Source organism: Colius striatus, chromosome 1 (assembly GCF_028858725.1).
Source record: "Colius striatus isolate bColStr4 chromosome 1, bColStr4.1.hap1, whole genome shotgun sequence".
In the NCBI taxonomy this organism is placed as follows: domain Eukaryota; kingdom Metazoa; phylum Chordata; class Aves; order Coliiformes; family Coliidae; genus Colius; species Colius striatus.
The window spans coordinates 103,119,610-103,191,698 of NC_084759.1; the positions used below are offsets into that span (position 1 = coordinate 103,119,610).

Sequence of the window (72,089 nt, forward strand, 5' to 3'; positions counted from 1 at the left end):
TGGGACTGCCAGCTGACATTCCAGCCTGTCTCTGGAAGTCTGGCAGACTTCTGCATATCAGAGAAGCGAGTTTTGATCTTTGTTATTTCTCATCATTTTCTAGGTTTGCTTTTTGGAGGCTTCATACAGCCTGCTCACAAGTATTTAAATGTAAAGGTAGGTGGGAAGGAAGCTCTAATAGCAATTTTCATCGCTGTGGTTTTTCCTAAAGTTTTACCGAAAGTCAGTAAAAAGCAGTATCTTTGATTTTACTCTGTAGCAATATGGCACCTCCTCTTTGACTCTTGTTGACCTGACATATTACTACCTTAAATGAGAAGACATAACTGACTGCAGCAATGCTGATGTGCCCAAAGTTTGGCAGATTGTAAAGGAAATAACTATGCACTATGTATTCCACATAGTAAAACACAGAGAAACAAGTCTAAAAGCAAGACCTATGTGACAACAGGGAAAGGATGGTCTTGTGGCCAGCTAGTAGTATGGCAAGTGAAAGATCAGGCCAAAATAACCATAGTTAAGAACAGAAATAACATAGGAAACATTCATTTCATATTCACAAAGAATTTTTAAAAGTAACTGAAACAGGGGGTTGAAAAAATTGATTAAGGCCAAACTCAAGTGGGTTTTTCATTTCTAGTATTTTCTTTCCTAAATATGATGACAATATAATTAAAATATCAATGAGACATTGACTAAAGTGATGTCTTAACATATGTACAAAAAAAATTTAGTGATGGCTAAAGTAATTTTAGCAAGTTCCCACATGCCCACCTTTGCTTCTTTTAGCACACCGATGACTTTAAGGTAAGCAGGTGTTGAGAGGTTGTTAAAATCCATACTTCCTTCAGGAAAAATAAAACAACAACAAAAAACTTCTAACAACTGTGAAGAAAGAAGGTAAGAAAAATGATATTTTTTTTTAAGAACTGTATCGATATTTTAGCAGCCATATGCAATGTGATCCTCCTCGACACTCTTTTTGTAGAGTATGATTGCATAGAAGAGATTATCTTACCTATCTACTGGGGAAGTCTGATGAGGGCATATTATCATAGACCTGACTATACTTTCCTCTCTGAAGGCTAACTCTGGTTTGCACATCTGTTTTCATTTTTGTCTGATACGCTTCAGTTCTAACTTAAGCCTATGTTAATATATTCTTCCTCTGTTTGATTGTACTTAAATGTCTTTAACATAGGAAACAGTTTTAAAGAAATCCAGTGTATTGTTAACTTTTTCCATTATTGCGGCAATAAAAAACACCCAAAAGATAAAGGGACAAGTGTTTGTGTGGCTAGAGGGAAAAGGGATTGGGCAGACTTTGCAAGTCTCTTCAAACATAAGGCATAAATCTTATGTAAGACACAAACCTTTGTTATTTAAGTTCTTTCTAGACAAGGCTGGAAACAATTGCTAATGCCCCATACTGTGGCATTATAGGAATGTCTGTTATGCTAAAGAAATATTCCCTGTGGGAAGTTTAAAGCAGTGTCTTAAGAAAATTATTTTCTTAGTTGTGTTTTATCTTATCAGACAAAGGGGAAATCCTTCCAAGCTAAATGTTCTTCCATTTCTGAAATTCATTTAGGCTTGTAAAACACATCACCTTTAAACCAGTAGACTTGGATATTCTTTCTCACTACTGGTGTAAGGATGAAAAGTATTCCTTTTAAGCAATCCAACATGATAACCAAGGAAATGTGAGTTTAATAAAACCAAAATCCTTTCTTACTGTTGGGTACAATATGAAGCCTACATCTAGTCTGAGCAGAAGACTTAATTTTCAACTGTTAAATATTGCTTAATGTGAAGTGTTTTGTTTTCTCATATAATAGCATCTTAAAATTATTTTACCTGTAGTGGGTATTGTGTAAGACAATACTTCTGTGTCTGTCTATAGGTTATGAGTGGCAGTTGTAAAAGACAGCAAATAGTCATTTGACTACCTTTAGTTTATTCTTCCTCTGCTAAACAAAGGAAAAACTAATTCTTCTTAAGAGGCAGTACTAAATCCAGTGACTCACGTCTTTGTGCTATCAATTAGATGAGATGCTTATTAAATTTTTCATCCACTTGCTACAATGACCATTTAGATTCTCAAATAAGTAAATAAAACACTAGAGAATAACTTCATAGAAAGATGCATATATATGCATGTAGTTCTAGTCAATACATAATGAAGCCATGAAGTACATACATTCATTTAAGTACTGATAACACATGTCTTGCCGTTAGTGCAAATGCCTGTATTTTACCTCAGATTTACTACTGGAAAGAAACAGTTCTAATAACTATACTTTCAGTCAGGATCATCTTGTAACAACAGAGCTAAGTTGAAAAAGTTCTAGGTGTTGATACTTCAGTGTTGAGCACATCTCTGAACTTATGACTCACTTCTTCAATGGCTCCAGAAAATTCTTACACCATTCACACAAATCCGTAAGTGATGGATGTGATATATGCGCTTCATGAGTGGCTGAAGTTACATATTTTAATAAAGTTTCTGTATTAGTGAAATAAAAGCTTTCCATGGCCCTTGGGGGGGGAGGGGAAGAAAAAAGTTTTTTTGTTTGTTAGGAAAACTTTATCTCCTTACATGTTTCTTGTAACTTAAATAGTACTTTCCTCTTTAAATAGGTTGAGATTAAATAAAGTATCAATATACTTTAAGCATAACATATTTAAAAATAATATGGATATTGAACATTTCTTTTTTTAATAAAGTGCAAAGATGAAAAATTGAATTTATCTCAAATAAAAATACAAATATAATTAAAAAAAATATTAATCCAGTTACACAATATTAATGAGTCTTTTTCTTGGCTTTGTGCTTCTTGTATTTTTGGTCATGCTCTCTTTGTCTCATTTGGTAATCCTCAATACTAGTGTCACTGTCACAACTTAGCTGTTCTCTCTTTCTTTTAGAGGTCCTTTTGTCCACCTGGTGCACTTCACAGTCACTTGAATGTGGCAGAGACAATTCAAAAGAATTCTGTACAGACTTAAAATTTGTAGCTTGACTGTGATAGGGAGAAAAGAATAAATTTGAAGGCAGTGGTGGAGTCATCTGATAACAAGGAATCTGTTGACCCATTAGACTCTGTACTGTGTTCTTCTGTGCTAAAAAATGGTTCATCTAGAGAAAAAGAAACTTGAGTTGTTAATACCGTAAAGATGAAGCTCTGAAGAGTTTAATTTTGCATGCATAATACAGCTTCTACAATGAAAATACTGATAGAATATTTGAGAATATAGCTTATATTTCATTATATCAACTAGTATAGATGGAAAAAATAGAATCTTTCATGGCAAAGTTAGAACAGAAACGTAATCCATTTTACAGTTAAACTGCCAGCTAGTCTTCGTGTAAGGTAATCAAACACGGCATTCCTTTAATTTCTTCATTTGTAACTGCAATGCCTATTCTTAACCTAAAGACAAGCACATCTGCATTTTTTTTTAATCTGGTTTAACTAATTTTAAAGTTAATGTGGAACAAGGTGTTCTAACCAAGTATAGAGAATGCCTAGATCAAAGCATTTGGAACAACGCAGTAAGCACCCAGCTTCTCACTATAGTCCCTAAATTATCCCAGAGTCCCTCTCACACAAAATGCAGTGTCCAAATACAGAAATAGAATTGAAATGATCAGAAAAGAGCAGCTTTCTACTTACTGACAGTTAACCAGAAAAATTAGGAGTGTGTCTATGTATGTGTAAGTACAGGCAGACTGCAAGCAAGCAACCTGCCTGGCTCACCCACTAAAAGTGAGGTAGATGTGTGAAGGCATACATGTGACAAGATCACTAACTGCTCAAGTTGCAACAAACTATCCTTACAGACATACTGCAATGTCATCCCTTCTAACATACAGAAAAAGGGATGAAGTTGGTTATGTGTGTTTGTCAGCTGAGTTTGGTTGTGTTGATGTACTGAGGAGCAGGTTCATCGGCAAGCACAACTGGGGAGATGGTTCATTCCCAAGCCTTCCAACCACAGTGGAGAGGCTGGGAAAATCTGTGCAAGCAACAGCAATCCTGAGGGCACAGACTGGGAAGGGGGGAGGCAGGCCACTGCCACATCTGTGCCAACAGGGAACAGACCCTCTCTATTTTCCTGCTCAGACTGCAGCTAACAAGAGTAATCTGTCCAGACCTGTACGGTCACAGAGGGCTGGCTATTCCACAGTCAGACTGGGTGGCACAGTTGGTACCTCACAGGCGATGCTGGGTTTCTTCAATCCTACCAATCTATATTCGTGAGATTCAGAAGTTCAATGCTGTGTTTGGTGAGTAGGGTTTGGCCCACAGGTCTGAAGAGATCATTTGCCTTGCCTTGCGGAATATCTCAGACAAAAGAAGATTAGGACAAGAATGGCCCTGTTCCTGAGAGTCTGTTAGAGGGCAAGTGGAACCCGTGTTCTTGCCGTCTGCTACTGTGAAAGTATATCATGAATACACATTCATGATATGTGCAGGAGCATGAAAAGCTTCAGACCAGAAAACCTCAAACTGTTGCCCTATCTTGGGCAGTGACTGTTGAGGGAGTTTTAGTTTTGGGTTTAGGACATTTCAAACTTCTACTGGGCATTTCTGAATAGAGTAGAAGAGCTAAGAGGTTCCCTGACAGAATTAGTTGTACATGAAGAAGCTATTGCTTGCATGGTTGTAATTTTACTACTGTCTCACCACCAAGGGGATTTATTTGGAACACAGTATAGGAAAGTGCTCCATCTGTAGACTTTTGACATTTTTAGCCTTCCTAAGTTACATATCTTTAAGACATTCCTGAAATAAGAAAATAGTTTGGTTTGGTAGATCTCCTGTTGTTATGGAACCCCTAAGTGCTAAAATAAACAGACCTAATACAGTCAAAGTTACCAGCCTAAGCCACTTTTGAGCCATGAAATAAGAATCATTAGCAGAAATGCAGAATACATCCAACTTGATAAAAACACTCCAGAATTTTTTAACATAAACTCACCATCTTTTGAAAGCCTGAGTATTCATAAGGTAAACTATTGCTCATCGGAAAAGGAGTAACAGGAAATGAAGGATTTCCATAAGGCTCTTGGTACCTAGGAAAAACAAGCAAATGTACACAGACTAAATGTCCACCATATACTGCTTTCCAGAGATTTAACTCTTGGGCTATAATAAGAATATCCAAGAGAATAATTAAGTTATTAACAACTAGACTTCCATGAAAAAAATTGATAAAACAAGGAAAATACACCAAAAGGCTTCATTACTGAATAATCCTCACAGGAACTTAAGTGCAGATAGAAAAAGAGTTCAGGATTTCACTTTCATGGAAGTTTAGCTCCCACAGAGAATTCTGACAAATATGTACACAAAAATGTTGAAACATTAAAAAATACTGAATCTAGGATGTTCAGACTTTCATTATAACAGGTTTACATATATGTACATGTCTGCTGCTTGTACATATACACACAAAAAACACAGATATAAATTCAGTGGGGTTTAACTGTCAGATGTTTTTCTGCTAACAACTGCAAACATTGCTAGTACAAACACCATATTTTAGTATTTTCTTATGGTCCTGTATCTTGCAAAAATAAAAAATGGAAAATTCCAGCTAACTGAGCCTCTGACAAGCCAAACAAATGATAAAGTTAACTACAGCCTGTTGCAAGTCATCAGCAAGCACGCAGTTAAAGCATGCAACAAGAGTTTTAAAGAAAAGCCTCACACTGCCCTATCACATCAGCTAATTTTCTTAATTTAAACAACAAAAAAAGTTATAAAACAGTTCATTCACAGGTGATCTTTGTTACCTATATGAAGGTGAATATAAATCAACATAGTTCTCAAAACCATGGGTAGGGCTGTTTAGTTCTGATGAGTGAGAACTCCCTGTAAATAAGACAAGAGCACAATGACTCTTCAGTTACAGCTATTCAATTAACAAGTTTAAAACACAGTGTTCTGTGTCATTTGCAGTGTACTAGGACATGTAAGGTAGTACATAAAGGTGAGGTGTCACTTTTTGGCAGGAAAACTGTAGCATTATTTTATTGCTTGAAAACATTAATTTATCATTTATTCATTTTCAGAAGCATAAAACAGAACTGTTGAAATAATCAAGAATAGAATAAATCCCATTCAGTTACAGGCACAGGAGATGGTTTGGATTTTAGTGACCTCAGGCATTCTACTTCAACCTAGCAACTGCTCTGTACAGCCTCTGAAGTAAGGAGTGGCACAGTGCATAGTGAGAGAAGGAATCCTTAACTTTTGGGTTGCAGACGCCCGATTATTAGTTTTCTAGGTTTATTTTAATAAACAATATTTTTAGGAATAAAAAGAGTGTGACTTTGATTTGGCTATATTCTTAAAACTACAATCCCCTCCAGCTAAAACAACAGCTCTGATAACTATGGCTTTAGTATAAAAACTATCAAACAGCTTGATAGTTGCCTCGCTTACTAAGTTAACTTTTCCTGCCAGCCTGCAAATTAAAGCCACACTCTGGTTCCTAAACCTAATCTGGTGTGAAAACCCGTGTTGCTATGTGTTCCATGCAGTGGTGGTTTGAGCTGGCTCACAAATCACACTGTTCCATATCAATGTCCTTGGTAATCAAAAAAGTCTTAACCCTTTCATATGCAAAAGTCACAAGAAGTTTTTGTTTCTTAAAAAACCAGGAATTAGAATTTGTTCCAACTGTAAATCATCATCTCTGTAAGAGAATATAGGATTCAACAATAGTCACTAAAAAAGAGGAAAAAATTACAAAGACTTAATCATTGAGATTACTAAACGTACCAAACCGATACTGCACTTTAATTGGTCTTCCATACAAACGAATTCCATTCAGTAAAGCTATTGCATAAGGCACTGATTCTTTGTGCTTAAAGCAGACAAATCCAAAAGACTTAGGTTTTCCTTCTTTATCCTTACAAATCGTCACTTTGGTTAGTGGTCCAGCCTGAAAGAAATTTGTATTATTTTCTCACAAGTATCAACAGAGATTGACACTTCATTCTGACTATTTCATAATGAAAATATCTCTCCACATTCCCGAGGCTCAAATTCAGAGCCTTCTGAAAACAAAAATTAGCTCCACAAACATTAAAAAGGAATCAAATATCAGTCCATGAGTGGTGTTTAGTCTTTAAGAATCAAGGGGGTTTATTATTTTAAAAAATGATGATAGCTGCTGCAAGACTCCATAGCAAGTTACCTTATGTGTATGCAGCTGCTAGTACAATTATTACAGAGGGGTTTTTTTTGCACAGCTAGCATGACTAAGGAAACTGGTAATATCAGCTATGTAAAAGTGACCTACTTCATTAATATGCTTCTGTTGCATTGTTGTTCAAATTCCTAAAATATGCAGAACCAACAGTGTGGGAAAGCAAACCTGAATAGACAGTAGTGCTTCTAGAAGCACTAAAAAGCAGTTTTCTGTACTGCCTAATACTCATCACAACTGCATGGCAAGAAACCTTATCTCATCAGAAATAACATTGTTTCTGATCCTGGACTGCTGTCTTACAAAAAAGCCCAAACCCCTACCAACAAAACCAAACCCCAAACCACACCCTTTGGCTGAACTACCTTTGTAATCCTTGCATATGGATTCTAGAATTAAATTGAAGCAGTAGTATTCCATAAATACTGTCTCATTTTTCAAATAAACTGTCATTTTCATAATAGATCTAAAAGATGATAAATTTTCTCTAGAATGTGTTAGTCACCAAATTAAGTTTCTCATCAAAATAAACTGTGCCTGTACAGCTGTCATGGTTTGACATGACAGTCTTTTCTGGTAAGGGGGAAGGGGCTGTAAAGATGGCTCCTGTTAGAAGTTGCTCAAAACTCTCCCCATCTCTGATCCAGATCCACTTCTGGGGCTGCGCTAATTAGACGCCTCCACGATCACTTTTTAAGAAGTCGGAAGAGGAGGTTTCTTCCTCCATCTTCTTCCTTTTTCTCTGCCCTTTCTTTTTCTTCTGGCTGGTGGTTGTGCAAGGAGTAGGGACAGTGAGAGAAACAACCATGTGGACTCCAAGGTCAGTGATGAAAGAGAGGAGGAGGTGTGCTGGAGCAGAGACTCCCCTGCATTCTGTGGAGAGAACTGGTGAAGCTGAGATTTATTTTCATTTCTTTAGAGACCCAGCATCAGCGGTAGAGACTCATTTTGATAATGACCCCATATCAGCGGCAGAGACTCATTTTGCTAAAGCTGGCCCCAGACCAGGGGCAGCGATTCACTTCATTAAAAGCCACAAGCCAGGGACAGTGACTGTGGCCAGAGGTGGCTGTGTCTCGTAGGGAGGACCCAACCACTTCACTGCAGACCTTGAGCCAGGGGCAGTGATTTTCTTCTTTAAAACTATGGCTGGAAGAGGCCGTGTCCCGAGGGAGGGACCCAATATTCACAGAAGCTGTAACTGTGGGGAGGAACCCACGACAAAGCAACTCATTAAACTTATGCCCAGAAAAGGCCTTGTCCCAAGAGGGACCCTGTCACTGCAGAAACTGCAACCGTGGCAAAGAATCCACGCCTGAGATATTCACCAAGGACTGTGTCCCGTGTGAGGGACCCTGTATCGGCAGAAGCTGCAGCTGTTGGGAACAACCCACACCAGAGAAGTTCGTTAAGGACCGTGTCCCAGGAGAGGGACCCCATGTTGGAGCAGGGGAGGAATGCCAGGAGTCATCCTTACCTGAGAAGACAGAAGTGGCAGAACCCATCTGTGAGAGACTGACCACATTCCCCATTCCCCACTCCCTGCCCCCTTGAGCCGTTGAGGGGGGAGGAGGCAGAGATATCAGGAGCAGTGAGCTGGGCCCGGGAAGAAAGGATGGGGGAGGGAGATCTTAAAGTGCTGGTTGTAATTTTCTCATCATCCTACTCCCTTTTTGCTTTTATTCTGTTCTGTTTCTTGTAGAATAAACTTTCCTACTTTCCTCTCTAAGTCGAGTACTGGAGTCTGTTTTGCCCAGAACCATAATTGGCAGCGAGCCCTCCCTGCCCTTGTCTCAATCCACAACAATCTTGCTTTTCTTTTTTTACTCCCATTTCGCTAGGGCATCCGCCATCCTAATAGGGGGGGGGGGGAGGGCGGGGTGAATGGGGGCACCGAGCGAGAGACTGTCGTGGTGCTGCTGTGCTAGCTGGGCCAAACCACAACAACAGCCCATTTAGCAAAATGAGAAGTGGCCAACAGCAGCCGCCCGCCACAGCTTTAGGAGCGCTAAGGATGCAACAACCTCAACTTTCAGAGGATATAATCCAGATAAGCAAAAGTGAATGTAAATTACAAAAAAAAATTAATCTATCAGTAGCATAACCAACTGAATGTCTAAATTACTGTAGTAATGGAGATGGATGGAGAATTCATTTTTCTGAATAAAAAAATAGCATTTGTCAGTAGAACTGGCTCCCACTACTATTACTGGCACAACGCATACTTTTCAGTAAAAGTCACTCAGGAGTTATCTATAGCTTGAGGCAAACACAACTCATAACAGCTTTACAACAATTAAACTGCATAAGCAGTTAAATATTCAAGATAAACAGACAGCATATGCTCAGATGAAGAGAAAAAGCCGAAGAAAGTAATTTACTTTATTATTATACATTTTCAATGATTACCGTCAAACAACAGATCTGCAATTTGTCTGCTGAGAACATTTAGAGCTATGATGTGGAGCCATCTCCCTTATAATCTCAATGATGTCAGACTGAAGACATAAAGAATTGTCATTTGTGATAATGTCTGATTGCTGTATGCTTTTGATGACTGTGTATAAAAAACCCCTCAGCTAAAATGCTTTTGCTGAAAAATGAAAGATTCCCGCTCCCCAACCCTGGTGAAAGTAGGGACACCATACAGACAAACACAAAGGATCAAAATCAATGTTCTATTTGTTATTACTGATGCAAAATGTGATCAGGCCATACAGCAATGGATACTACCTAGGTTGTCCTGTGCAGGTAATCTTCAAAATGCTGATCTTGTCTTTTCAAGTATCTTGAAGTTTGCTGGGTTTCTTTGGTCGGTTATTTTTTGTTTGGTTGGTTTTACTGGTTTTGTGTTTTTAAAGAAGTGATTTCAGTAAGATTTTGAGTATGTTTCTCTTTGTTTTAGTTGAATCCTTAAGGCATGTTTGTTGTTGTTGTTGTTCTGCACTACACTGCAATTTTTAAAAAATTTACATATATGCAGTCTTCTGATTATTATTTGCCTAACAAGGAGGATCTGGTTCTTCAAGAATTAGAGGTAACAAAGTCAAGTCCTTTGCAGATCAGCCTTTTAAATATGTAGTCTTCCTGTTCATAAATAAAAATATTAATAGTTTAGAAGTAATAATAAATACTTGCTTGTAATTTGATGAGGGAAAAGCTGTAGGTCAGGAGTGCGTCTTTAGAACTATGCCATAGCATGCATATTGAACTGTATACTTTCCAAGAAAGGACAGTAGTGCAGTAGGAAGCAAGTGCTGTTGTAGCAAAAGATAGTGAAACCCGCATAAGAACAAGACGAAGAGAAGGAAAAAGTTGAGTAGGTATCATTTGGATCACCTAAGGGCCCAGATAAAAGCAGTTAGATGACCACTGTAGAACATGCAGGAGAGTTATCCAAAACTGCATTCTGAGAGCATTCACTTATTTTTATCACTTTTATACCAGAATTTGTATGGTATTACTCAAGTCCCCTGGTAAGATAAGCTTTCTTAACCTAACAGAATTAAACAGCAGACTACTGTTTAGTATTGGAAACAATAAAGACAGCGAGCAAACAAAAGAAAACAACTGCTTCTTTGTTAATTTTAGAGAAAAGTTAAAAACTGAAGTTAGGAAGAGATGAGAGCTGCTAAAACTCCAAAGGGCTAGAATATACCGAACAAAATAGTCTTTCCATGCAAATAAGGTTGCATGCTGATGTCTTGTCTAGTTAAAAAGCATCATATTATTCAGTAGAATAAAACTGGTGAGTAGAAACAGTTCTGATTAGCAAATGAAGCTGCAAGAGAACAGGTGATTCTACCCCACTTCTTTTTTTCCCCACTCTTTATTTTGCAAACTCATCAGAAGGAAGTAAGATTTATGCTCACACTGAGGCAAATTAGTGGACTGGTAGAAGGAAGTTTAGCTGTCAGCTAAACTGTCTACTCAGAATTTGGGACTTTTTAGCTTGACAGGGGCTGACTAGATGATGCCAGGAGGAAAAGAAACAAAACCACAAACCAAACACTCTATAGACATAATCAGGAAAAGCCTTGGCAACCATTTTCCATCCAATCTTGAAATTTCTGCATTTGTGATATAATGCAGAATTCCATATCCTCATTCCTACTTTCACCTTCATAAGCCTGGCTTAGCCCGAGATGCTGTCAATGTGAGATCAAAACTAAAGCCAAGTCAGCTTCTTGACATTTGCTTTGTTGATTTCTTCCTTCCTTGGTATATCTTATTTCTAAAGAGAGAATTAAGATTAGGTTTAAAATAGATCCAGCTGCTTATCACTTTCCCACTACTCCCCTGAAAATCCTGCCAAAGGAATTGTTAATATCTTCTCCTGCATTAACACATGTTAATATAAGGGTCATTTATAAGTGTAAGTCCAGAGGCCCACTTGCAGGCCATTGCTACTGCCTCTCATGCTGTTAAGGGCTTCAACTTTGCTCGAGACATCTCCAAGTGTTAAACTAGTTTTTCTTAATCAAATTATTGATAGAAAATGTATTGCTCGGAATATAACTTTAAAAAAGGTGTAAAAAAATATCTTTAACTTATTTAACTGCCCCACCAACTCGGGGCCCACCAGTGGCACCAAAACTCGCAAAGCCGAGAGAAGGCCAAACTGCGGAAGGGCGGCCCGGGTGCAACAGGGCAACTGTGCCGCCGCGGCAGTGGCGAATAGGCCTACGCCGAGCTGGACTCGCCCGGCTGCCCTGCTTTGCCTTGCCCTGCTCTGCCTCCCGGCGGCTTCGCGCTCTACGGCCGCTCGCAGCGCTTTGCTCTTACGGCGAAGGCTGCCGTGGCTGCTCCCCTGCCAGCGCAGCGGTCCGCTGCCCGAGGCCTCGCCTCGCCCCTGCCCAGCCCTGGGACCGACGCGGCCGCCGTGCCCGGCTGGGGCCCGCTGAGGCCTCCGCCCTGCGGCCCCGTCCCGCCCCTGGGCGCCCGGCCTCCACCTGCAGGAAGAGCTCGTAGAGGATCTCCTCCCGCACGCGGCTCTCCAGGTTCCCCACGAACAGCGTCCGATCCGCCTCCTCGGACCGCCCCGGCGATGACATGGCGGGACAGTCGCCGGGTCCCACCGCGGGAGGGGAAGGAAGGGGAAGACAGAGGAGGGTCCCCGCTGCCGTAAAGCGCCGCGCGACGGGGCGCGTTGCTAGGGAAGGGATTCGGTGGCCTTAGCAACGCGGGAGCGCGCTGCGGGGGGAGGAGCGTGACGCCGGAGCGCGGGCGTCACGCGGGGGAGGCGTGGGGGGACCGGCGGGTAGTGCTGCGCAGGTCTGTGCGGAGGCACCGTTGTGGCTCCAGTGAGCACGCATCGAATTGACAACGTTGTTCTGTGCGGAACTGCAGTATTTCTAGGGCCTTCTGTAATGTTTTCTGGGTTTTCCCAGCTGACAGAGGGAAAAGATGATGATGATTGTCAGAGAGACAGCGTTTCCCGGTATTGTACAGAAACATGACCCAAGTGAGAAGGGTGTGTGCCCCAGAGATATTCCTGATACCAAAGATACAAGGAACAGAAGAATGGACCCCCCTTTGACACCTAAGATAAACAAGTCTTCATAAAGAACAGATCCTCTTTACAAAGTTAATATACAGAGAATGGAAGGAAGGATACCTTGGTGTGAACTTTGCCCAAACAAGCAAGTCTGCATGCTGAAGGTCAAGTTGGATGCCAGTCAGTATTGAGCATCCTGGTTCTGTTAAGGTACAAAAGCAGAAATGGCCGCCAAGTTGTGAGTTGTGGCCGTATATGAGCAAGCTGAGTTAAGGCCTACCTCAGAATGACTACCAAAGACCTTTCCCCTAACTCAGTGTCCTTACGCGGCAGTTTCCGCAGCACATTAGCATATGCATTCGATTTGCATGAAGATTAATTATCTCCATATATATAATACGCATGCTTTTGTCACTCGGTGGCCACACCAGAATGAGAGGTGCTCCACGCACTCGAGGCTTTAATAAGCCAATGTCGGCTTTCTAAACTAACATTTGGTTTGTAAAGTTTTCCTGGTTACGATTTTGGGTAGCACCCGCTTCTCGTCTGTGTGAAACCGCAAGCGAGCCCTGAAGAGCTGGAAGTGAAATGTCCTAAACCACAGGAGAGCGGAGCGGGGAAGCTCCGTCTGCCGCTCGCCGCCCTGTGGAGCTGGTGGCTACTGCAGCTAAAACCTTTACAGCCCACGGGTGTTACAGTCGTCAGCGAGATGAAGCCTTGTGGTAGTTACTGATAAAATCCAGGTGTGAAATGTCGGGTGTTGTACATTTATCAACATTTAAAAAAAGAACTGGTATATGACTGCTGTCATTAAAGCTGAAGTTAAACCTGCTGTCTAACCCACTGTTGTATGGCTGCTGCAAAGGGGTTCCAAGCACATGCACACATTTAACATTCAATGTATATTTTTAAAGTGTTATTTTTCAAGTAGCACATTTTCAGAAGTCAACCTGATGACAGAAATGTGAAAAACATGAAAGAATTTTTTTTTTTTTTCCCCAAGCATAGGTGGTGTGTTTTGCCTCAGTGGCCATTGTTTTCTAAAGGAAGCTCAGTTACTGACCTGTCAAGTCTATTTAGAAAGGGATTTTCAGTTTACAGGAATTACAAGTATGGGATGCTTACAGAGTCTCGAATTCCTTCCAGTCAGTCAGGGTTTTTCATTTTGTAATCTTTAGACAGCTTTTTTTCCCCACAGTTAAACATACTTCATTGCAAAAGCCAGGTGTGATTTCATCATATGTGAAAGGGAGCAGTTGTCTTAAGCTAGCGGTTAGAGAGGAATTTTTCTGGAGAAGAAAAGGCTTAATTTGTAAGAGAAATGAGAATGAGATTTCCCAAGATTATGAAATCCATGAGGGCAGAGAGGAGATTAAAAGGGGAAATACATTTACATATGACCACAGATCTTTGCGTAAAAATTCAGTCTTCATCTTGAAAATCTTGCTGTAATGTTTTTAGTTGTTATTTTACCAGAAACTCATGAGGGGTAGACTAAAGTGCAAAAGTGCCATTCCATTACCTGTAAATTCCAGTAATCTTGTTGTGTAATAAAATAATTATTTTGCTTTTTCAACTCAAATGCTTGCCCATCTTGAGGGGTTTTTACCAGCTGGTAAACAGTGGGATCTCCCCAAAGCATCAGGATTCATTCAAGAGGTACAACTCTTACGGTCCTGAGCACTGTGAGACACAGAGAGCTGAAGAGATGGTGCCAGCATCCTCCATTGATTTGCATAAGGCACTCTGAATTTTGGTGCGAGAGGTGTATCCCTGGGAGAAGAACAGTGGGCATAACAATATGTGGTGAAATACAGTGGGCAGTAGTGGAACTTTGAGAGTGTCGCATCTGTTTCTGACAGTGTGAAACTGCCTCCTTGAAGGATTTACCTGACAATGTAATGTCAGTGGGAACTATAGTGTAAACAGTAACAGTAAAGATTTGTGGACTTCTGGGTGGTGTAAGTGCCACTGTGGATGAACAAAGTCCCCTTGTCATACAACAGAGGTGAGTCCAACAAGCACCAGTTCAACATCCTGATTAATACCACAAAACTTCTGGGCATTCATTTAGTAAAGGATTCGTTTCGTGAGACTGGTTTCAGAGGGTTTTAAAACTGTTTCATGGGTCATGATATTCGTCTAGATAGCAGAGTACTTTACTTAGATGTGAACTGGGTTTACTGGTTTTCAATTCAAGAGGGAACTTAAAATTTAATTTTTTTTTCCTCTGTGTGTAAAAGAACAAGTGTGTTTTTTTTTCACAACTAGTGCTGTTAGGTGTATGTAAAGGTACATATAAAAGATTTTCTTCTAAGATCAGGTGATTCACTCTTGGATAAGCACAGCAGATAATTTACTAGGGCTATCACCATTTCATTTCCCGTGGTGTTGAGCTCTCAGTGCTTGAACTTGTATATGAATGCCTACTGTACACTGTGGCTGCTGGACTGGTGGTTGCTTGGGTGCACTAAGTCACAACAATATATTAAAAGAGAGGGGGAAGAGACAAACTGACAGTATACTGTTACTTATTCTAAGTAATATGTAAGGTCGCTAATATGATCTCATAGTAATACTTGGACAAAGTGTCAAAGACTTGAGATTAAAAGGGAATGCAAAGGAATAACAAGAGCTGCCTTAGTGAACTTTACTGAGAGTAGGGTGAGAAATTTTAAAAATGGAACTAAAGAAGTAATAAAAGACCACTGATTGAGTAAATTTTCATTTCAATCTTCTTCATGTGGCTGCATTTAAATGGGAAAAGACTTTGAAGAGATTTCTTAAAGGCTGTCTGCCTCAAGAACTTGTGTAGCTGCTCAGAATCATAAAGCCAGCTGAAGAGACTGACCACTTAAAAAAAGTAGGAAAAGGTGGAGACCTACACCTTGCATTTAGAAGCACCATGAAGGCTCCGCTATGCAAATACTCCATTTCTGGGATGCATTTTTCTCACATTTGAGTGATTATCATATGTTATTCTTTCTCTTGTAGTGCAAATAATTTGGGGTAAACTGAGTATCCAGACTTCTCACTTGAACAATGCAGAGCTTATCTGCCTTTTAGCCTAAATGTGAACTCCAAGAAAATGAATTTTGCCCTCCAATATTTACCTAATAAATTGGTTTGTAAATAAATGAGCTTCACAAAACATCTGTTTTGTAGCTGGGGATACAAAGGGAATAAAATTAGGTGCCACACAGCAAGTTCATGTCTGGGTGAGACATATATTCTCTCATATAAGCAAATCCACAGACCTCTTCTGGATTTAGATTAGAGACTGACTCCTTGAAATAAGCTCAGAAAATATTTTTGTGCAAAAATAATTAATGGAAAAACAATTCTTGGAATTATGTTCAAGTTCTTACAGAAAAACCCTTCTGTCACCAAAATGACTTTTTGTTCTAAGTTTCTTTTGCTCATCTTTTGTGTCAGGAGGTTGGGGCATCCCTTTTTTCTATGGTGTCTAGCAACAGGACAAGGGGTAATGGGATGAAGCTGGAACACAAAAAGTTCCATTTAAACATAAGAAAAAAACTATTTTACTGTGAAGGTGGCGGAGCACTGGAACAGGCTGCCCAGGGAGGGTGTGGAGCCTCCTTCCTTGGAGTCCCGCCTGGACACATTCCTATATGACCTGATCTAGTTGGACCTGCTTCTACAGGGCAGTTGAATTAGATGATCTCTAAAGGTCCCTTCCAACCCCTAACATTCTATGATTCTATGATCTTGTTGCCTTTAATTGTAGTTGAGTAAAAAAAAAAAAGACGCATGGTGGGTCTTTAATGTGATGTACCTCTAGATATTTTATTCCATGCATGTAACAGAGATGTCAGTAATATATAACATTGATTCCTTAAAAGTAAGTCTGCTGATTGCCAGAGAGAGAGGGAAACAGATTAAAAACCAATCACAATCCTTAAAGACCAGAAACTGCCTTACCTGCTGAAGTCATTCAATAGGAGGAGTCATGAATTGCAGAAGCTTGAATACGGCTTTACTTTCTGCTTCCTACTCTACGTGTGACTTACTTTCATTAGTGGCATTCGGTTAAGTTAGAAGTCTAGCATACTCTAAGGAAACACGAGGTTTGCCACTTGTCTGTGGATATCACGTATTGTTTTTCTCCATCTCCACATGCTGAAATTGTGTGTCTTCATCTGGTCGATATACTGGGTGAAATCAGGTAAGAACCATTAGCTTATGCTTTGCAATACAGTCTCTTGGCTTTATTCAAGCATTAAAAAAATATATATTCTTACATTTAAATTGGACAAAATATTAAACCTTGTGAATTATGCTTAATGGAGCTGGCAATTAGTAAAAAGTCGATCGCTTTGAAGCTAAGAAGTAGGTTTTCATTTTAAAGTAAATAGAACAAAGTCTGATACTTTATCTCTGGCTGTACTTTGCACAGAGACACACTCAGGTATGTGCACTTTGTACAAAGTAAAGAGGTAGCTGTTTATTGCCAATTTGATAGGTTGACAAGTTTTCCAGGTATGTGTTGTGCTTTAAATAGTAAACTATGGTTGCAAAAATGTCAGTGTGCACTTAAGATTTCCCTCTTTTCAACCACGGAAGATACAGCACTTAATAACATATGCAGGAAAGTTAAAGTTGTATATCAATGGAGTTAAATGGCCTACGTAACTGCCCAAGACCTGACTGTATGTTCTGATTGTACAGAAAAATGTCTGTGAGTACTCCCACAAGTGTGCTTGAAGGGCAGCTGTGTATTCCTTCCAGTTATCAATAAGAAATATGACTTTGAGAAAGTTCCTTTAATGACTCCTCACTAAACAATTCAAAGTATTCAAGCTATTTATAGCACCTACCTAATTCCACAGTAAATAAATATTTTTTTAACTCTGTTTACTTTTTCAAGAATAACTGCTGTCATTTTGCAACTATAAGTAAACGAGTCGTTTCCCTCTGACATTTCTCAGCTAGTAAATAGGTTTCATCAGTTAAAATAATTTACTTGTGATATATTTCTCACTTACATGGACCAGGCTGTGCCTCTGTTTTATGTCACTATAATTCCACTAGCTTAAAAAAATAATTCTTGTTTCTGCTGATCAAAGAGATTAAAACATAAACTGATATGAACACTTCAACATTTACAATATCCTAGTGTGAATCTTTTCTGTTAGAAACATAGGAGTAAATTTTAAAGATCAGTGATGAAACTTGAATTTAAGAACAATATTGGGCAAAAAGGAAACAGTTTCCTGTTCTAGCTTTTAACCTGAGTAACAAAAATGAAATCAAATGACTGTTATTGTCATTTACCTTTGTATATGACATTCATGTAATAGAACTTCTAATCTGTTTTTATTGTCACAAATCAAACTAGAGATTAAATGTAATACATTTAATAGCATCTCAGTATCATGTCACATGTATGACATTTTACCAGGTTATTGAATACTACTTTCATTAAATTCAATGCAACTGCAGCTGAACAGCTCTTAATTTCAGAACTACTTCCTGGAAAAGTCTCAGCAATGAAAATTAATTACCTTCCTGTATCTCTAGTTAGTTAATAATCTGTTCATTAGTCACAGTAAAAGTTACTTATATTATTCAGTGGCTAAATAAGGAGAATTTTGATATTTGTTTTGAAAAATACAGGTAATTGTAACTTTTCCCATATGTAATAATTGTAGCTATTGTCATCTATGATAAGGTATTCATAGGCATAGACCTTTTGCCTGAACAATTTGAGTGAGACAGGTAGTTTCAGGACATTTCTAACACATTGTGACTTAAACCTACTTTGCTTTGCAGATATCAATTATTTTTATGATATCCAGTCCAGAACTGATTAATCTAGTCATTTTAGATACATGGTTTGGCCTAGAAGTGATCAGTCCAGTTCCCTAAGTGAATTATTGTCTTTACCACATCTTTGCTGCATCTGAAGTGCGGTAATTCATATTGTTTAGATCTACACCATAGTATGAAATACATTTTTTCAGATACCTTGTAACGCCCCAGCACTTGCCCTTCATAGCTTTGTAAACCAGTGAGGGCTCTCTGTTATCTTAGATGTGCAGGTGGTGGATTCAGTTCTGCCTGCCACTTGCAAAAAGGAGAAGAGCTAGAACTGCTTCTCCTGTAACTCAAAAATTCCGAGAAATTCAGGTTATTTTCTAAATTATTTTTAAGGAACTGAGTAGACACTATTCCTCTTCCTACTTTTGCTTTATAGAAGTTGACTGAGTCTTGTTTTCTGAAATTGTTAATGACAGAAAAATTGAGAAAGATGCCATCAAATATAAAACAAAAGCATTATATAAAGTATTGTAGCCCACTAGAAGTCAAGAGATTGGCCCACATTTCTTTAGCTGTAAGCCGACTAACACCATAGTGAGGGTGAAGATGCCATACAGATGAACTGACAAGCTTTGGCATTGTGCCCAGAATCCTGAAGTGCCTTATCCAGGCAATGTGACCTCAGCAGCCAAAGGATACTTTTCAAAGTGTTAACTTCTGACATTGATAAGCATAGAAGGCAAAAAAAGAAGTATTTTAAGACTTTTTTTAGAATCTCCATCCTGTTGTGAATCCTGGCTGACCTACAGCTTAACCTTGTATACCATAACTGTCTGCGTACAGAAATGCTAAATGCTACAGTTTTTCTTCTACTGTTATGTATTTTAACCTTACGGATTCATATTTTTGAAACACAGAATAGGATCCTTTGTTTATTCTTTCTTTGCTTCTTGGTGACCTTATGGTGATCCAAAACTAGAGGAGGGTTCTGGATCATCCCTGTACTACCAGGCAACTGTTTCTTATTATCAAGCAATAAGGCATAAGGATTGACAACTTTGACACTCTGCCCAAAAGAGGAAGAAACAGCCACTGTGATCTTCCTGTTTATACAACACACACTAATCACGGAAAAATACTGAGAACTTAAATCTGATGGTCAAGCAAAGGATCTTGTCAACACTCACTACAAAATTTTATTTTTTTATGTAGAAAATACATGGTTCAGGATTAGAAAAAGTAATTTTGTAGTTGAAGAATTCAGAGGAGCACAGTGATATCTGAAGAATTGTTAGTTAAACTGGGTCTCCTTGTTCAGTGCACATTTTAGCACCTCATTGCAAATATGGGGAGTGAATAAAATGGAAGTTCTTCATTCCACATTTCTGGAAAAATGTGGAAAGAAAAGTGAAAAGATGGTACTTCAGGAGGTCTAACTCATCAAATGACTGTGTAACATTTTCATCTTTTTCAGATGATGAGAAAAAATGTCCTCAATTTACAGATCTTAATCTAGGCAATGCTTTGTCTGGAACAGAACTCCACGTCCAGCTACTGCTATACACAAGGGAAAATCCAAATTGTTCTGAGAGACTCATTGAACACAATGTTACTGCAGCTGAGTACCTTAATATCTCCAAGAAAATTGTCTTTGTTATTCATGGCTTCAGACCAACGGGATCGTCACCAGCATGGCTAAATGACATAAAGGAGCTTTTACTATCTTCAGAGGATATTAATCTCGTTATAGTTGATTGGAACCGTGGTGCTACAACTGTGAATTATATAACTGCTGTTGAAAACTGCGGAAAAGTTGCAGAAATACTGAAGGATTATGTTGACCAGATGCTGGTAAGGCAGAGTTGTACCCATTCTGCATAAGTTTAACTAACATAGTGTGGGTGGAAATGTATATTTAAAATACATCTAAGGAGACACCCAGTAAACAATATCAAATCACATTTTTTAACCAAAGTGTTGACTAACTTTGAACGCAGTTATTACTGCATATCTTTAACTCCACTTGAATTCTTCTTTTCCCTTTCCACTAAGGTATGTCTTAGAATGGTTCTTATTTCTTTAGCCAGCTGAAAGTTTTAGGTCTTCTGGAAAGAGTGATTGCACCAGTGGAGTTGTAAAATGACAGAAGTTCAACAAGTATGAAGCATTAAAATTTTGCAAAAAAATTACACTACTCTTTTCACTATTAAACCTCCACAATTAGAGATTTTAAATAAAAAATAAATAATAAAACACATTGACATGTGTTCCATTTGTAAGTAGTTGTTCCAAAATTATAGGAAGTTCTTGATTCTAGAAGGAGGATTCTAGGATTGTTGATGCCAAGTGGTTTTAACTGAGCTTCGAATTTCATTTTTTTTAGTCAAATGAACATGTTGTCTCATTTATGCCATTGTTCCATTTACCACTGGACTTTTTTCTGTTTTTTCATGGTCATCCTCAGAAACTTTGAATCCTGTGCAGAAAGAAAACATTCATGTGGAATTTGTGCAAAACCCCCAGCATTTTGAGAAAGGTGGAGAGGTGGTAGAAGATAAAATGTATCACAAATAGTGATAACTATTTGTAATTAATGACAGTGAATTTATTGCTATGGAATAGTGAAATAAAATAGGACTATATGAAGAATTCAGAGTGGGTTAAAAAGACATATTTTGCAAATTTCTTAATGCAAATTTTTTGTTAATTGCTGATTACACGTCTGCCTGACAAGGTAATGACTGCAGGGCACACTTGGACTGATCTTGTTGAATCCAAATGTGTGAGTCATCAAAGTGAGCTATCAGTTTCATGCTTGCAAGCTGAGGATTTTGTTAATTTATTCTGAGATGAATCAACATGTCAGTTCCCACAAATCAGCCCATTGCTTTGCAGAGATTCTAATAGATCTGATGATAATGTTTCTGAGTTCTTTGGCAGGTGTTTTGTTGGTGGTGCTTTTTTGGTTTTTTATAGCCTGCTTTCTAGAATGGGCCTCTTAAGGCTTTTCTGCAGGTGTATATTTGGCATCATTATTCAATGGTTCTGTTGCACAAGTTTTTTTAATGGTGTTGTGTTTTATTTTATTGGAAGGATAAGACATAGGGAGAATTATTTTTTTTCCTAGTTTATAGTTTTGGTTCATCTTTCTTGTATGTGCTGAATGTCTTCCTCTTCTCTCACATGCTCCCCTTCTAGCTAGTGTGACAATTTGGAAGAAGTGTGACTCTGCTTCCTTTTTACATTTTTCTAGTCGAAGAACTTCATAATTACTACACTGTTTAACTAGTACAATATGGCAAACTGAAAAGGAGTTTATGATTTCCAATTGTTTTTAAAGTTAGAAAGTTAGAGATATAACTTAGAGTACTGACAGAAAGTGAAAACTAAATTAATCTACTGACATCTCTTTAGTTAACTCTTGTGTATGTGATTTGGGTTTTTTTTGTTGTTGTTGTTCCTTTGATAGGAAGATGGAGCTTCTCTTGACAGCATTTATATGATTGGTGTTAGTCTTGGGGCTCATATAGCTGGTTTTGTTGGACAGAAGTATAATGGAAAACTCGGCAGAATTACAGGTAAGGCTACATGTATTCTGATGTACCTTGTATTGTTTTCATAGCTGCAAGTCACATAAATGCTAGCACTGGAATATCAACAAATAAGAACTGACTAACTAGTAACATACAAGGGGGAAGATGTATCCCTGATAGAAATTCAGAAAATTGTGAAAATCTGCCCTAAGGACATAACTTACAACTGAAATTTTCCAACTGACTTGCCTCTAATATCTTAAATGAAAATTGAGTGCTGCATCCAAATGCCACTGAAGTTAAAGGATATGCTACCTGAGTTTCTGTCTAGTTGATGGACCCAGTCAGGTCACTTTGAATGGAAGTTCAAAAGCTATCGATCAAACCACAGGGATCAGGCATATTTGAACATGGTGTAGGCTTGGGCTATCTGCTACATGATATATGTTGAGCTATCTGCTACAGGGAGCTTAAATCAGGTATGCGACCTGTGTATGATATTGCATATCTTACTTTGTACTTGTTACATTGTTGGCATTGTCATCTGTGGGAGTGGTGCATACAGTGAAAACCAGAGGGTATATCTCATGCAAGTACATCTTTTAGGACCAGGGTCAGGCAAAGTTTAGGATTAACTAGGTTCCTAAGGCAGAATCCCCAGTGCTAATCGAGGGACAGAGGATACACATACTTCTTGTGGTGAAAGAGCAAAACTCACTGCAACTAGCGTGTTGATATATGGATGAATAAAGGCAAAGATTGAGTAGTCCAGATACACAAGGCTCATAACCTCTTATATGACTGTTTTGATATTTTTTCTTTTGAACAAGTTGAGCCAGTGGCCCAAATTGATGTTGAAAAATTTGTTGGGAATTTTGAGAAATACAAAACTAAATAGTGGCCTACAACAATGACCTTTGTCACTTGCAGTACTATGAATGTGTATTCCTGGAATTCCAGAATCCTCTGTACTAGTTGTGTCTTGATTATCTTCAGAGATCCTTCCTAGACTAGGTCTTAAAGCACATCTGGTAGTTAAATAATAATGCAAATTTGGATAATCTAAGGTCACATACTCTCCCTGTCTCTCAGTCAGAGAGAATGTAATTAGGAGTCAGTTAAATGTAGGAATATGTTTTATCTTGACAGTTTTATTTTCCATCTTTACTGATTTTCCTTTTCGCCTCTTTGTCTGTGCTTTTATTGTCAAGAAAATAGGAGCAGAGCATACATCAGCTAACCATTTAGCTTTCCTGTGAAGGACAGAAATTACCATCTTGAAAATTATCAGGCTTCAGGGCTGCACAGCAGTAATTCTCTATCCTTAAAATAAATGAGAATGCACAGTGCTTATACTTCAAATATTTTGCCATACCAGTCTCCTCCTCTTCATATGAAGTGCATTTGGGAATCTCAGTGGGAATCTCTTTTGTCATAGTTGAGTTTTGATTTAAGTATAAGATTTACAAACTTCTTTAAGTGAAAATGTGATCAAAACATAGTATTTCACATAGCTGTATATCACAATTGTTTTCTTGTAAGTAATTTCAACACCAACTGATAAAATGATTGAGGCATGTCTGAAATTGACTCCATCTAAGATGTTTTCATCTTATGTTCTGATGGTGAGAGGAGTTATATTATGCATTTAATCTTTACAAAGCATAAAATTTTCTGGGGAAAATGACAAAATTAATTCTCTTGATTTGATCCTTATTCACCTGAAGAACTCAGAGAAAAGCTCAACTAATTAGGGAGAGAGAAAATAAAAAATATGAGTTGATCAGTCTTGTGATAGGAACCATTGCTTTGCCTAGCAAATTGAAGAATGGAAACTTGAGAACTGGGTTTTGGTTTTGTTATTATCCCAGGAAAATGAAGAGTCATTGTTGAATAATGCTCAAATGTCTGTCTTGTATATAATTGTAGAAACAGACTCAAGGATCTGTAATGCTAGTGTTATTTTAATTTAGGTCTTGATCCAGCGGGCCCTTCATTCACTCATCAGCCGCCAGAGAGGAGACTGGATCGTACTGATGCACAATTTGTTGATGTAATCCATTCAGATACTGATGGTAATGACGTAGCCTTAACTATCCTATTTCAACTTGTGGAGAGGCTGGAAAGCAAAAGACAAGGGTTAAGCTGTTTCAGTAACATCCAAATGGTGCTGCAAAAGAATATTTCATGTTATCAGGTGGATTCCTTGTGCTATTGTTTTCCAACAATGTCTATACTTTTGAAATCATATTGTGTGTTATTAGACCTATTCATCAAGAAACTGAAACTCAACTTTGCTAATGACTCTAGCAATGATTGGCTGTTTTGTTCAGTTCTGACATGAGTAGTTATGTTATTGAGTGAGTGAAGTTTCATGACTGAATCTGAAAATACTGAAATAACTTGTATGTGCAACAGCTAGCTGAAGGCATATGTAGATAACCATATAGTCATGAGTCCATTTAATATCATGTAGAAGTGAGGATTTCAGCACTGTCATTTATGTCTTGTTTGTTATTCTGTATTCCTTCTGAACACTAAAAAAAAAGTCTGCATGTTAAAGTGTGCCTATTTCATTAATCTATGATACTTCTATTTGCAAAATAGTTTAGCATAAACATATATATATATGTTTATGTATAAACAATTATATAGATTTCCTAAATAATATGAAATGGATTTTAATGTACAAACTTTTATGTGAAGTTGTAAAGTACCAATTTTTGTTATGTTCCAACTATGTGAATAATGTGTGGCAAAAGGGAAGCAGGTCAGATTGAGCTAAATCTTACTCATAGTCTTTTATATGGCAGATACAGACTTTTTTTCTACTTTGATACATTGCTTATATTAGTGTAAATCAGAATCCAATGTCATGTGCAAAAAATTTTCCCACTAGTGAAAATTAATTTGGGAAAGAATTTTTATTGCTGGAGGGAACATGGATTTAATACATTTCTTGTCCAAGTAAGGTGTCAGTTACAGTACTAAATATTTGCTTTGATTATTTCATTATTCTTTTGAGGCAGTAGGAATCTTAGAAAATTTGAATGTATTTATGTACAGCAAATATATACATGTGTATATACATGTGAATATTATACATGTGTATCATTTTCTAAGATGAAAAAGAATCATGGATTTTAAATCATAACATGACTTCAATTTACAGAACCAAAGAATAGTATAAGTGTAAAAAATTTTTTAAACCCTCCATATTATTTTGTAGTTAATGTAATGATAAATAATCAATGGCATAATTCTGTTTATAGTTTTTTGATTCGTGTTTTTACTTTAGCACTAGGTTTCAAGAAACCTTTAGGAACTATTGATTTCTATCCAAATGGAGGAATGGATCAGCCTGGTTGTCCACAAACAATATTCGGTGGTAAATAAAATTGTGTTCAATTAATGAGAGAAGAGTTTGACATCAAACCAAAAAAGGTCAAACTCATTTCAGTGCACATCACACAGGTTCAGTAATATGGGCCTGAGGGCATTCTTTGTTTTCCGCTCTCACTCAGCGAATGAGAAATAGCATTTGACATCTTGTTTTAAAAATAAGAATCTTCCTGGAAGTATCTGTATTCCATCATACCATTGTTGGTATGATGGAATATTTTATTTTACTATATATATACACAGTCTGTGTATAGCGATATTTTTTCTGTGTCTAAGCAGGGGGGAATATGCTTGTGTTGAAGTGATTTGGGCAGGATCAATTGCATATGGCTTGGAAGGCAAGGCTTTCAAGTCTTAGACTCTTTCTGGTTGACGATGATGAATCAGGTTTTGAACCTGTCTTTTGGACTCTAGAATGAAAACAGTTTAATGGTGTGATCTTTTGCTGGAGAATTTTACTCATTTCAACCTCCATAAATCTTAAGCAAAGTTGCTACCCATTGTTTTAGTTTACTCTCTTTGGATATGTTTATATCTGTCTAGTTTCTACTACTGGTCTGCATATTGCTGCTAGGAATTAGAGCTGCTGCAAAAGGATAGTGCTTCCACTTGTGTGTCTGTGAGTATGGAAGAGTCTCTTAAGATTCAAGATCATCTTCATATGTACAGCTATCCTATTTTTTTTTGCTAGGAGGGGAAGGAATTTATTACAAAAAGCTCCATAGATTATTCCTCATGATAATTTTTCTGCCAAAACATTCTGCACTGGGTACAAAAAGGCAAATTTTAACTCAGACTCATGCTTCATAACAAAAAAACTGTGAATTTGATAGCATTTAGTAGACAATTTTTGCATATAAAACTCTGTAGACTTTTCCCTGTACCTGTAATCTTCAAACCAGTCTTCAATTTCTTCTTGTTTCTGTGCATCCATTTTTTACACTTGGTAGTCAAATAACCAGAGAATAAAAACAATAAGAATGACTCAGGTAAATAAGATTACTTTGATAACATTTTTTCTTTCACAAAGATAAATTATTACCTTTTTTTTTGTATATTTTATTATTTTCTTTGCCAAAGGATTTCAGTATTTCAAGTGTGACCATCAAAGATCTGTGTTCCTCTTCTTGTCATCTTTGAAACGAAAGTGCAACATAATAACATATCCTTGTGACTCTTACTTGGATTACAAGAGAGGAAAATGTGTCAGTTGTGATGCTTTCCAGCCAATGTCCTGTCCAGTACTGGGTAAGCATTATATTATCTGCTCTAGGTTGGGTGCGATTTTCCAGGAAATCCAGACTAGGTCTTTCTGGGGCTACTCCAGAGATCTGTAATTTCCTGTTAAGGGATCTATAGAGACTGATCACTTGCTGAGCTGCATACCGTTTAAAGCAGTTTGAAGTTCATGTATGACTTTGTTTTCTTTATAGTTATCTCTGTTAGACACAAGTTGTTGATCATTATGCTTTCCAGTCTGAAATGGATTTATAGTGTATTTCCTCTCTGCAGAGAAACTGCTTCTACTCAATTCTACCACATAAGGCTTTCACAGGGTGTTATCATCTCTAGTGTACCTGTAGTTTTATTTAGAGGAATAATGTTTAACTTTTAATTTGTACCTTGTTTTTTGTACATCCCTACTTTAGTATGTGCACTCTATATTAATTAGATCAGGTTTGAAGAAAAAGCATAGACAGATCCTTATGCTATTTTATAATAAAACCCAACCATAATGGGACCTTATAGTAAGGCAGAAAGACTCCAGGACTTCTCCAGCATGTGTATTAGCCATACTTCATGCACTTATACAGGTGGAGTAATATTTGACCACTCAGCTGCTACCTTTTTGTTGTTTTTTAATAACCACTAAGCTTATGATGAAATGCCAGACAACCGAATCTGACAACTGAGAAGATAAGCAGCAATTTTCTGTTGCAAGCTTTCCTGCTTGCTGCTTTCCAGTGGCAGCTCTGCAGCCAGGAACTACCTCTTGTTGTCCACTCTAGGGAACGAAATCAAGAGGGAGAGAACAGAATCGGCTGTTTTATAAACAAGGTCTTATATCAAACCTCAAAGATAATAAGCATAGAAATGTATAAAATGAAATTTCTTTCTATATTACCTCCATAAGCTTAGGAGGTTTACAGAGTATCTAACAGTTTATTAAATAATATCCACAATTATATATGAAAGAGTTTAAAAATATTTAATTATTCATAAAGGAAGACATTTTACCTAATTGTGAAGCTGTTCTGCAATTGTTCTCTGCAAATATGTGGGCCACTTCTGCAGAGGTAAAAAAAAGAAACCTGAAGGAGTTTATAAGCACTATTTTTTTGAGTAGTAGGCTAAATAGATTCTGACTATTACATTATGACAATTTTAGTGATACTAATATGTTAGAAGAAGGAAATACTTGCAGACTCAGGGGATTCATGCATTTTTCAAGTCTTTTTAGTTTCTCAGAGAATATTTAGGAAAATTAAAGCCAAATCTGTCACTTTGGGTAAATTTCTTTTGTAAAATTATATGTGTGTCACGATTTTACTAAGTATTTAAACTTTGAATTTCAGGTTATTATGCCGATCGATGGAAAAAAGTGTTAATCACAAAGAGCTCACCAACAAAAACTTACTTTGATACCTCAGACCAAGACCCATTCTGCAGTGAGTGACTGAATATATACATAAAAATCTCTTTATGAAATGTTACGGCTGTTATTTGTTAGCTCACCTGGAGTGAAAACACGTTAAAAGTAGAAAGTTATTGTTAGCTGCTGTGTAAAGTGGTGTAATAAACCATGAGCTAAGTGTCAGTTCAGAGACTGGCCAAAGAAGAAGAGTGATTGTGGAAGAAGCAATATGTGAAATGAGAAAGAAACATGACTTTAAATGTAATGGGTTGGGCTGCCAAGAGGAAGAAGGAAGCCAGAAAATGAGCATCAAGTGACAGGGGAAAAGCTGGACTGAGAGAACCTGCTTAGATGAGATTGTTACTGCCATTTTCAGAGAGTAAAAATGGGAAACAAGACTGTCCTGGCTGGAGGACGAAAAAGAGACACCTCTGTGTTCCAGCCCAGGATGGGAGCACCCCACAGTCAGCTAAAGCTACTCCAGGTTTTAAAAGTTCCTGTCTCCCTAGGAGTAATACAGTGAAGGAAAAACTTAGCTGACTGTTTCAGGTTATACTCCATGGAGGTGAATTCCTGTGGAACGGGCTTTAGCTCCAGCAGTTTAGATATCTACCTATCCATGTAGAGATCTTGTTTAGATTCTTATCCAGTTTCTGTTTTTATTAACATACTTTACCACTATAAGTAAGTGTTAGCACACTCTTTGAATTGTGTATGTTTAAAGTTCTGTGATTTGGGGAGTGGGTATAGGCTTATGGGGAATTCAACTAAAATTAAGTTTTTCCACTAGCTTTTTCCATCATCTTGGCAAGTTTTGTGACCAGGGACTGAATATCTATTTGTAAGGATAGTCATGATTACTTACATCACTGTTTCTTCCAGAGGGCCAATGAGAGTTTAATCTTCATTAACCTCTTAATGTTATGGATTTTACATAACTCCTATTCCCCTGGTCTTTCATCTCGGCCCAAACCTGCTACCACCATTCTGCTCCTGTCTGCTTGGGCTTTGCTCTTCCACGTGCACAAGCCTGTGGAAGCTGCTAGGTCTGTCCATTCATTCTTCAGGCAGAAAAATACAACTTTCCTTTCACTCTCACACATATTAAAATCTGGGTACTCATAAAAAGTCCAACAGGCAGAATCCTGAAGGTGGAAAAAGTACACTGCAGAAGAAAAAGATTATGTATAGGATTCTGGGATGGGGGATGGTAGAAGAGAGAAACGACAGGGAGAAATATTATCAAACATAGGAGGATGCATGTGGAGTAAATGGATGCACATAAAAAGTGTTGTAATAACAGCATAAATTTAAGGGAAAATACGCAAAGTCAAGAAGAAAAATGAGTCTACTAAACCAGTCTGAAAAAGAGAGTATTTATTAACTAAACCCATATTTTAATTCTTAGATATTTGAAGGATATATGAGGAAATAAAAAGAAACAAAAGCTTTTAAAACTGTGAGACTCTAAACATGACCAGGACAACTTTTTGAGGCTTAGTCTTAGGAGAGAATGTTAAAAAACAACATATCAATAAAAAAAAAAAAAACAAACACACAAAACAAGTTTGAATTGGCTTCCTTACTTTGGGAATAGTAAATTTATTTTTGCTCTGGGTAGCCATAGCATAGTTAAAATATTGATGATGGTTACAGAGTGCAGTAGAAGGCTAGGTCAGGTTTTCCAAGGGCATAGTGGAGCAGGTCAGCTCTGTGCCAGTGCACAGAGGATGCTAGTCCCAGGTACTCAGCCTGTGTTCCTGAGGCCATGGTCTCTCCAGGGAAGGGGAAGAAGGGGCTGGAGCATGGGAAAGCAGTCACATCTCTCACCTCTTCCTCAGACTTCTCGTGAAGTTTTTCAAGTATCCATACAGGTTTTGAGAGAAGGATGCTTGGAGGTCCTGTACTACTGCACCTGCTCAGGCTGTGCAAGCAAGTCACGGAAACAATGTCTCTCTCTTCACCTTTTACCACCTGATTCATCTGTTCACCTAGCTAACCACCCACTTTTCCTATATATAAAGCTTGTGCCAAAGCTTATGCCAATGCTGTTCTTCCCCTCTCCCTGAGAATGTATCTCAGTGTTTTCTGGACACATCACTTTTGTGATTAACATGACAGTGTTGCTACACTAATAGCTCAAAAAACCTCTCTTTGCAGAGCTTAACCAAAACCTGAAGGTGATCTTTAGTGCTTGATTTTGTGATTTTTCCTTAGACAGGTCATGGTAGCTTTCTGATGGAAATCCTTTCTGTGTCAGAAATGAAGGAAATGATCCTCCAGTTACACAGAATTCCAAGCAGCCATTTGGTAGAAGCTAATTTTTGCCTTTAACCTTCTTATTCTACTTTGAGCTGATACTTAGAAGTAAAGAGTCACTATTTCTATCATTAACCAGGGAATACTTTTAACAGAGTGATAATAACAAGTTTATCCTGCGAGGTCATGCTTTGAATCTTATTCAAATATTTTTCAAATCTTTTCATGTTTGCAGTGTATAATTACATACTGGATATTACTACATGGAATAAAAACATTAGGAGAGGTTTCATTAAAGTTAAAATAACAGATGATGCTGGAAACACAGTAGAATCAAAGATGAATAGGTATGTTGTGTTTTGTCTCTAAATCTTTTTTATCACTTTATAAGACTAATTTTCTGAGTTTCCTAAACCTTTTAACTTGTTAACTTTTAAGTCAACAAAGTATCATGTGGTTGTTAAGACATGGCCACAACTCCTTTTCCTCAGTATGGCTCATTTTCAGAGACAATGCTCCTCACACTGAAATAATCCTCTCTCCATTTATGAGCTATCCCAGGTCCTTGCATGGTTTTGATTTGAATCCAGTTCTAGGAGCCTTTGTTCTCAACATGCAGAAGTTGATACATCTTAGATTCTGATATTAATAATAACGTTTAGCAATAATGAATATTACTCAGCTAACAAAACCGTAACAAGAAATAATGTTTTTCTTTAGTGAGGCTTCAACATTTCAGCAGTATAAGAGAGTCAAAATGCTAACTGGATTTTACCAAGACCTTGACAAAATATCAAAAATTTCCTTGACTTTTTCTACGAAGACTTTAATAGGCCCAAAACACAAGCTTAGGATTCTTCAGATGAGGCTGAAATCTCTTAATTATCCAGAAAGGTGAGTGTTTGCTATGAATAAAAGTTGTGTATCAACTAAACTGCTCAGGATGTTTCCTCAGAAATGTGTATGTCTCTCTAATAATTTTTTTAATTGTATATTCGTAAGTACATGAATATCCTTCCCCTACCTGGGACTGAATTTATCATGTGGAAGAGCTGCTCTGTACATTAACATATAGTTTACAGCATCCTTGTACATATAGACATCACTCATGCTGCTTGTTACAGCAGGCTGGTTTGGTCACAATGGATTTTCTAGGACCACTTTATGTAGACCAGCCTGACTTACACCTGCATGGCTAAGTTCTCTTCCAGAAGAAAAAACATATTAAGATCCTTTCTGATTTCAATCATATGTCTCCACATGACAGCTTTTCACACACAGCTATGAAATAGATCACTTCAGCTACTTGTGTGACTGGAATAGGTTTTTGATTTTTTGTCTTATTGCTGAAGGTAAAGATCTTCCAAGATCAAAACACAGTCTATGCTTGCCTACACTGAAAATTAAATAATCTGCATTTTTTGATAATTTAGTGTTATTACTAAGCTTTTATTAATTATTTGTGTTTAAAATACTTCATTGGTGTTGCCACATGCTAATTTTTTTACATCTACAGAACTACTTGTACAATAGCACTAGCAATTAAGTTTTATGTTTGCATCTTATGAAAATAATGGATTAAATGGAATAGGTAAGAAAGATGTAAGAGTTGCAAGAACACTTTATTTTAGAGTTGTTATGTTTATCTGCTTCATATGAATAGCAGATTTGGAGAAAACAACACTCAGTAATCAAAATAGTATCCCAGAATATATATACATTAGACTTTATTAACTTGTTGGAGGCCATAAGTCTTAAGCTCTCAGGTGAACTGGAATGATTTTTTTTAAAAGCCTTTGATGATGAGAGGTAGTCAAAGCTCTAAGTCATATTGCAATTTTTTTACTCAACCCAATAGTGATAAATCACAAGATACATTTCATGCAAGCCTATCAGTATTCAGCACTTCTGCAAATAATGATCTAGCAAATAAGGAAGATTTTCAGTGAACAACACTTCTTGATTTTGAGTTTTCATTCCTATTACTCTGACTCTTGTTAGTTTTAAACTAAGATGCAATTGATTTGCTTTAATATAGGCTCTACTCAGTCCTTTGTATGGTGCTTCATCAGATGAGTGGAATTTGGGCATGTCAGATACTTTTAGATAGCAACGGAAAGTAGTGTATTGAATCAGCATGTGATAGTGTGTTAAATGCAGATGTTACTACACTATCAATTGGTATAATTATGTAATTGCTCATTGTAATTATAGCTATCTATATTTACCTTATTTAGTTACATATAATTACAATAATTACTTGAAAATAAGATGATCGACTAGAAACTATATTAAAAATATTTAAATTAGTCATATTACAAAGTAGTAGGTAAAAACCAGAGGACAAGTGCAGGGATAAAAAACAATGGGAATCTCATTCTCCCCAGATCTGGGTTAGTAGCAGGCAGTGAGAGTTTGGGGAATATCACTGACAATTGTCTACTGGGCTGGTCCATTATTCACCCAAATGGCGTGTAAATGTGGGAGTGCTAAAACATACATATAATCTTCAGATTCTTCTTCTACTCTCTGAGATAAATAATTCCATAAAATCAGAAAGCTTTTCTAACTGTGCATATCCAGATGTCAGTTCTCTCAAATAGCTTTTGAACCAGTCAGTCAATTCAAACTCAACTGATTGGGAAGGTGAATACCTCAAAGATGCTTAACCCAGCCACCTTTGGTTTTTTAAACAAAACAAGAACAGAAGTAATAAAAAGACCTTATTCATATCTCTGCTGAGCAAGAGTGTAATATGTCTTTGTTTTTTTAGTAGACAGAAAAATAGCCACACAGGATGAGGGATTATAAAAGTCTCACCTAACAAAACAATTATTTACCTTTCACTCCTTGTTGGTGAACTGTAGAACCTTCTCGTTGTTCAGGACTACTCTCCTATGAGGCTTTCCTGGTACTCGATAATCACAATCTTAGAAAAATTGCACTTCCAATGAGATACTATATGTTGGAAACCACATGCTTTTATTTCTAGTATTCACCATTATGGTTTAAGTATTGTGTTCCTGTGATTAGTTAGAAGCTTTCCTAGGTGATGACTGCTGTTGGGGAGCTGGCTATGCTAATGTAGTGTGCTGCTGTGTTGCAAACACCGTTGATTCCAACACAATGTTTTATAAGGACTTTTAAAATACTGTCAATTTCTGTGCTTTTATTTCTTTCTTTTCTCCCTCTACAAAAATAATATAATAGCAAACCATTAAATTCAAGTAAAAATCAGTTGTGGATGAATGACTGGATGAAATTCTATGATATGCATTATACAGAATACCAGAATTTATCTTGATCATCTTACCCATAAAATCTACTGTCGTAGTTTTGTGGGGACATTACAAGGCCTCAACTTCTTATACAGAAACCCATCAGTCTTTTCACACACAAACAGGTGGAGCCATGATGGGTTGGAAACAGCACACTAATGGGCAAGAGCAGAAGTGCCTGCTGGGATAGTCTTTCTCAGGTTTTGTCCTTTACCTGTTTCACTGCACAATGCATCATAGTCTGAGTTGGATTGTGTTGTATAGCCATGTTTGTGAGTTCAGAGCAATATGGAAGACAATTTTAAATAAAATCATATAATGGCTTGTATGCTCTTAGAGATACCATCAGAGGGTACACTAGTCACTTGCCTGTTCAAACCTGCCCTCACCATCTAGCTGTAGTGGCTCATGAAGGACAGAACTATGACCTGCCTTTGCCATAAAAGGCAGAGCATCTACACTGACCACAAAAAGTAAGACTTTATGTCTGTGACTCTCTGTGTGATCTCTGTATGTGTTTGTGTAGTATTATGCAATTATGAGTTTTCTAGTTGTTTAGATGAGAAATTATCTACCTTTGCATGCTGTCACTGCAACTGAAAGATTTAGAAAATGTTATGTTGTAGTTTTGCACTTTCCTTTTTGGAATGAAAGCAAAGAAATTTTCAGACTTTGGGAACTCAAAATAAATTATTCAGACCCAGCATTAACAGGAATTGGGCTGTTCTTTGACCATTATTCTAAAGAATTAATTTCAAGACAGATTAATAGCTTCAATGGATGAAATATTGCACCTTCATGATTCAGACTAATGTGATACATTTCTTAGGCTGCTTTGCACCATCTGGCTGATGTTCTGGTTGTTGTTCATAGTCTGACAAAATTACTCTGGTGATGCACAAATTAGGGTATAAAATTAGACAAGAAGACATTTCTTCATGTCTCAAGTACCTCTCTGAGAGGTGGTAACTCCTGGCAGGTTAATAGTTCAAATACTGAGCTATTTTTCTATTCATGTTAACTTTTTCAGTTCTGAATATTTTTTTTAATGTTTCTACTTATGTAGGCTGCCGCTGTGCAGATATGATTTTGTACTGATGGAGAACACTGAATTGACCTTCAAACCTATCCCTTGTCCAGAGAAGGGTACGAGAAGAGATAACTTCTACTAAATTTCTCTTACAGCAGTGACATTTTGATTCTTCTTCAGGATAAAGTCTGCAATGAGATAGGAAATGAGATAAGCTTGATTTACTTTCAAGAGTCTACCTGGTAATGTACATTACCTGCTTTGAGTGCCTTAGGGTGGAGTTAACTGAAAAGTTCAGATATTTTGTGTCTGGGAAATTTGAATAAAGTAAATGTATCATGGTGAAGAACATCCAATGGTCTATTCATTATTATTTCTTAAAAATGAAGCAACTACTGAATTAAATGTGAATTATCTGTATAGTCTTGGCACATTATTTGTCAAGTCATATGTATAATTAATTATTTATTATTTGTAATGGCTTTTACAGGGAAACATTATTACCTGTCTACTAAGTGAACTTCATATACTGTACATGTGATCTACAGATCTAATTCACAGACATTTTCCTGTGCTGTGTTCGTTGGATAAATTAATTCACATTTTTTCATTATATAATGTCTTGGTCTGAGAACCGGAACAAAAAGATTTGTGAGCCCTTATATAAAGTTGCTATTTAAATTAATTGTCTTTCTGCTTACTGTGGATGAATATTATTTAACCATTCATATTTTTTTAAATTAAAGCTATGGACAAGGCAGTGATGTTTCAGTTATTAAGTGGTTCTAAAGTCTATTCTGAAGAGAATAATTTAAAGATGAAATAAATTCCTTTTCATTCTGTCTCTATTTGGGCCTCTTGGAGTTAGAGATGCTGCTCAGATTGTGATTGATGACAGCTTCTCACCTATTGGTATATGAGCAGGAATAAGCCCTAAATAAAGATTACCTCTCCAGCTCAGGAAAAGGTTTTCCAATGCCACATTGCCTTTCCTGATGGTAATGATTGAAGTACAGATATGTGTCTTTTCCTTCTTTAAGGTTGCTTTATGTATTTAATACCGATTTCTCATGTAAATGCATTCCATGTGTATTATCCTTTTCTTTCTTATGCCCCTGCTGTCCCTCCTCTTGACAGCAATACTTGGTTGAACCTATTAACCCATTTCATCTGAATGTCAATGAAGTGAGATGTCCAAAAGCGATGAATTGCAAGTTTTATTGAAAGTCAATGGCTGAGTTAGAAGGAAGATGAAAGACAGTGTCCTAAGGAAGGGAAAGCAAGTTATAACTTTGCCCTTTTCCTTGCAAGAGGCATCTCCTGCATGATGGTCAGTATGTGTAAGGCCATGAACAAGCCACTGCATTTTCTTTTACTTGTCTTGACACACCAAAAAAACAGAGAACTGTGGTCATGAACTGACTTCTAAAAACCATTATTTATTCTATAGGCAGGGTAATTGCATTACTATAGGTTTACTCAGGTGATATCTTACTCAGCTTTGTCATTTTATTGTTTACTATTGTGTTTCTTTACCCTGAGGGAGTCATCGGGAGATACACAAGATAACACATTTTTTTCTGCTTATATGTGTGTCTGTGAAGGAGTGGTTTGATTTGTATTTTTTATCTCTTTTATTTTAAACTACTGTTATTCTGCTAATTTTCATTCTGCAGGTTTTTCCCAGCCTTGCTCTCATCAGCCCTAAATTTCCCTTTGCAGATGTCTGAGCCTCCTTTCTTTCATCACTTTGCCTCCAAATACTTGTTTCTTAAATGTCTTTAAAAGAGCATAGAGACTTAAGAGTAAATTTCTAATGCCTTGAACTAGAATATTTCAGTGGGTGAGAAATAGTGTGGATTCATACCTAGAAATGTATCAGATGATCTCTGAAGTTTCCTCTTAATGTTGCTTTCTACAGCTTTTCAGAAGTTTTATATTTTTGTATGTTTTTATTTTTAAATATGTTTCAAAATGTTTTATATTCTCATTATTTTTTTTCATTGATTTTATGTCCTGCTGCAAAAAAACCTCAAGTACAGAGGTATGAATATGAATTTTGCTTCAGATATTCAATTGGAAGTTAATATCTGAGAAAACTAATGAAATCTTATTAGCTGTAAATTGTTAGCATAAAGGGTAGATATACTGCTCTTTCCAGTAATGGAACTGAGTGCTTGTTTATTACTGCAGCTATTATTGATGTAGTTGTCAAATGAGTCTTTTTTCCCTCTCTTTTGTAGATTGTTTACCCGTGCAAGCTTGATTTTCAGCAGCTTGCTGTATTTAAAGACAGAGAGACATGGAAGTCTACTTTTTCAACATTTGCTGGGGTTGACATTTTCACTATGAACTATATCTGTTGCCATTTATTTGCTCCCAAAATTAGGATGGAAATCTGGTGAGGCAGTGCTTGGAAGGGAGAACTTACACTAATATATGCTTTTAGGCAGCAGTCGTAGTTCCTGTAAAGCAGACTGTTAGCCTCCTGCATCCTTTATCTGTCACGTAAAGATACTGAAAAAATGGTGGCTATACAAGCAGTCATAATATATAGAGTTGTGGGGCAGAGCATAAGACAGGAGCATGAAAATGTGCAGAGTTGAGGACTCAGATACCTTCCTAGAATTTTTCAGTTACAAATGCATGGAATAAATATGAGGTAAGGTGCTATTCAAAAGATACAAGGAGGCACATAGTCGTGACTGACAGTGTTGCACATTGGTGCAAAAGTAATGGTAAGGTTTTCACACATTTTGAACACAGCTATAAAATGGTAGGACAGGAATAGTGGTTGACTTGATTTGCACAAACTTTATATAAACTTTGTATAATGAAGAAAAGAAGCAGCAGAGTTGGTAAGAAGATTCCAATAAACAACACAAAACAAAACAAAACAAAACTTTTTTTTTCCTAATTTCCCACTTTAGTTGGTAATTTCCATTTCAAAAGAGAGACTGTTCCAGGCAGTGCTTTTCTAGTATATAATTTCATTTCTCAAGTGGCTAAGCACTTGGATTGTAGCCTTGTGTCTCCCAGCACCAGCAAAAATGTGCTGTGATTGTTCGGAAATGCAGTGCTTTTTATGGCTCACTGCCACATGCCACTTTGTACTAATTCTGTCAGCTTCCTCAAGCTCAGCAGAGGATGCCACAGTTGGGCAGAAAATTAAAATCTCACAGGGAGTTCCCTGTTCTGAATCAAATGGTGATGGTAGTTCAGTGGAGCACACTTCTGCATTGGAGCTGAAGAAATGTTGAACTCATTGCAGTACTGTGTCAGAGTACAAAATATCCACTAACATTTATTTATTTTACTACAAAAAGGTTCACATTATTTTCATTGGGATAATTCAGAATAAGCTGAAAAACTCAGATCAGTTTCCACTGAGAAAAACTAAGGTGAAGAAATAGTTCATTTCAGACTAGTTTGACTCAGAGTTAAATTTTGTTTTTATACAACTACCTTAAGTGCTCTAACTTTGTCCTGGTTCAGTATTTGGTAATAAGCACTGGCCTGCTGAGTGACGTGGTGATACTGTTGTGATTTGGTTTTCCTACCTGTAAAATGAAAAATTATTCAGTCAAGAAACACTTTACAATTTATAATGATAGATTTTATTAACTTTATTTTAAAAATTTGCTTGTATGTAATGTGTTTTACCATAACATGTGAAGAAAGAGATATCTTGTAAGTAACTTTAGGCTCTGTAATTAACCAATATATTGTAGTAATACCAAAGGCATCTTGTTAGTATATACTTGTAGTAATGAATACTTATTTCTATCAACTGCAGCAAGCTTGGGAGATTTAATGCAGTATTTATGTTGTGTTTAGTCACACAGAGAAGAAATTACGAAGTGACAGGTTTATGAAACTAATATAAGCTTGTTTTTTCTATGTTTGTGTTAGACGTGATTAGCATCTGACAAATTCATTTTTTCTTTTAACTATACTCTTTCAAATGATGTGTCAGTGAGGATATGTCAAGAAACTCATTAAACACTAGTCACTGGAGTAAGCAGTAGCTTACTTCGATGAAAGACAACGTATAAGACAGGGGATGTTCACTACATCACTCAATTTACAGTAGGTTGAAATAGTCTAAATTAAAGATATGTAGAACAAGACCATTTGCTAGTTTAATTTGGAATGGCTTTATTGATTTCAGTGATGCTATATACAGTTAAAGTTGTGGTTTATGATCCCTGTCTCAGATAAGGATTGATTTTACATTGGGATTACTTATTTGTATAAGGTGAAGTGCAGGTATATGTTGGTGGAATTAATGGCTAAGTTTATGTGCAGCTAAATGGAAAGCAATTTAGTAAGGAGATTGTAAAAGGTGGTCAGGTATCATTTTAGGAAGAAGGAAGCCCTGTAAAAATATCTGCTCTTTTTATGCAAATTTTTTAAACCAATTTTAAGGAGCATTTCAGGGTGATTAAAAATCACAAGACATTAATGTCTGGATTGCAAGTGATGGACCAATACAGAACAGGTGACTGAGGTAAGGAATGAAGGATTCTGGCTGAGTCCGGAGCCACCTTTTACATTTGACAGCTGCCAGTGACTGTACTCAGTGAGTACCTCAACTTATTTTTTCACTTTGAAGTTGTGTGCATCAGTCTTGGTGCTGAACACTGACACTGCCTACTATCTATTGCAACACACTTCCACCTCCCCTCTTCAGTCTGATGAGCATGCCTGTTACACATCTAATGCTTTGAACTGAACTCCACACAAAAATTAGAGACAGAAACTGCCCTCTGTTAAAAAAGCCTAAGGGAAATGTTACGTTATTGCTCCCTAGCAGATACAGTTTATGGTTAAGACTTCATATTTGGTGTACAAGTTATTAGTCCATGCCATAAGGGAGATTTAGATCTACATCTACAGGCAGCACCAGTGCCCTCGTGCTCTGAGCCATCCCGGGCTGGGCCACTTTTCCCCCTCCTCTTGAAGATGTATTCATGTGCAGAATGGGGGCCAAGACTGACTGGGATGGAGAAAACACAGGTGAGTCCAGCATGGGGATGCTCAATGGCAGACAGACTCTGGAGTGACAGGCCTTACTTCAGGGGCTGATAGTATATTTTTTACATGAAATGATCAATGTGTAAAATGGGCTAACTCTCAGACATCTATGTTCAATTGCTCTCAGTTCCAACTGAACTGTCTATCCTTTCTCACAAGATGAAGAAGCAGGTGGTATGCTTACTGCCTCAGAGCTCTGGATTTAATACACCTACCAAGGAAGCTCTGCACTGTGGACATGGCAAAGCGTTGTGGCGATCAAGTAGCGTGACCAGGAGGAGAGGATTGGTAGTCTTAACTGTCAATGTGAGACTTGTTTACTTGCCATAAGCAGTAGCTCTAGCTCAGACAAGTGCCATTCTTGTACCACTGATTGACTCCCCAGTACTGATCAGAGTGCATTAAATGTACTCCTGGAAAGCATCTTTCAATTTAATTTCATTTGAAAGCAACCCACTCTCCATGCTCTGAGACTGCTCTGCAATGCAAACTAGGCTGTGGTAAGTCACGATTGTCCTGTTTCAAACTAAAAGGCTTATGCAGATATTGCCAAAAGACTGTGGATAAAGATATCCAGATAATGGGCATGTCCAGACAATGTGTGCATCCAAAAAATGGGAAGATTACACCTGTTTAAAAGGGAAAGTGTGATACTCATGGCAGCTAATATTTCTAACATAACTTAGAATACCAGACATCCATTTGCTTCTCGCTTGACTGAGTTATGGAGAAGTAGTGATTTTTTTCGTGTTTAACCACTGCATGCAGTTTATACATTGATATGTAGTGTATTTAACCTTCTCATATGTGTTTTTCTTATATTGTTCTGAATATGAGTGTAAGGAAGAAGGATAATGGCTCTGTTAATACAATGTAGAGAGGAACAAAGGATAAACAGCGATGCAAAAATTATGTTTAGATTTTAGAAGAATCGAAAAAGTTGTCAGAAGAGGGCAGCCTTTTCACATAAACTATAAACCAACAACAATACAGGAAATGCCTTAAATTATTCCTTTCACTACAGTTACACATGCCAGCTTGAGGTTAACCTTGTTAAGGAAACTGCAACATGACAAAACTTGATCACAAAAAGAATGCTTCTCTTTTGTGCTACCTTTAAAGGACAGAAGCCTGGCTTTGTAGTAGTAGTTTTTTTCCTGTTAAGTTCAGGCAATAGAGTTAGAAATGATTTTAAGATGAGTCAACAAAGGAAAATGCAAGCTTTTTTTTTTTTTAGTAGTTAAAGGCAAATGAACTTTGAATAGTTTGAGTAGTAAGGGCAAAATACACTTGCTTAAATATTATTGCAGAGAGATAAGCCAATATTTAGATTCAAAACTAACAAAGCACTAGTAAATTAAATTAATGATGCTTTATTAATGTATTCCTAATCATATCAATCTGTCTCAGTATTTATTCAAATACAATATGTAGTCATGAAGATTTTTTCAAACAGTGCAATTTATATCAAAAGCAGTTGGCAGACTACCCTTGTTTTATACAGAGCTTGTTGCAGTCAGTAGACACCAGCTACAACTAGTCCGTAAGTATTCCACTGAATGTATCACTGCAATGGAAAAGGACAAACCCTAAAAATTTGAATGAGCAACATTTGTGAACCGATTCAAGAGATTATGAAGATATGTTTGTTTTAATTTCTGATTCCTGAGTGGAAGGAGTAGCTTTGTGGCTATATCCCTTTGTGAGTAATTTAGTTTGGAGCAGGTCAGGGCAACAAATTAGGAACTCCCAAACTGTCTAGATAAGGGTTTATGAAGATCACCACAGGTGTAAGTAGGCGTATTTGATATGAATGTAATGCAAACGTGATGATTACGTACATTATATGTCAGTATCTATTGGAACTTTTCCATGTTAAGACCTTCCACACTAAGACCTGAAATCTCAAAATGTTCAGCGTCTTAGCAAAGCTTAACTCAGCCATTGTTGTCACAAGACCAGAGGCATCTCACTGCCAGCAGCTCAGAGCAGGAGCCGAGGGGGAACTCTTATCTCATCCACCTGTAGATAGATACTCAATCTACTGTCTGTGGAAAGGGTAAAATGTAAAAGATACAGGCCAAAGAAGAAGACTACAGTCTGCTCTGTAGCCACACCTTAAATCAGCAGTGTTCCTTAAACAGGCAGGGATTTACACCAGTAAAATGTAACCCAAGTGGTTTTGGACTCCCCACTCCAAACAGTATATGCAGAATATGTATCTCTTGTGTACTAACAATGGATACTCTACCTGCTATCTGTGCAAGGCAATGTAATTTGAACACAGAAAGGAAAGGGAAAAGCATGACAATTGGAGGATTAGGAGTCTTGATATTTTCAGAAACTTAATATGCTTGTGTTTAAGATGGGAACTTTGCCCATTTTTATTCTCTTCTAACTCAGATTATTTCCTTTTAGTTGATATGTCAATGAATCCCTGCAAGACATGAGATAATACAGCTGCTTCTTTAAAGAATCTTTAGTAAATTAGATTTTGCAGCATTTTAACACAACAGTCTGAAATTATGAGAATTAGGCTGCAGTGATTTTGCTTTGTTGAGAACTGACAGGCAATAGCTCCTGCACCTAGTGATACTAGATTTTTCCTGTGTTCAAGAGGAATCTATTGCATTTACTGCAGAAATCTCTTAAAATATGTTTTTAAGTTGAACAAACTAGGAGTCTAATTGAACTGGCTTGATGTTGAAACTTTCTTTCTACCTCAGAGTGCTTGCTTTATCAATTTTTTTTGCTGAATCAAAGTAGATTCTTGTGGCCTTCTGATAGGCAAGAGGGAGTTTCATGTGATTTAAAAGAATGAATTAAAAACCCCTAGGTAGCTGAAATACGGAAATATATGAAATCAAAGCAAGGCTAGCTTGACTTTCTCAGTGTTTTAAGACAAAGTCAGATATTGGCAAAACCAATGTGAGGGATTGCAAACCTCTCATTTAAAAAAAAATATAAATCAGAAATATCTCAACTGAAGGAAATTGTAACCCTTAGAACTATGTTTCTGGAAAGGCAGTGGGAATGAAAGAGGTGAAATGAGAAGAATCACCAACCTTATATCTGAATATATATTGCTGTAATTCTATAACTCCAAGACTACTTTAATAGATGTCAAATGTAAAAAAAGTCCTCAAATTTCTTTAAGGTTTGGAAATCTATCTTGGGTAGAAATTTGGGTTTAGGCATTTGGCTGAATCAGGACTCAACTTCAGCTGAAGAAAGTTTTAGACCCTGATTCAGTAAAGTACTTAAACTCGAGCTGATTTAAGTCCTTGGTTAAGATGAGAATTAAGTAAATGTTCAAACAGGAACCCACCTATTTGCAGTCTCAAGCAGTTAAGTGCTTTTTGCTCAAAGATCAATGATTTTATTAGTACTCAAAAATGTCGTAAAATATTTGATTCACATATAATATGCATATTATCCTTTCGTTCCAATTAAGAAACAAATATACAGCATAAGGAAGGAGCTAAGGGTGACTAAGGTCTCTACCAATCTTCTCCCTTCCATACATGTACTCCATGTTCATAGATGCCTAAAGAAGATGGTTTCCACCCTTCAGGCAAGTCTAAGGGGAAGGCAGAGAGTTAATCATAATGTGGCACACTGCTCAACATGAAGTGCATGCATTATCATGCATTGGATGCCAAGACACACCCCTATTCCAATAAAATACAGCAAGAAATCTTCACTGTAGATGCAGAGCAGATGGGACTTTAGCTTTTCAGTTCTTATTCAAAACAATTCTTTCACTTTAAAGCATTTGACTTCCTGCTGATTTTCCTTAAAGAGAGAAAGGTGTCAGGTACTGTGCTTATGCTTATGGTTTGAAGGTGTCGTGGTATATATAATGCATAGTTTTATATTTTAAGATAGCTAAATTTTGGATATTTCCCAATGTTTTGACTAGCAAAGTACATGGGTAGGTCCACATTATTGAAGCGACGCATATAAATTGGAAATTTTCCAGAAACAATATGACTCTGCCTGTCTGTTAAGATTTGTTTCCTTCTGAGCCTGGTTGAATTAGAGATAGTAGACTTGCATACTTCTCTGTGTATATGCATGTAATAATAGCTTCAGTCCTCATAGAGTTTATTGTTAACTCATCAATAGGGTTCCTAGGCCATTTTTTATTATCAATAGCCGGATCTAATTGAATAAAGTGCTTTTTTCTCTTTTCTCATCTTTGCATTCCTTTATTTTTGAACTAAAAGATAAGACTCTTCTGATAGGCAAAATCACCATATTTACTTTGAAATTATACTGTTATTGTGGAAAGAACTTTTTTACCAAGAGTATTGTTAAACATTGGAATGGGCTGCCCAGAGAGGTGGTGAAGTCACCATCCCTGGAGATACTTAAAAGATGCATAGATGAAGCGCTGAGGGATATGGTTTAGTTTAGTGTTGGGCTTGACAGTATGAGGGTAGTAGTTGGACTCAATGATCTTAAAGGTCTTTTCGAACTGTAATGATTCTATGAAATGTCTTAAACTAGACCAGTTTTAAAATAAATATAATAAACATGGTCTGTAATGGCATAGTATATAGCTCTGTCAAGTGAAGGACTTGTGCTGATTTATATTGCAGCTGGTCCATCTACTCTAACGTCTACAGTGAAAGAGAGTGCATCTATTTTTTAAATGTCTCTGAATAAAACTTTTTTCATGTAGTAGTATTAACCTTTCCAGCTGTTCTTTGAAATAGACACATTTTATTAAATACAGTAAACTGAAGAAAGAAAAGGGGGGAGGGGAAGGAATATGCAGATAAGCAGTTTTATTGAAAAAAAGAAAAAAGCCAGAAGCTTTATCCAACATGTACAAACAGATATCAAGACCTGAACAGAAGCTGACCTCAAGTGCTTCCCTGAGGACTGACAGGCAATGCAGAGCATTGTGGACGCAGTCAGCCACTGTGACAACAGGTAGATCCCTGATGGTAACCTTTTGGACTTTTGTCTTTCTTGCAAATGTAATTGCTACCAAATCTACCAAAGTGTATCTTGACTGGTATTAAAGACTAGTTGAAATTGCTCCAGCTACACTGTGTCCCCTTGATTAGGATAGGTTTGGAAGCTTATAGATTTGAGGATGTTGTAACAACCAAAAGAACAATGATGGTAAACTTCAAAGAACGGAGGCAGAAGATAATGCAAATCTTCAACCTGATCAGCAGTGTAAAGTAAAAGAAATAAAGAAAGAAGTAGGAAGCCTTTCAGAAGGAGAGGTGGTCAAAATAATGATGAATAAATGAGCTGTTCAACACACTCAGGGAAAAAGGGAGGTTTCTGGGTGCACTGTTGTCTTGGCGAGGAATTTTGAATTGCTAAGAGGGGATTTGTCCACCGGGGGGGACTTTGATCACAGACGTAGTTGCATACAGGGCTGAACCAAATGAGGTTTGTTCTAGTTCAGATGAGTGGGTTTTAAAGTCAGAGCTGGATCCTTAACTGTCTGTCAGCTGAAGAAATGCTGCCTCCAATAAGCACTGCTCTCTATCCTGGTACATTCTTTACTGGGAGCCATGCCACCCAAAAACTGGCTCACAGGACTGCTCCTCCTACCCTGCCCACTCAAGCTAAGAACAAGAAGTCCCCATCCCTTGAAACTGCCTGCAGTTCTGGCAGCTCACCCGTTCCTGCACCTCCCTCCAGCATCAATTTTTCCTCCCAATAAACACAACCCACAAGTCCACAAATGTTATTTTGCTGCTTGGTTCTTAAAGGTAATGCTCAATGACAGAATAAGCTTTGTGCTTAAAAAATAGAAGCATCTATCTCACAAAAACAATCTCAGTGCACAATAACATTGTGGACATTCTTCAAAGCACAAAGGCTGAAAAGAGAAAAAAAGCAGCATTACAATATCTACTCATGAATGGCTTTCAGGTCACAACTGAAGGACTGGAGCAGAGTGATAGCTAGTGCCAGTATTCCTCATTTTGTGCTTTCTCTGCATATTATGCAGAAAGCTCCAAGTTTTTTAGGTTGCAAGGTGGTTTTTTTTTTGGTGTTTTTTTTATTTTTTAGTATTTTTAAATACTCAGCAGAATCAGTAGAGAGATTCCTGCTGATTGCAATGGGCTTGGAACAGCTTCCCCTCAAAAAAAAGAAAAGGAAGAGAAGATTATATCAACTTCACATCTAAAGCCAATGAAGGGGGGAAAAAAAAATCTATAAACACTTACCTACATCAGGTACAATATTAATGAATCTTGGAAAATGCAATCCATTTAAAAAAATGAATATAGCTGAAGCTTTTTTGGTACTTTTATCCCATTATCTACAGGGCCATAAACATTGCAAGACTTTGAAGAAGGGGTAGTGCTTTGCAGCATACAAATTGCTAGAAAAAAAAATCCAAGATTGAATAAAGTAAGGTTAAAATGCCTCTCTAGATGGAGATGCAGCTTTTGCCTACAGCATTAATATATTACAGTTTGGCATCTCTAAAATATAGCTGTGAAGAATACTGTGAACTTGCTAATTAATAAGACTCTTTTCATCAGACATTTCATTAACCTAAACTTTTTAGTTTTCTGTAGACCGAATGCATGCATGCATGCCTGTTTTTAACCTTTGTACAATGGCTCCTAATGTTATAATTAATTTATTCCTACTAACAAGAGTAGAATACTGGGTTATAAAGTAACTCAAAAGGAGTCATGCATAATTTATACTGATCAATATTGTCAAGTATAATAATGTATATTCTCTGATGATTTTTCATTTTGTAGAAATAATGTATTGTCAAAAATATAGAACTCTAATATTTAATTTATCCTTTAGCTTTAAACAATACTCAGGCAAATATTTAGAAGGGTGCAGAGGAGACATGAACATAAAGAGTCAAAAATTCCCTGATCTCCAATTACCTAAACTATAGCGAGCATCTTCTAACAGCATCCTGAAAAAATGCCTTTTTATTTATGTTTCACAAAGACTGAGTCTGGAGTTTTCTGCAGAGAGATCACATCTGCCTGGAAGATGAGAATAATTGTCCAAGAATATTATCCAAGAGCTGGAAAAAGTCACATCGTGTGTATGGTGGGGATGAAGTAACAACTAGCCCCAGTTACTTTTGACTTTGATGGTCCTTTGGTGCTAAAGCCCAGCTTCACTTCTAACTTTCCCCTTCACTTTCCCATTCACTTTGATCAGAAATGTGTTTGACAACTCACACTGAGGACTGTTACACTCTGTGAGGGATTGAAAAGGGATAATGGTTAATTTTTCCCTTCTTACATGACTGGGCTGGTCAAGTTTCTTTGTTGTGTTCTGCTTTGATTTTTCTCCAAAGGTATCCATGATAAAGGAATAACCACAAGGGTTTTGTTACCTGACAAACCAGGCTGGAGGTGGGCTGGTAGGAAAAAGGTGAAGGATATCAAAAAACCTGTCCTCTGTGAGGCTGCAGAGTAACAAAATCCAATCATCAGCTCTCATTTTTACCAAGGAGGGATTGAAGAGTTGCCATTTTGTCAGTGAGCTGATGAGCAACCTCCCAGTAGGCTGGGGCAATCATGGGAGGAACAATTTGGTGCTGAGAAATTATCCCAAATTTAATGAAGCTTCAGCTTAATTAAACTACATCTCTTGCATCTTGTCCTTCTTTTACCTTGTTTTCTTCCTTCTTGTTATTGCTGATGCTATCAGTTTGTGGAGGTGCAGGAAGGGAGTTTATCACTTCATTGTCTACCTGCATTTACAGCCACCCAAGGGTTATATGTTGGTTGCCACCCTGATGCTAGATGAAACAGAAGTAGTATTGTTCTGTAAATAAATCAGTTGTGAAAAGCTATGAGTTAATTCCCATGTTTTTCATCAATTGTTAAAGTTATGTTTCCTGTGACAGATGCAGTACTGAATATAACTTCCTGGGTACTACTTCAGCACAGATACCAGTTGATGTTTTACTACTCATTTAATTCCTTCTGAAATTAGATTTTATTTTGAGAAAATAAAAGACATGTCTACAGCAGTCATTGTTTTAGATGTGCTAATTAAGAACTTAATATGTTAATAAAAATGAATGTGAAGGAGGTTGATACTGATTTGAGAAAAGGCTGCAGTAACTGTTATTGATGCAGGGTATTGCTATCCATGTTTTGTGTGCATATGATCAGGTGAGGCAAAGAAAGGAGACTTTCAGTAAATCTGTAGGAAATAAACCCTTTTTTCTCTTGTTAATGTAGCATGATAACATTGAAGTACTTGGCTTCAATCTTGGAATTGAGCAGACCTAAACTTCTTATTTTAGATGATTGTACATGCTCTTATTCCATTTTATTTTTCTATTTTCTGTGTTGCCTTTTGTGAAGCAATTTCTCTTGTGGTGTTTATATATTAATTACATCACAGCTGGAGAATTTTATAACAAGACTGTTGTTATGGTATCCTTATCCTCCCTTTGCTCAATTCAGTAATAAATAGTTTTTCAGGTATTCAGCTATGCACACATTGTTTTGGTATTTTTCAGTGTGCAGATAGCTATGGTTTTCCTGTTTTCATATTCATTTTGTTATTCCCCTTGTGATTGTTCTGGATTAATTAGTGTTTATAATACAGCAGTGTCCTAATTATATGCTTGTATATTGCAAAGTTTAGGGGAGTGAATGTCTATTATGTGCCTCTTCTGCAGCTCTTAATAATTTTTTTTCAATATCCTTTGATGCTGAAGGCACTCCAGAGAATATCATTGAAACTATCCTCAATGTCCTTTAATTTCTTAAGGATGGCACTTTAAGTTTGGTTTTTTTTGTCATTCTTACTCCTTATTTCCTTGGCTAGTATTTCGGCAAAGTGAAGTGAAAATTGCAGAATGGCAAGAAGAGTAAGCAAGCTATTAATTATCTACTTTGTATTCTTATATTGTGAAGTATTTAAATCCTGAGTGTTTTGAAGATTTATGGATACCTGCTTATTCAGAAGCATGTTGAGTTAAAATTTTTTTTTTCATAAGAAATGGTCTAGTGCCTGCATCAATCTGCTCAATTCAGATCTTGTCTCATTTTTTTTTTTTTATTTGAGCAATTAAAAATGAAAGAAGCTAAAACTCCTAAGTGGTGTTCTAACTATGCTTTCTGCTACATAGCTGAATAGAATTGGGAAATGGGCTAGTTTGAAAATAATAACAAGAGCTTTTGCAGTCTGAGTTAATACACAAATATAGTTCATAACACACCCTCAAATCCAGCCATTCTAGCTCTATCTAGTCCCTGGCTACTGTGTCTCTAGTTACCTGTCCCAAAGCTAGGTCATGCCATAACAACTGCTGAATGCACTTTAGCCTTCTGGGAGCTGGGGAATCCCTGCTGTGGTTGAAGCACTTTGCAATCATAGAGATTGAGTCAGGATTTCTGCAGATCAGTCTCTTCAACACTGAGGCTTTCTGGTCTGATTGCTTCTCTTAAATTGAGAAGCTGATCAGGAACATCCCACCTCCACTTCTTTCTTTCCTCTTCCCTTGTGGTTTATTGCTAATTTCTGCCATCGTACTGTTAAAGATAGGAAAAATCTATGCAGGAAAAACTAAAGACATCTCTGAAACATTTTTAACCCCGCAGATTACAGAAATATGTGTCATTGCACTGACTTCCAGACAGCTATATGGGATAACTTGGATAAAAATAAATGAAGCAGGAGTATGAGAATAGTCTGGTTTTACTGCAAGAAAGACACATGTTTTTAAAGCACACCTTTAGTTCATGTTTTAGGTTTTCTTTGATATCATTACAGCTATATGGTAAACAATAGGAGTTTTGTGAATCAATAGAAATGCCGGAGTATGTGCTTATTGCAGTGTTTTCATTACAGAAACACAGGAGGCATGATTAATAATTCTTCTTGGCTTCAGAGGTATCTATCCTCAATATTTTCTCATTTTTTTAAATATCTGAAGATAACATCCAATTGTTCATGTTGGTTTTAGAAAGAGAATACGGGTAACACAATATTTCAGTTATCATGACATGTCAGTAGGAGTTATTGCTACTAATATGTCATGCATTTTTCAAGTACATCAGCAGCAGAAGAATGACAAGGGGGAATGTGGGCCTGCTGCTAAACACTGAGAGTGCCCCGATGACCGAGGATGCAGAGAAGGCTGAAGTACTGAATGCCTTCTTTGCTTCAGTCTGTACAGTGAAGGCCGGCCCTCAGGAAGCCCAGTCCAGCAAGGACAGTAGGATGGCCTGGACAGCAGAGGACTTGCCCTGGGTGGGACAGGAAGAGGTCATGGTTTGACATGACAGCCTTTTCTGGTAAGGGGAAAGGGGCTGTAAAGATGGCTCCTGTTAGAAGTTGCTTAAAACTGTCCACAGCTCTGAGCCAGACCCACTGCTGGGGCTGAGCCAATTAGACGCCTCCATGATCACTTTTTAAGAAGTCGGAAGAGGAGGTTTCTTCCTCCATCTTCTTCCTTTTTCTCTGCCCTTTCTTTTTCTTCTGGCTGGTGGTTGTGCAAGGAGTAGGAACAGTGAGAGAAACAACCATGTGGACTCCAAGGTCAGTGATGAAAGAGAGGAGGAGATGTGCTGGAGCAGAGACTCCCCCTGCATTCTATGGAGAGAACTGGTGAAGCTGAGATTTATTTTCATTTCTTTAGAGACCCAGCATCAGCGGTAGAGACTCATTTTGATAATGACCCCATATCAGCGGCAGAGACTCATTTTGCTAAAGCTGGCCCCAGACCAGGGGCAGTGATTCACTTCATTAAAAGCCACGAGCCAGGGACAGTGACTATGGCCAGAGGTGGCCGTGTCTCGTAGGGAGGGACCCAACCACTTCACTGCAGACCTTGAGCCAGGGGCAGTGATTTTCTTCTTTGAAACTATGGCTGGAAGAGGCCGTGTCCCGAGGGAGGGACCCAATATTCACAGAAGCTGTAACTGTGGGGAGGAACCCACGACAAATCAGCTCATTAAATTTATGCGAGAAGAGGTCTTGTCCCGAGAGAGGGACTCTGTATCGGCAGAAGCTGCAGCTGTTGGGAACAACCCACACCAGAGAAGTTCATTAAGGACTGTGTACCGGGGGAGGAACCCCGTGTTGGAGCAGTGGAAGAATGCCAGGAGTCATCCTCATCTGGGAAGGAACAACCCCATGCACCAGCACAGGCTGGGGGTCGAACTGCTGAAGAGCAGCTCTGCAGAGAGAGACCTGGGAGTCCTGATTGATAATGAACTAAATATGAGCCAGCAATGTGCCCCAGTGGCCAAGAAGGCCAATGGCATCCTGGGATGCATCAAGAAGAGTGTGGCCAGCAGGTCGAGGGAGGTTCTTCTCCCACTCTACTCTGCCCCGGTGAGGCCTCATCTGGAGTCCTGTGTCCAGTTCTGGGCTCCTCAGCTCAGGAGGGACAGAGAACTTATAGACAAAGTCCAGTACAGGGCCACCAAGATGGTCAGGGGTCTGGAACGTCTTTCATACGAGGAAAGGCTGGGGGAACTGGGGCTGTTTAGTCTGGAGAAGAGGAGATTGAGGGGAGATCTTATTAACATTTATAAATATCTAAAGGTTGAATGTCAGGAGGTTGGGACATCCCTCTTTTCTACAGTAGATAGTAACAGGACAAGGGGTAATGGGATGAAGCTGGAATACAAAAAGTTCCACTTAAGAAAAAAGTATTTCACTGTGAGGGTGAGGGAGCAGTGGCACAGGCTGCCAAGAGGGGTTGTGGAGTCTCCTTCCTTGGAGGTCTTCAAGACCTGCCTGGACATGTTCCTATGCAACCTGATCTAGGTGAACCTGCTTCTGCAGGGGCGTTGGACTACATCTCTAAAGGTCCTTCCAACCCCTACCATTCTATGATTCTATGAAAAGTACATAAACCCAGACGAAAACAAAATAAGCTTTTAATTTCAATGTATCATGACATTCTGGCATCACTGTAACAGCTATGTGTATTTGGTAAGAACATGGAATTATCTTGATTTCAAGTCCTTGTCTTAATTTCATATAATAGTTTTCATATCAAGCATAACTTTATTTCGTCGAGCTGATAACACACCTAGCAATATCAAATGTAAAAATAATATATCTATACATTAGCAAAAGAATCTACAGAGGCAGTTACCAACCCCAAAAAAACATGGGAGAACTATAAGCTTGATAGACTTCTATTCATCAGCTGATATTAAAGCATAGCCCCACAGCAAGGATTTGATAGTCATTTATCTGGTTTCAGGAGTACTTAAACCTGGGTTATCACTGTGTTTGCCAGCACTGGGAAAAGATTTCCACCTTCCCAGTTCTGTATCCCTGTAACTGACAGTTGTATTAGCTGAATGACAAGGCTGGATCAAAACTGTGTTCAAGAGGTACTCTGTTGCTCTACATCATTGCTAGTATTTTTTGCCTTGGGAGCCACATCAGATGCCAAAATGTCCAGAACAGGTTTCCCTGCTATAGGCTAGGATGATAAGGAACAAAAACATTTGAAGGCAGCTCAGGAGTTGAAAACTTAATTAACTCCTAGCCTTTTTAAGGAGTGGTGGAGATTATTGGTTCCCCAAAGAAAGCAGCAAGAGTGCCCTACTTTTTTATTTGATATAATGTTATCAGTGTGTCTATCTAGGATTACTCATAATCCTAGTAGTGGATTGTAATCCTAGTAGGGGGTGGGAGGGTGGAAATATGCTAATGGTAGAAAGCATTAGCCATTATTTAGAGCAACAATCAGAAACGAAGATTCAAACTGATCGCCACGGTAAAAGTGTTCCCCTTCCCCCACCTCAAATCTAAATCTGTAAAATGAAAAATAATAGTATTTCTCTGCTTCCCAGAAATTTTGTAAATGGACTAAGGCGTGTGAAGCACTTCTTATTTAGCAATAGAGAATGCAAAAGTATAGAAGATGGAGTTTCTTGTGAAAAAAGCTTTTTGCTATTAAAGAATTCCCCACAGCATTTGTTTTAGCTGACAGCATTTTGGTCCAAGAGCTTTCAGATATGTCTGCTTTTTTTTTTTTTTTTTGTTAATTACAAGAACCATCAACATTTCCAAGTTAGACCAAGCTGTGATAGACTCGATGTCAAATTACCCTTGTAAGACTCCTCTGCATTCTCTGACTTTTCAGTGATCAAGCTGATAATTTATCTAGACATATTGTTAAAATAGATGGCTTACCCTGTAATGAACTTACCCGCTGTAATCACTATAGTGTAGATTTAACTTGTTGCATCGTAGTTTGAAACTAATAGAAATAGTAGCTTGGGAGTAGTTCTCTTCTGCTGCTGGTGCAGCTTCAGTTGCACTTTTTACTAGAAGGAAGTTGATTAGCACTGGTAAAGTGAAAATCAGGCCTGTGGCCATTCCCATCTTGGAGGAGAGAGTGGCTGAAGTGGCTAGACTCAAAACCACCCTTGCTGAGCTGGCAGAAGAGCTCTTCAATTCTTCACCACCTCTGCTAATTGACTGCTGTGTTGAGGAGGGCAATGTTGTTAAGCTGCCATGGACAACATGGAATCAAAGCTTTAAAAGCCTAATAAAATACTATGCATCAGCCGGTTTCACTTGGGTGAAAAATCAACATCTAGGCTCCAAGTGCCTTGGGGCCTCCCATCAGTCCTGCTCTTGTCTGTCCCTGGGCCTCATTGGAATAGACACCACTGTTGCCCCAACCCTGTCCCCTCCTGGAGGATGCTTTCTCTGACTGTCTGGGGCCTGCAGCTATGCCTGGGGATGACTGAGCTGTGTCCAGCCGCAGTCACTTTCCCTTGCCTGTCTGGCCTTGCTGGAGGATGGGGGAGGTGGCTGGTTGGGGAGGGAGAGCACCTAAGCCTCTGACTCCGTGTTGCCTGGCAAAGTTATATCCACCATGCTTCATACTGCTCTCATGAATTGTAATGTCACAGACTTCTTGCAAACTCAAGTGATTGATAATGTCAATGATAATGTTTGATATATTCAGCATGCTTCCTAGGAAGCAGTGCCTTGATTTTTATTTTTTCAATATATTCCCATGAAGGGGGGAGAGGGCACCTAGCAGGTGATGAACAGCTCCCTTGGCCTCACACGCCCATAGCTGGTAGGAGAGGTGTGTATAATTTGCAACACGAATTATCTGTGCAGCAGTGCCAGGAACAGCACATGGCAAGGTGTGAACAGCCTTGTTCCAAGCTCTGGCAGAGACTTAGTCGCTGTGAGAGTGAGACCATCTCAGCTGCTTACTGTGTTAGTATTTTATGGCACATTCGCTTTCCAAATCCTTTTGTGAAGAAATATTCTCTATGCAGGACATGATTTGGAAACAAGAGCGTTTTTGCACCTCCTGCAATTCCAGAGCTGCTTCTGTAAACAGAAGTAGCAGAAATAATTTCTGATACTAGCAAGGTTTGATGGATGTTCTGATGGCCTCTCACATGAAATCTTTGTGGTGGGATGTTCTCCATCAGGAATACTAAAGTTGTCAAGGTTCAGTCTGGTACCACATGGATTTAAAAGCTAAATTGTACAATCAAATAATGGCTTAAGGCAGAAAGAAATGCTCTGAGAGGATTGCTTTGGGCCATGGAGCTTAGTTTACTTTTGTCTCATACTTTAAGATTGATAAACTGTTTCACACACAAGAGACTTTATACTGCAATGGGAACTGAGCTCATTGTTTGTTTGATTAAATAAATAGATCAGAGGTCCAAATATGCTGAAATGATTCTCCAAACAATATGCAGTCTACCACTTGCCTGTGAGACCAAATAAATATGATCCTATCACTTTAAATATACGGAAATCTCTTGACTTTAATGATACAATTGCAAGACTTTCTTACAGCCCCAAAGCACATGACTAATCTGGAGTGAGTCTTTGAAGTGTAAATTGTACATTTCCCACCAAAGACTTGAAGTAAAAGATGGGAAACATCAATTCACACTACTGACAAAAAAAAAGACTCCAGTTTGCCACAAGAAGAAAGGTTTTAAATTTGCAATTTTCATCTACAAGATAAGGTGTTAATGAATTTTATATTTTATCCAGATGGGCTTGTAAATGTCTTCTGAACTTTGTTACGGAACATCTATTGCACAACTACTGCAAAGGGTAGAGACTGTAGTCAGTTGAGTGGGAAAATGTCTAATTTACCTTTTTGTGGGTTTTTTTCTAGTTCTTTCATGGATTATGACATGGGAGCTTTGTTCAATGCTGTGATTGATATAGGTGGAAATACATCTTTCTTTTCTTATTTATAAAAAGGTTTTAGATCAGACCAGTGTTGAAAGAGGCAGAAAATATCTTTTTGAGTTTATTTGGAGTAGACAAGTGTCCGACACTCTTGCCAGTTCAGTTTTCTTTAGATACTAAACCACATTCAATAAACTAAAAGGTGTTTCTTGATCCTGTGATCCATCAATGGCAGACTGAGCATTTAATCTAGTTTCCCTGTAGAAGCAGAATAAGAGCTGTAAAGCAAGGGTTTATTTCCTAAAGATGGATCTATTTTAATAACAAAAACTCCCGAGCTGTTGTACTATGTTGTACAAAATATTTTGTTATAAGATCTGACTTCTCTATAAGTTGAAATACCCCTTTACACCAAGAGTAGCTGAGTAGTCTGCAGAAACCTAATAGGAATTTTAAACCATTCACAGTAGAGAATTCCACTTACGTTTAAGTGGAATATTCTGTATTTCAATTTGTACTGCCTGTTGTTATACCCCTGAGAAGAGTCTGATTCTGTATTCTATACACCTGTAATGCCTATGTAATTATGATGAAAGTTTTTTAAGTATTTGTAGTTCCAGAATAGAGTAAGGTGACCCGCTGATTTTGTTCTGGATTTATTCTATTTCCTTCTTCAACTCTGTCTCTTAGGTTTTGACTTTTGTTTTAGTATATAAATTTATGTTCCAGACACGGGAATTTTACAGTATGAGGTTGAAGTCTTTGCTAAAATGTGAGGAGCAATCAGCTGTAGAGAACTATTCTCTACCTTTAAGTCCCAAGAACTATATCATATCTGGAATATCCACACTTTAAGTCATAGCTGGCTATACACATCTGGCCCTTCACAGTAGTGCAATTCCTGAAACACTGAAAAAATTTTGCTCTGGAAACACTCCCCAAACAGGAATTCTATCTCCAGTTACCAGAAATTTTTCAACTACAGACCATTTTCTAAGCACAGAATTGAGTCCAACCTACATCTCTCTCATCGATCGAATAAATCACTGGGATGAATTTCATGCTTGGCTACAGCAGCATAAATGTAAAGTAGATTCATTGAAGTCAACTGGATAACTGAAGATTTATGCTGCCATTAGTGAGAAGTGATTTGCTGGAAATGTTTGCTTTTTCACTCTCTTGTTGCTACAGTTTGTACACCAGGAAAATATGTAGTAGTTATTATTTGGCCTTAGTAGCATTCTAAAAATTAAATTGCAAAGAGGTTAAAATTTGTCCAAATCAGCCACAAGTAGTTATTTTAAGTGCTTCCTTCCTGTAGCTAGCAGGAAACCCGAGTTTCCTAGAAGGATGTAGGTTATGATATCAGGCTGCTTCTATGATCAGCCATTCCTTTGAAATGTAACTCTTCTGTTAACAAAGAAACTATGGTTTTAGATACAGTAACTTTTGCCTTTTGTGATAGTAGGTGCTGCAGAAAGACAGGTACTATTAGCTCATCCTGAGGGGAGGACAGTGGAGTGAACTTAATCCATACCAAGTCCCAGAGAAGCCACGAGGGAGAAATATGTTACTGATACCCACTCACAGGAAGACTTCTTCCAGAATTCAGACATAATTATCACACATCAGAAAGCTCAAATACGAAGTAATATAACACTTGATTACATGAACTGTAATGCCAGCAGCATTGGATTTGAGTCTGCTGCCAGAGGGGCAGCAGGGGAAGAATCCTAAGATATTTCAGTGTTCACCTTTTTTTTCGGGTCCATGTTTATTGTGGTGGTCACTAATGACAGAGTCCATTTGAAGAAAAAGACAGTGGAAAAATATTTTTCAAGTCCATCTGAATAGGTTAGATATCAGCTTTGTCACAGGCATGTCAAGAATGGCCTTGTCTGTTAGCATTTATCACTGCAACAGTTATCAAAACTGGTAATGCTATACTTTTTCCGTGACAACTGTTATCTCTATTATAGAAAACACAATGGATCAAGCCCTCAGCATTAATTTAGCAGAGTAATAGTGTACTTTTGTTTATTGCAATCTTACTGGTCTGTAATGGGTATCTGCCCTTGTGACTACCTTTTATTCTTTGGAAAAACACTTTCAATTAGCAATTTATTGTCTGATGCACTTCTTAAAATGTCATATAAAATTGAATTTTAATAGACACAGATGGTAATAATCAATGACCTTTTAGGACATATTGTGCCAATAAGCGTTTACAGACTATCTTGCCTGAAATATCTGCAATGATCCTATTCTTTCTCCAGATATCTGAACAATTCCTCCAGCAATTTAATGAAAAATTCACAGGATAGTAGATGGGGCAAATAGTCTCCCTTGCCTTTTGATTGTGGTGTTGGTGAAGAAGGTTTCTGCAAACAGAGTGAATGTATAGACTAAATTGTATAATTTTGTATTATAAGAAATCATGTACAGAGTTATCACATCAAATATAGGTTGTGGCTACACTGAGATTTTATAAGTGAAATTTCCCTTACCACAGCTACTTTGCAGTGTGTTCCTCTGGTCACACAGTGCAAACCTACAGATTTTCCTAGATGAGCACCATCCTGAGGTCTCAGCTGACTCACTATAGTTAAAACTTAAGACTGCTCTTCTATGATTAGATTATTACAAATACACAAATTTACTGATTTAAAGTTATGCACAGTGCAATTACTGTTTGGCTTTTATTTCAGATGGACACTGAAAGAAGGATTCAGCTATGGGTGTCTGTGCTAGAAATATTAGTTTGTGTAAGTGGAACTAGTTGCACAAATTTAGCAGTAACTGCCTTTCTCAAGGAAACAATTACCTTAGTTTAAAACTGTTTACTAAAAAAGATAACACCAGGATCAACTTAAATCATAGGTTACCAGCTGCAAAATGTTAAGGTTAATTAAAATCTCAGAGTACTGGGCAGTACATTTGAATTATTTGAACGATGTACTCTGAGACAGCTTAAGAGAGGAGGGAATTGCTCTGCATATAATAGAATCATAGAATAACGTCCTTCAGTTCTGTCCCTAAACAAGGACATTGACCCAGCCTGGGAAACACGTTGCTGAGCAGGCAGGAAAGGATACAGGAAAAGAGAAAATACATAGAATAACTTAGCAGGTGTGGGTTAACCCCAACCAGCAGCCAAGTGTTCACACTACCACTTGTTCAGTCTTTTCCTCTTCATGATGGCACAGGGAAGAGGAAAAGGTGACATAACTCATGGGTCAACATAAAGATAGTTTAATAGGTGAAGGGAATAGGAGGGAAAACAAACAAACCAAAAGTGATGAAAAAGCCATCTTGGACTGATAGCAGACTTATGCCCAGACACTCTCTGAGCAATGGCCACCTTGAAAGACAACTTTCTTCACTGTTTTCCTGCCACCCATCCAAGCCCCTTTTTCATGTACACCTTGATGTTATGGGACATGGAATATTCCTTTGTCCATTTTGGGTCAGCTGTCTCTTCTCCCAACTTCTTGCCCATCCCCAGTTTACTCACTGTGAGGAAAGAGAGAAAGGCTTGACTCATGGAAGCTTCACTCAGCAATAGCCAAAATATTTGTCTGTTTCAATACTGTTTTCGTCATAAATCCATAGAACTATACAAACTGCTGTGAGGAAAGTTAACGTCATCTCAGTCAGACCCAGTACAAAAAGAAAGCATGGTCAGGACAAAAATAAAAGGTGGATATCTATGATGAGTTTTGGATGTTCCCAGAGGATGAGAAACTGAGTGATATTTGTCTCTATTTGAGTACTGTACAAATAAAAAAGAACTTCACTGCACAGTTCTTGGTTTTCTAACTCAAAAGTATGAGGCAACCAGAATTTAATTGTCAAATGATCCAATGAAAGTGAATTGCAAAACATCTACAGGATGCTTTTGGAAAGAATTTCAATATTTTTCTGAATATTTTTAGGTTTTATCTGTGGAGATCATTCTTCATGTTCAATATAGATGAAAACATTAGATACAGCAAACTAAGTATGGCTTTTCCTGCCTATGAGGGTAAAGATTTTATGTTTTAAAAGAAACAGATAGACTTATAACAGCGTGAAAGTCCAGAAGAAGGTGCTTAAGTTCTTTTTTACATTGTATATGTAGGTTATCTATTTAGGATTGTGCAACAAATTCTTCAGTGGGAAAGATGGACAGTATCTTTTTGGCTGTTTAGTTATAAAATGTGTTTACAGTGCTATATCCACTACTTATGGCAGCCTAGCACAAATAATTGTGTGATAATTAATGGCTTGCCAAAAAGCTTTTCTTTTTTAATTAAAAAAATTATTCAAAGGAAATTTTAAACAGGCACTTTGAATGCTCGATTGAAAGTACATCTTGGCAGACACCATTTGTCTGCCCACTATTTGAAATATAATGAACAAAGTTTGATACACTGCAGAGAGAGAATTGAAAAGGAAGTGCAAAACATTAAATGGAAGTATCAAAATGCACTGAACTCAGCAAAATGCAGTGAAATACATCATATTGCCAATAAAGTGACAGAGGAGGGAGGGTTTCCTAAACCAGCAGTAATACATTTGTAACCAATGGAATACCGATTTTCTGTTGGAGACATAATCATGCACTTCAGGAGAGAGAAATAAATCCAAATGAGACTATCTTTTCTAACCATAGACATTTCTGAGTAAGGGAGGGTTGTCTAAATGTACTCCAAACGTGAAGTGCTTGCAGTTATTTTTAATGAAGTTGAATCTTGGTGTAGAGTTGAGGATAATTTATTTTTATTTTATCTTTTTGTGATTAAATAACATAGAAGTTTAAGGACTCTATCAAGTGACATTCAAGATGCATGGTAGTTATGACCTGACAGTAATGGTTTGGTTCTGCAGCTCACTGATTGAATAGATTTCTTTTAGTTTAATTACAATGAGGATGAAAACAATTAGTAGGATCAATTCTGTCTACCTCTCTGCTTACATACATACAAACTTCTGGACTTCTGTCTTTTGGATGTATATCATTCCTACCTTGTCTGACAGCTTGAGAATATCATTATTTATTTTCTCCATTTTTATGCAGATCAATTGCTGTTTGTTAAGTGGCAGATTAGCTATCAGGAATTCTATGTGCCACGATGGCTTCTGCTATTATTAGGGTTTTGTGTTTCCTTTACTTTCACTGTAACTCAGCATCTCTGTATTTTGATTTCTTGCATAAGAAAATATATCTGTCAAGACTATTGTAAGGTCGAAATCCTTAACTTATGTAAAGCATTGTGTTGCATTTGTAAAATAATGGGAATTATTTTACATTAGTATAATAATGAAAGTAACGGCATTGTAGAAATAAAAGTTTCATTATTCATTGAGATTCAGACTCAGATTAATAGGTTTAATTGCTTAGGGTTTTTGAGTTGAAAAATCTGGCCTAAATACTCTTCCTATATTCAACCATATCTTCAGAGCTCAGTTTCCAAATTTAAGGTGTGAATTCCTCAATGTTTGGAAAAATGTAAAATAATCAAGAGGCGATGTGGATGGTAAGATGGTTCCTGAGTGTTTGGCAAAAACTCAGGCAGTTTATATTTGACCCTCATATATAAGAAATCGAAATGTCACAGTCAAGAGGAACTGACACTGAATATGAAAGTACTGGAGACATATCTCTCTTTGATACTGCCCTACTTTAATAGCTGAGAGATATCAAGGTAAAAGATGAACTGTTGCTAGGAGTTTAAAATTTGAATTACACAGCTCCTTAAGAAAAGGAGCAAAAGCTTTAACATACAGTCATGTATGTTCTATAAAGAATAGTAACGGGTTTCCTTTCTCAGAAGGTAGTAAACAGACAGATGCAAATAATAGGAATACTGGTTACTTCCTCCACTGCTGGTTTGATTTTTAAATTATTTTAATTTTTTAAGTAATAGATTAACGTGCATAAGTGGTACAGACACTGCCATATCCACTGTAGTGAGTGCAGGGTACTTGCTAAACTGTGATGAATTCGTACTGCTTCATTCAGTTACATTTTCAACCAGTGGTTTTACCTTTTGTTTCTTTTGCTATCAATAGCTTTCAGAGATGTTTTCCTTGCATAGTCTTCACTCTACTTTCTCAAAACTGTGCTAATGACATGTAGAAAAGGACTCCTGGTGAGTAGCTGCAGCTAAAACCTGTATCTCTTGAAAATTTTTGCAAAATATCAGCACTGAGAGTTAGACACACTTGCTTCAACGTGAGTTAATATCAGCCCACAAGAGGAAGAAGTTAGTAAAATAGGTGTTTGTCTCTGTAGAATATTTTTCATCACACTAACATTCTATCAATTCTATGAGCCGTGCATTAAAGCTATAGTATGCTCGAAACGAAATGATTAGCTCCTTACCAGTCAATCTCAGGACAATGTCTTTAATGCTAAACCAATCTTAAACACTGAAATATATCACCATTTTGTTATTAGTAGCTCTTATTTTGTAGGTCTGCTCCTAGGTTAATGTTGAATGAACAGCATTTTGAATACAGCCTTTGGGAAGCTTACGTGTCTTATACATGTTTGTGCTATGAAAACAAGTGCACCTGTCTCCCACTTCTGCTTCGCATTATTTTAATACTTACATTTTGAATTGGAAGTAGTTACATTCATTCATATACATCTACCGTTGCTGCAATTTATACAATAAAATAAGAATTCAGGCATGTTTTTTGGACACAAACAGCAAAACTACTGTATCAGCTTCTTTGCAGCTGAGAGTTATACAAGCCTGTTTAATTTAATTTCAGAGTTCCAGCTGCTCTGAGGTCAAGGAGAATTGAGAATAAGATGGAAACAACATCAGCAGCAGAAAGTAGGAAACCATTAACTAATTGAAAGCAAGAGGTGTCCATCCTTTGGCCAGAGAGAAACCCTGTTTAAAATATGTCAAGGGTACAGCTGAGAAGTTATTGGGAAAAGGAGAATAAAATACCTTCTCAAGCACTGTGATGTGAAGTATAAAGTTAGAGAAATTGCCTGAGGCACTAGAGAATTATTTTTTACACACGGGAAGGCAATATCTTCAGACAGTGATACTTGTATAAGTACAAGCCAATGTTAGAGGATGAAAAGAAGCTATGAGAGTAGCTTACACAGTGAATTAAAGAGCTGGGGAAATAGCATTTGTATTTTCCCTGCTCAGTCTGGAAATATGTGGCTATTATCACAAGGTTTCCATAAAGATACCTCTGGCTTAAATTTGCAAAACTGTATACTCCCAAGAAGGAACAGTAAGGTATAAAGAACCTATAGTTCTTCTCTTTGCTTACCCAAAACTATTTCTTCATTAAAACTGAATGGAATCAATTCAAACCTCTAAAACTCCCAAGGGGATTGTGAGGTACCAAGTGATTCAAACCTAAGGGGCTGCTGGGTAGGGCTGAATTTTTCACAAACAGTTATGTCCTGCCCTTTCCCTAGAGCTAAATGTGAACTTCCAATTTTGCATGCTTCAAGGATAAAACAGTCAGATGAAAAAAAAAGAGGTTGGCAAAGGAAGGGAAAATTCGGGAAGAAGAAGATCCAGCTGTCATTTATACAAAGCATTTGCCCTCCATACTGCAATTTAAAAAAAAAAAAAAACAAAAAACCCAAACTTAAAAAGGATCAATATTGCCCCGTGTGTGACTCCATGATACTTTTCATGGTGTATGTATTCTCAATTTTCCTTTGGGAGGCTTCTCTGTCCAGTGCAATTTAAACTGCTCCAATTGCAGTGCATTGTAAAAGTCTATGAAAAGCTACTGTGCCAGGCAAGGACTGCTGGACGGAAGTTTGCTCCAGACTAAAAATTTCTAGATGCATCATTAGTATTTGGTGAATCCCCAGTTAGTTGTTTTTATTTTTGGTTGTCCACCTCATGTTTCCTTACATATAAAGAGAATGTAGGCGCTATGGGACAAAGTCTAGCTCAGGGCAGCCTTTTTCAGTTGGCCAATCCAGTAATAGCACCATCCCTGTCTTGACAATGGGCTAGTTCAAGGTGAGAAATGCACACTCGATGTTTGTTAACATCAAGGCAAAGTTCAAGACACTATAGCACAGAAATTGCAGTCATTAAACTGATCATTACATACATTTTTGAAGAGCAGCAGAAAGAAAAAGGAGTTAAAGGAAAAAAAACCCACCACAACCCCAAACCACTATTTCATTAAATCACATTAGATTAATCTATTCCCTGGAATTTATATCTGTTTAAAGGTTTATTACCACCACGTGGAATCTTTTCTCCCCTACTAGTTGTATATCCTTTAAAACACACATGTAATCAGGTAAAAGAGTAAGATGAGAGGAAAACTCATAAAGTAGTGGTCACTTGTTCTTAGATATCTTTCTCCTGAGCTATGGAATCAAAGCTACATTGTTTGGTCAGATCTAAATAGGGCAAAGAAATTATTCCTCTTCTTATTCTAGGCTCCTTACCAATATAGTCATGCTTGGTAGTAGACATTGTCTTTGGAACTAAAATAAGTTAGAACACTTTTTGGGTAATTGCAAAAAAGGAACAATGTTGAATCATCATTTCCAAATCAGAAAATGTGACTGGGTAGCTTTTTGACCAGTTATGTTTCAATGTATTGTTTTCAATGGTGCACTTCCATTGGTAAAATGACAGTTAACAAATATGAAAATTTTAGTATCTATATCACTGTCTTGCTTTCATTCTGAAGGGGAGCATGCTTTTAAGTTACAAGCAGTTTGTGTGTAATAAGCTATATTTAATGTAGAGGAGCAAGGAAATGCTTTCAAAGCTGCACAAAATCCTATCTAATTAAGTGAGATGTAACTTCTCTGCAGCCAGGTTCTACCTATCAAGGTCATTACAAAGTGTTATGGGATGTGATGTTATTTTCCATTTCATGATAACTGGTTCCATTAGTTTTGTCTGCCATACACAAAACATTCATCTTACTGGAGTATATATTCATCTATTCCTATGGTACCTTCTTCAAAGCTTTCTATTGATTTATGCTTTTCATCTGTCATTTACAAGTAACTGTTCCAGCCCTTGTGATTTTTTTGAATCTATTCCCTAGATTCCGTTTGCTATTGATTTCCCCCTCCCCCACTTCTATGTGCTATTTTCCAGAATGAATCCTTTTTGCAGCTCTTTTTATTTTTTTTTCTGTATAATAAGAAAATCTGGAGCAAGCATTCGTCTTTCTAATAAAGGACATAACCAATAACTCTGGGCTTATATTTTCAACTCCCCATCTTTCAGAAAGATAACAAGGATTTTTGAGTATATCTATTACAGAACAGTAGCAAAAAGAATTGAAGTTTCTTTGAATATTCCAGCTCTTTGTTATCTTGATCTAAAAATGGTTTATAATATCTAGTTTCACTTTTAGGGGAGAGTTCCACACACACCACCATGGCACTTCTGCTTCCCTGCCCCTTCCCCCTTCCCCCATTATATTCCCTTTCTCTTCTTGTCCTTTAAAATGCTTATTTATACTTTTTTCTTCTTCTTCTTTTTTTTTTTTTTTAATTCTGAAAGCAGGCTGGTGGTGTGCAGAATCTGTAATGAAGTATCAGACTTAAAATCTGTGCATAATGTGCCAACAAAGACAACTGCAGTTCTCTAAGGGTTCAGGTGAGTTGCAGGTGTTCACGTGATTTCAAAGACAACAGAAATACCTCAGAAATGCCTTGTAAATTGGTTCTTTATTAAGTTAGGTAAGCTGGGAACACTAATTATAATTTTTATTTTCCGGTAAATCTCAAGCAATGCTGAAGTACAGAGCACTACACTCATCTGTACTCTAAAATGCAATTGAATGTTTATATCTTCACAAACAGGAAAAAAACATTGCAACCTATGGGACATACAAACATTATTCTTTCAGATATCTATTCTTAGCAGATAGGTACATTACTTGTCCTGCCCTAAAGGAAGAATATCGGCTTCTCCAACCTAATGCTAAAACCATGCAATTCTCCATGTCCTAGGAATATAGTTTCACGTATCTGGAAGTGAAAGTAGTACATCTAATAATAATCTGTTTCAAAAAAAAAAAGAAAGAAAAAAAGTTGATTTCACCTCTCACTGAGTTTTCTAATTGTCCTTATGTTGTTGTGTATGTGAATTTGGTTCTAGTAACAGTGCTGAGGTTTCAAAACACCTCATTGAAAATAAAGAGGAACTGAAAGTCAGATTTTTTGAATTGTTGTTTGTAAGAAACTTATGTTCCAGAGTCCCAATTATTGGTTTTGGGGTGATTTATTTTTCCTAATCCCTCTCTAATTGCATTGCCACATATACAGTAAATAATTGCCTTTATTGAGCGCTGCTCACTGGAAAGCATCAGAAATAGCATGGCTTCCTTCCTTTCTCTTGATGCAGTTTCATGTTTTAAGTTGTACTGTGATGGTTAAGATCGCTCTCTTTGGTGTAATATTTTCCTAAACAACCCTTTTATTAGGAGCAATCACCAGTCTTTTTTCAGTTACGCCATTCTCCATCTGTCCATCTGTTCCATGCAATGTGTTTTCCCAGCACAGTTTGACCTCCATGGCTGGGGGAAGCCCTGAGGTTCTCTTCCTTGAAGTGCTGAGGCCACTTGCATTTGCTCCAGCACTGCATTCTGTCATTTAACCTGCAAGAGCCATGCTGGTGACAGTTGTGCCCTGAAGAAGGCATGGGAGAGTTGTTCCTTTAAAAAGAACCAAAGGATTGCTTTCCTCTTTGTTTTTTTAACCACTGCACCAGTAAAGGAAGTGTTTGAGGTTTGGCTTTTTTTCATTTGTTCATTTTAAAGAAAAAGTATCCAAATATTCATATAGTCACTGTGCAGTTTTAGGGTCAGATTACTGGCTGATACAAAACTAGCATTGACCTTTGATTAATTTTATAAAGGAATTTTTCTGATAAAGAGCTCAAAAGATGAGCAAAGGCTTTCAATTATTGTTTTCAACGAATGGGATATGAGAAACAGAACTTATTTATGAGTGCTACTGGTCAAAAGAAACAAAACTAAATCTTTGTTATTAGTAAATTCCAAAATAAACCTTAGGTACTGACTCATTTGAAGTTATGAACAAAGTGTTCAGAAGCCATAAAAGACAGGTAGATGCTGTGATATCCCCCTGGAAATAAGATATCCTCAAGCATCAAAATGCTTTTAACGCTCATGGGTGAGGGGGGTGATGTGGAGAGTGCTTTTTCATGGGGGAAAAAAAAAATCCACAGTCTCAACTTCACATTTAACAGCCTTGCTTTTGGAATGAAAGGCATTTGACAAGTGAATCCATTACTATAATCAGGAGTGCTGCTCTAACAACTGCTGTCAGGCAAAGAGCTTCTGTTCTCTCGCTTGCCTCTCTTCCTACTCCTTTATTCAACAGCTAAATTCAGTGAACAGACTCAAGCTGTAAATAAATAACTTAAAGAAACTGTAATTTTGGGGCCTGGCTTTCAACTTTTACCCTTTCCAGTCCTTATTTGAAAGACACATAGGTGAGGTTCTGAGTGATATGGTTTAGTTTAGTGATGGACTTGGCAGTTTGGGGTTAGTGGTTGGACTTGATCTTAAAGATCTTCTCCTGTTATAATGATTCTATGAGTCTATAAAATGAAATAAAAACAAAGTTTTCTTTTAGATTTTGATTTCTCATTACAAGAAGTAGCTACACAAATAAAGAAGGCATTACTGCCAAACATATGCTTACTGTTTTAAATGGCAGGATTCAGTAGGGTGGAAAATGCCTATGAAATGTGATTGCAGCTGTAAAACCATAGTTTAATTTTACGTAGTGATGAAATAATCTATAATGTGTTGCATGTGTTAGGCTTATGCAAGACAAGCAGTATACTAATACAACTATTTTGGCAAGAAAATTGCACTCTTACCAAAATAGTTGGGCTGCTCTAGTAAGTATGTAGAGATTCACTTATGTATTTGAGCTCTTTCCATTTATAGATTATGGGGTTATTCAACATGTGGTTTTTGGTTAAGCACCAATTCAAAAATTGGTAGCTAAGAGAGTAAGTAAAATCGTTATCTTGCTATTGACCATTTTCAAAGCAATGTAACTGAGCCTAAAATTTGATTTTGTTATTCTCTGCAGTTTTATTTGTGGTTTTGCATTCTGTTTGGAAGTGGAGTCAAGGTCACAGAATATTTCAATAACCTACAGTCAATGGCTGCTAAATGTCATTCCCTTGAATACAATTACAAGTTTAAAAAAAAAAAAAAGTGCATTGTCCATTTGCTCTAAATGCATCTTTGATGGATGCTTCTGGATCTTTGTGATAGATCACCCCCCACTCCCGCCTTCTTCTCTATAACTCAATTGGATGAAGTCTTACATTGTAATAATCAATGGTGATATAAAATCAAATAGAAATTGGTTTGGCATTATGAAACTGAGATTCTGGGTCATATTCTAGGTACAAAGTAATCAAAGTGGTTAATCTTCTATACTACAAGGGTTTTAGGGGTTAAATTTACACTCAAAAGCATAGAATAATAGAATCATTTGTAATTAAATAGGTAGTACTATTAGTAGTAGTATAACTGCTTTTGACACAAATTATAATTCAGTCATAATTGTTAAGCTGAGTAATTTGAAAAAGGTAAATGACCTCTTAGTTCATTCTGATAATCCAATACTTTAATTTGTACCAATGTAACTGATATCACAATGATGGGTTCTCTCTTATTTGTCCCATCAATTTTCTGTCAGACCTGTCAGATGCCCTTCAAGATGGGTACTATCTTTTGGCAAGAAAAAGGTAAGTCTGTTTTTTTAAACTGGGGCTAGCTGTGGGGAAAGAAAGAGGTTAGTAGACATGTTTATAAAAGGAAAATGTGAATCACTGCAGTGATGGTAGTGATTTACATATATTTCTTTATAGGTTTAATTAGAGATGTTGTTACATATATGGTCTATTCTCCATCTTCCGCTCATTCTATTGATACGTTCCTTCCTCATGTCTGTTAAAAAATTGTTTAATAAAATTCTGATTCTGCTGAAGTCCCTGCCAAAATACCAATTCATTTCAGTGTGCCAAATGTTCATATGTGAAGTTGAGGCTTATGCATTAGCTTATTGAGAGGAAAGATAGTTGTTCTAGCTGATCTTCCTACTTCAACTACAGGAGATGATTTTCTGCCCTTTTTACTATCTATTAGTAACACAAATATCCTAAAACCCCCCACAAAACAAACCTCAAAAAAACCCAATCAAACAAAACCTCACAATCTCTAAAGGTGCATTTTACGGTAGAACTAGGGTGACTCTCACCAATATGTTCTTGAATAGACTATATGTATTTAAAAAGACTAAAGAGCACATAAAGATGAGCATTTCCTCTTTGCTCTGAACAGTTGACTGTTGACACCTAGCACATTTAGACCATTATCTTCAGAGAGACTTCAACAATAAGCGCTACTGATCCTAAGTGGCTGGGTCACAATGCTAGTAATTTTCTAGATTTTATTTTATAATTCTGTATTATATTTTTTCCCTTTCTCTCTATTTCATGTGTTTCCAGTTCTGTTTTGTTTCAGCACAACTGAACTAAAAAAATGTTTAAAAAAGTAAGTCATCTATTCTTCTACTTAACTCTGTTTAGGTGATATGATTAGAAATGTAGATTTTGTGTATAGTCCATGGAGAGGAGCTTTTCCTAGGCAGTAATCCAGATGACAAAAGGCATGAATATCCACCTGTGTGTTTACACTTTGGTTGAATACTTTGTACTCCTCCACTGAAACACCCAGAAAAGGAAATTCCTTGTGTCCTACACAAGGATTTTAGCCCTAATAATATTTTTGAGCCTGGATTGCTACTGGGACAATACCATAAAGCTGATATTGCTTGGAACATATTTTTAGTCAGGAAGCCGATAAGTTTGTATGTGTGGACAAATAGATGCATTACTTTGGTTTCTTTCTCCCTTGGGGTTTTTCTTTTCTTATTTTAGTTGCAGTCAAATCTTTTTCATCTGCTGATACCATTCCAAAAACAGTTCAAAGCCAAGATTTGATTCTGAGTTTTATTCTTGGCTCTCCCACCAATCTGTTTAACCATTTATTAAGTGTCTATCACAGCAGCCTCTTTCTTACCCTGTACATATATTAGGAATCATTAGCTTTGTCACTAGAGGATTAAGCATCCACATGGAAAAGCTCTGTAATGCAGACAAGGTGCGGTATATTGGCATTACATCATATGCCTTGTTATATTACCAAAACAATTAAGTTATCTGAGTATCAACACTGCATGTCTACATGGCATCATTTTTAAATCAAAGCACTTAGAAGCAAAGAAATGAATAATTAAGAACACATAACTTTGGCTTCCCACACAGCAAGTACATTATTCTTATCAAGACTTTTACCTTATAAGACTATAAGCTCTTCAATAAAAGATTTTTGCTGTTGCTGTTCCATACTAGCCTCGTGTCTAACATAAGAGGACCCTGCCTGCTCTATAGCAGAAGCAGAGGAAACCAAGGAAGATTCCTGGTACTAGCAGATCATCTAGTAATTTTAATTGTGATCTAAACTGATCGTTACTCTGTCCCTAATAGTTTCTGAATATAACTACTTGGCCATTGTTTAACACTTTTATTCTTTTTTATTACCTAAGGGAAATCCTGTGGAAACTGCACTGAGACCACAGATTCCAAGAACTTATGCCATATTAGAGCAATCCTACCTGCAGTGCCAAATGTTAACTGTAGGTATCTTTTTGATTGTTCTGTAAAATCAATATACCAAACTGGTCACTACTCTAAATTAGCCTCCTGACTGGTAACTCGGGATTGGCACAGAGAAGCAAAGAAACTCTTCTCTGTCTCAGCAGGATTTGTCATATCTAGCTTTATGCAGTTGGTCTCATTCAGTTCATGACTTCTGTCACTAGCATTTTAGCTTTCTTCTTCCATGCTTCATCTCTCAGACCATCTGTATAGCAAGGTGACTTATGAGTCTAAAGCCATAGCAGCCTGGATTTTAACACAATCATATCCATAGTCATGTACCATTACTGGATATACTCCAAGATATTTTCACTATAGAGGCCTGTGTCTTCAATGCACAATCTGTGATGAGCCTAATTGGCGCACCTGCTTTCAGGCTGTTGTTGGGAAAACTTGCATGATGTGATTCTGTGTGTTACTACTCTGAAAACCTTTTTCTAAACTTATGTTACTATCTTCATTTCAAATCCTGAGATTATAAAGTTTACACTTCCTCTGGTTTTGCTCCATTTTGCAAAACTTTGGAAATGCCTGGCATTAGGTTTTGTCATATGTATCTGTGTGTATGTGCATGCATATGTATAATTTCTTAGCTAACAAAAAAAAGCTCAGTTGAAGATGAAGACAGTTTAGAATACACTTTAAACATTAAAAAACTTGGGAAGGCTGTGAGGAATTGGATAGGTAATAAAATAAATTGCATAGATAGTTGTCATGGCTTAGGCCTAGCCGGGAACAAAGGATGATGAGCAGCCACTCACTCACTCCTCCCCCGTCTGACGGGACAAGGAAGAGAAAAGTACTGAGGATCTTTGGAACTCCCTAAGGACAGAGAGGGCTCACTTGCCACTTATGGTCCTGGGCAAGACAGATAAGACTACACAACTTGGGGAAGAACCCAAAACTTAATTTAATCCGCTACCAATCGGAACCATAAGAGACAGAAAATATACCAAACCAAAAGTAGAGCAGGATGGTGATGAAGGGTACAACCACCCCTTTAAGGTCCCGTTTCCTCCACCTTTCCCCTCTTCCCAAACTCTGGCATCTGATCCTGGTGGTTTTACCTACTCCCCCACCAAGCAGCAGGAAATGGAAGGTGCAGTCAGTCCTTTCGCAGTGGCTCCTGCTGCTTTTCTCTCCTCAAGGCAGACATACATCTCACCAGTCCTCCCTGCTCCAGTGTGGGGTCCCTGACGCACCATGCAGCCCTGCACGGGCTGCTCCGATGTGCATTCATCCTGAGGGCTTCAGCTTCTTCTGGGTCCGGGACTGCAATGATCACCCCCCAGCATGGGGCCCTCCTGGAGCTGCTGTTGGCTAATGGTCCCACCACTGTCCTCTGTGAGTTGCAGTGGAACAGCTTCTCTCTTGCGGCAGGCTGCAGAGGGGTCTCCTATCTGACGCTCCTTCTCCCTTCTTCCTTCTCTGACTGCAAGATCTGTGTGGTGGCTTCCATTTTGGCTTATCCTTCCACCTCCTCCCATGTAACAAAAATTTCTATTCTTAGTGACTGCAGAGGCATCAGATTGGCCTGGCCAGGCTGGAGGTGGGTGCACTTCAGAGCTGGAGGATGTTTCGAGAACTGCTTACTGTGAGCAGCACTGAAGCTCCCTTGTTACCAAAACTAAAAGTGGCTCCATATAAATCCATCACAAGAGTAAAAACTGCATATATAATAAAAATGTTAAAAATCATCTCAGCCTTTCAGTTCTCATAGTCCTTTTACTCTTTAAGACTAGGCAGAAAGTGAGTGAGCTATGACAGTTTAGTGATTATTTAGAAATTTGAATGTTTTTTTCCCAAAGGGTTTCCATCCATTCAGGTTTCCATACTGCCATTTGTACAGCTGTAATTTGTTTACTCATGTTATACATATATTTAGAAAAGGCATATACAGAAATAGATAATACAAATGTTCATGCACTGAAGAGTCATGCAGCATTGTTTTTAAGATTCATCTCACCTACCTCTTGTCTGTCTTGCTCATTGATCTCAATTCTCCCCAAGCCTGCTTTTATTTTTTTTCAATCTCTAAACTATTTTCAACAACAAGAAGTGGGTTCTGTTTACTCTTTATATGAATTATTAGTAATGAAAATTCCCTTTCTCTCTGTAATATATATACTTTTTTTTTTCAAAATGACTTAGCTACACTCTGCATTTATTCTATAATGCTGAAGCAAAGCTTGTTTGTTGTCCTGGAGTAAATGCTTATTTAATATTTAATGAACTCTGGATATAATAAGTAGCATTTAATTTCTGGAAAAATTTGTTTGCTGAGATTTACTAAAGTTGACTCCTATCCCTTCTGCTTGAGAGACTCTAAAATGTTCATTCTTATCCTCCTTGCTTAACACCTATTTCTGTGTAGATAAAAAGTCTGGTTCTGTTCTCATCAGTGGGATGAGAAAGAAGTGACCATGTTGACTCAAAAGTCCATGGGCGGAGGGGAGAAGATGTGCCAGAGCACAGACTCCCTGCATTCCATGGTGAGATGGTAGCTGTCCCCTGCAACACAAGGAGGGCAATGTCACAGCTGAGATCTGCTG

At 37.5% G+C, this 72,089-nt stretch overlaps 2 protein-coding genes across 5 annotated transcripts; one reads left to right on the forward strand and one right to left on the reverse strand.

The window, feature by feature from the left end:
- Positions 1-2,797: 2,797 nt before the first annotated feature.
- RBM11 (RNA binding motif protein 11) lies at positions 2,798-12,367 on the reverse strand. Of its 3 annotated transcripts, XM_061988669.1 has the most exons (5): positions 12,177-12,367; positions 6,795-6,957; positions 5,804-5,882; positions 4,987-5,080; positions 2,798-3,139 (listed from the first exon to the last, which is right to left on the reverse strand). In XM_061988669.1, exons 1-5 carry the CDS (start codon positions 12,276-12,278, stop codon positions 2,807-2,809), a joined length of 771 nt encoding a protein of 256 aa, XP_061844653.1. In that variant the 5' UTR covers positions 12,279-12,367; the 3' UTR covers positions 2,798-2,806. The 3 variants fall into 3 exon arrangements, 1 of the variants encoding a protein (XP_061844653.1); XR_009818045.1 differs by lacking the exons at positions 2,798-3,139; positions 4,987-5,080; positions 5,804-5,882 and having other exon boundaries at positions 6,869-6,957; positions 9,958-12,245; XR_009818046.1 differs by lacking the exons at positions 2,798-3,139; positions 4,987-5,080; positions 5,804-5,882; positions 6,795-6,957 and adding an exon at positions 9,575-11,458 and having other exon boundaries at positions 12,177-12,259.
- A 4,351-nt stretch (positions 12,368-16,718) lies between these two features.
- On the forward strand, positions 16,719-34,990 carry LIPI (lipase I). 2 transcript variants are annotated; one of them, XM_010202135.2, is made up of 10 exons: positions 16,719-16,907; positions 19,977-20,353; positions 21,972-22,080; positions 24,009-24,110; positions 25,334-25,423; positions 26,518-26,685; positions 28,014-28,106; positions 30,567-30,678; positions 31,052-31,225; positions 34,676-34,990. In XM_010202135.2, exons 1-10 carry the CDS (start codon positions 16,859-16,861, stop codon positions 34,779-34,781), a joined length of 1,380 nt encoding a protein of 459 aa, XP_010200437.2. In that variant the 5' UTR covers positions 16,719-16,858; the 3' UTR covers positions 34,782-34,990. The 2 variants fall into 2 exon arrangements, with proteins under 2 accessions (XP_010200437.2, XP_061844654.1); XM_061988670.1 differs by lacking the exon at positions 25,334-25,423.
- Positions 34,991-72,089: the final 37,099 nt, after the last annotated feature.

Excerpts from the sequence above, each read along its gene's own strand:
- RBM11 (XM_061988669.1), bottom strand. The coding sequence starts at position 12,278 with ATGTCATCGCCGGGGCGGTCCGAGGAGGCGGATCGGACGCTGTTCGTG. Across the intron at positions 5,883-6,794 it reads TAAAGTGCAGTATCGGTTTG|GGAGTTCTCACTCATCAGAA; the intron begins GTACGTTTAGTA and ends TCTTATTTACAG. Across the intron at positions 5,081-5,803 it reads TTATATTCACCTTCATATAG|GTACCAAGAGCCTTATGGAA; the intron begins GTAACAAAGATC and ends TGTTTTTCCTAG.
- LIPI (XM_010202135.2), top strand. The coding sequence starts at position 16,859 with ATGCTGAAATTGTGTGTCTTCATCTGGTCGATATACTGGGTGAAATCA. Across the intron at positions 22,081-24,008 it reads AAAACTCGGCAGAATTACAG|GTCTTGATCCAGCGGGCCCT; the intron begins GTAAGGCTACAT and ends ATTTTAATTTAG. Across the intron at positions 28,107-30,566 it reads AGACCAAGACCCATTCTGCA|TGTATAATTACATACTGGAT; the intron begins GTGAGTGACTGA and ends TCATGTTTGCAG.